The sequence below is a fragment of the Cyprinus carpio genome, chromosome A8 (assembly GCF_018340385.1).
Source record: "Cyprinus carpio isolate SPL01 chromosome A8, ASM1834038v1, whole genome shotgun sequence".
Classification (NCBI taxonomy): domain Eukaryota; kingdom Metazoa; phylum Chordata; class Actinopteri; order Cypriniformes; family Cyprinidae; genus Cyprinus; species Cyprinus carpio.
The window spans coordinates 17,808,080-17,872,115 of record NC_056579.1 but is presented as its reverse complement, the minus strand read 5'-3'; the positions used below and the strand labels follow the sequence as shown (position 1 = coordinate 17,872,115).

General features: G+C 35.5%; 5 protein-coding genes across 9 annotated transcripts in view; 4 read left to right on the top strand and 1 right to left on the bottom strand.

Annotated features, from left to right (window-relative positions):
• LOC122146022 overlaps positions 1–897 on the top strand; it is a 5,394-nt gene extending 4,497 nt beyond the window's left edge. Inside the window, exon 4 of the mRNA XM_042763057.1 lies at positions 1–897. This exon is cut by the window's left edge and continues 209 nt beyond it. Coding sequence (XP_042618991.1) covers positions 1–638 — 638 coding nt within the window. The 3' untranslated portion in view covers positions 639–897.
• Positions 898–3,551: 2,654 nt separating this feature from the next.
• Positions 3,552–6,526, top strand: LOC109095345 (actin-related protein 2/3 complex subunit 5-like protein). Its single transcript, XM_019109051.2, has 4 exons — positions 3,552–3,654; positions 5,133–5,205; positions 5,679–5,855; positions 5,942–6,526. Exons 2-4 carry the CDS (start codon positions 5,143–5,145, stop codon positions 6,002–6,004), a joined length of 303 nt encoding a protein of 100 aa, XP_018964596.2. The 5' UTR covers positions 3,552–3,654; positions 5,133–5,142; the 3' UTR covers positions 6,005–6,526.
• Positions 6,527–6,947: 421 nt separating this feature from the next.
• On the bottom strand, positions 6,948–22,056 carry LOC109095346 (golgin subfamily A member 1). 4 transcript variants are annotated; one of them, XM_042762579.1, is made up of 23 exons: positions 21,945–22,056; positions 20,910–21,202; positions 19,107–19,197; positions 18,302–18,376; positions 16,499–16,629; positions 16,211–16,339; positions 15,760–15,929; positions 15,458–15,569; positions 15,002–15,097; positions 14,333–14,458; positions 14,119–14,214; positions 13,511–13,606; positions 13,339–13,434; positions 12,935–13,087; positions 12,755–12,850; positions 12,411–12,500; positions 12,220–12,322; positions 11,755–11,915; positions 11,488–11,643; positions 11,073–11,132; positions 10,727–10,993; positions 9,521–9,607; positions 6,948–8,550 (listed from the first exon to the last, which is right to left on the bottom strand). In XM_042762579.1, the coding sequence occupies exons 2-23, from the start codon at positions 21,033–21,035 to the stop codon at positions 8,473–8,475; spliced, it is 2,595 nt and encodes an 864-aa protein (XP_042618513.1). In that variant the 5' UTR covers positions 21,036–21,202; positions 21,945–22,056; the 3' UTR covers positions 6,948–8,472. The 4 variants fall into 4 exon arrangements, with proteins under 4 accessions (XP_042618513.1, XP_042618511.1, XP_042618510.1 ...); XM_042762577.1 differs by having other exon boundaries at positions 20,910–21,214; positions 21,814–21,989; XM_042762576.1 differs by having other exon boundaries at positions 21,814–21,989.
• Positions 22,057–24,219: 2,163 nt separating this feature from the next.
• LOC109095344 (multiple epidermal growth factor-like domains protein 9) lies at positions 24,220–51,126 on the top strand. Its single transcript, XM_042762575.1, has 6 exons — positions 24,220–24,870; positions 29,647–29,845; positions 37,681–37,820; positions 41,891–42,040; positions 46,983–47,252; positions 49,780–51,126. Exons 1-6 carry the CDS (start codon positions 24,426–24,428, stop codon positions 50,271–50,273), a joined length of 1,698 nt encoding a protein of 565 aa, XP_042618509.1. The 5' UTR covers positions 24,220–24,425; the 3' UTR covers positions 50,274–51,126.
• A 133-nt stretch (positions 51,127–51,259) lies between these two features.
• On the top strand, positions 51,260–60,647 carry LOC109056382. Of its 2 annotated transcripts, none has more exons than XM_042762573.1 (5): positions 51,260–52,068; positions 56,993–57,394; positions 58,031–58,061; positions 59,004–59,087; positions 59,332–60,647. In XM_042762573.1, the coding sequence occupies exons 2-5, from the start codon at positions 57,194–57,196 to the stop codon at positions 59,769–59,771; spliced, it is 756 nt and encodes a 251-aa protein (XP_042618507.1). In that variant the 5' UTR covers positions 51,260–52,068; positions 56,993–57,193; the 3' UTR covers positions 59,772–60,647. The 2 variants fall into 2 exon arrangements, with proteins under 2 accessions (XP_042618507.1, XP_042618508.1); XM_042762574.1 differs by lacking the exon at positions 51,260–52,068 and adding an exon at positions 56,132–56,155.
• The last annotated feature ends 3,389 nt before the right edge of the window (positions 60,648–64,036 follow it).

Below are 64,036 nucleotides of genomic sequence, written 5' to 3'. Positions count from 1 at the left end.
ACCGTCCACAAGACATCACAGATGACAACAGACAACACGAAATCTTGGAAAATCAATGTGATATTGACAAATCTTTAAATATCATAGAAAACAAACAAGCATATGACATTACAGAGAAGACTGAAGGAACAAATGGCATATATATGAGAACCAGATCAAACAGAAGTTCACACAAAGCATCTGATGCCAGACTCATAGTCAAAACACGTTATCTGGCCGCAGCTACAGCGCTAACGTTCCCGTCTACCACGACCCACAGAAATCCCTCTCCCACTCTTAGCGTCCTGCCATCGTTTTATGGAACTTCATTTGGCTATCGCATCAGAACAACGTCTGAGCCCTGCCGATCCAAAACAAGGACCAGAAAAGACTGTGATGATGACAACAGATTTACACAGCCCATGAATGACTTGCGACATTCCATAGAAATAAAAGGAAACCCCTGCTTACTACAAACAAGGGCTGGAGCGCCAGTCAGCCCCCACCCCAAAATAATGAGCAGTGAGAGGGGGTCCCAGCCTCGTAAAATGAAAACCACCAACATGTTTTTGTGGGGACCAGAGGGGCCCCGAGAGACTAAGACAGTGTGTGAGCTATACAGTCCTGTGAACAGGTGGAGAAGCCAGGATCAGGTCTGAGAGTGGCCTTTCATTCCTTTCTAATACAGAAAAGCTGCTTTGCAAAAATATGTTTGATTGAATCAAAGCAGTACAGACTGATACATTAGACCACTTTGGGTTTAACAGCTCAAACTGTGCTTTAGCACTGGCTGCACTGTTCAGTTTAGTCCAGCAAGAAAGTGTGATAGACTTTTTAGGTTTTCTGACACCCATCTGGTGTTCCTCAGTGAATGGCAAGTAAGGGGTATCGACATGGAATATTATGATTAATTAAAAATAAAATCCCTGCATGTTTTGGTGTTTTTTCTCTCTCACTCTGACTTGATATACAACTAGTTCATCATCTAAAATATGTAACTCCATCCAAAAATCATGTCTGGTGACTGTCTTTCAGCACTAGGGAATGACATATGACTTTTGAAGGCTGAAAAGAAAAATGCCTCTACAGCTGTTGAATTTGAAACTAAATGGCACATTTAAGTGATACATTATGCACACTAAAAGGTCAATTACAGATGTTGTGATATTAGTTTCATGAGTTGTTTTGTATATCAATATAAATTATTCATTATACACTGTTCTAAAGATTTGGGTCAGTCAGGTTTTTTTATTTTTCTTTCTTTTGCTCAGCTAGTCTGCATTTATTTGATCAAAATACAGCAAAAACAGTAGTTGTTGAATATTATTATAATATAAAATAAGAGTTTTCTTTTTGAATATATTTTTAAGTAATTTATTTCTGTGATCAAAGCTGAATTTTCAGCATCATTACTCCAGTCTTGCTTCTTAAGAAACACTTTATTATTATAACACATCTTATTATAACCAATGTTGAAAACAGTTTAGCTGCATAATATTTTTTTGGTGGAAACTGATACTTTTTTTTCAGAATTTTTGATTATAATGTTCAAAAGAACAGCATTTGGGTGATATATATTTCTCTAAATTGCAGTCATTCTTTTTTAGTCTATTTTATTGTATCCATATGCTATTACTGTTATATGTTGGATGAATTATTCAGATTCTGAACTTGTTCAAAGAGTGTCTGCAACTTGAGACTTTCATCAATGCCGTCGATGATCTGATTAAATGAAAACTACATTCATATAAAGCAGCAGGGTTGTGTGGAAATACCCAGAGGTCTCTGTCTCCCAGCACTCCCTTCCAGTTTAGACTCTGAGTAAATATTTGCATTACCCTCATAAAATGAGAGAGAGGATGTTAGCTGGGTATTGATAAAGCCTGTACATGCATATTACTTTGCTGCAAGGCACAAGAAACAATAAAACATACATGCAGAAGTAAAAACATACATGTAGAAGTAAAACTTGTCAAATTAGTTGACTTGCTTGTTTTAAGTTTGTTTTAATAAATCTAATTATTTAATTATTTTATAAGGCAATGGCGTCATCATGCTACATCTTACGATGTTAAATAGCATGAAAAAAGAAGAAAAGGTTTTGAAAATTTTGTAAACAAATAAAACAAATTTGTTCAAGATGGTGTACTAGTTTGATCTTTGATCCATCTGTGAAATGGAATACACGTTAGATTTGCTCGGAAAAATGTATAAGATTATTATGAACATATGTGCTGTCCTCTAGTGGTTACTGGCTGCTGTTGGCCAGGTAGGTAAGAAAAGCTCCCTTAAACCTCAGTGACTTGGAAAAAACTAATTCAAAGCTGTAAGATAAATAAATAAAGTCTAGTGCAGTCTAGCTTTCTTACTGTTCCTTCAGCGCTGTCTAGTACGCTTTAAGATATACCATGTTAAATCTTAAATGTATTTTATTATTTAAATGGTACTGTATTAGTCACAAAGTCTTCAGACTTTGTTTATAAAAACAAACAGCTTGAGAACAGATAGGTTTTTCAAAAAGTTATTTATTAATTTTTTTAATGAAAATTAGCATGAATAAATTAAAAAATATTTAGGATTGACTGAAAATTTCATTAGGAGGAAAATGAGAGATCATATAATAATATATTTCAATGGCAATTGGATTGAAAAAGCATATTGCAATTAATAAAACTATTAGAGTTGAATAAACATAAAATGAAAACAAAAAATATATTCCAGCATGTATAATCATTATTTTGATGATTATTATTATTGATAAAGGGAGAATAATACATTATAATAAAATATTCCATTGGCCATTGGATAGAAAAGGAATATTGCACAGTTATTAATATTATTAGAAGTTGTAGATCGACACAATGAAAACAACAACAACAAAAAAAGATATCTGACCATGTATTATGACTATAAACAAATAAAAACTCTTCATGTTGTTTATGCTAAAATCTATAAGATGCAAATGTGTTTTGAGTTGAAAGAAAATTTCATAAAGAGGATGAAGTTATTGTATATTACGAATAAAAAAATATCTTGGTGTTGTTTATGTTGTAGAATATGCATACCTTAAAACAGGGCTGTCTAACTCAATGTGAGGAGTTTAGATTCAAGCCTAATTAAACACACCTGTTCAAATTAATCAAGTCCTTAAGGCTTATTACTAGAAATCAATGTGGTATGTGTGTTGAAGCAAAACACTGCAGACCCCAGCCTTAATATATAAGCTGCAGGTTCCATAGTTGGATCACAGGAAACGGAAACACTGTGTGACAGCGTAACCATGGTGTGCAATTCCGGTTCCGCTCCAGTCGGGATTTTTGTCCGCTGTGCAGGAATGTGTGGAGATGCTCTCGCTGGGGGAGAGGTAACAGCCGCACCCTCCCGCTGACAGATGAACGCCGTGTCTTCGGCTCTCAGCGCTGAGGGAAGCGGAGACGCACTCGCATCCGCGCGGCTGCAGGTCGCTCCTAGTATCGCACGTTCACGGACTCGCATGATTGATTGAAGCTGCTGCTGCTGCTCCTCCTCCTCCTCATTGCTCATAATCATGTTGTAATACACGTTGTGGTGAGTATTCCGCGACGAATACGACGAGAATAAATTCGTGGACGAGCAGGACGAGGCGGCCGAGCAGCAGGGACCGGACGCGTGCGAGGTGGACCATCTGATCAGGCAATATCCTTCAGACCAGTGCTGCTGCTCTCATTATCGATGATCGTGTTTATCATCTCTGTAAAACATGCCAGGAGTAAGTTCATCTCTCTATCGGTCGCCCCAAAACAACCTCGTCCTAGTCTAGTTGTAGCTCATACATGATTTACGCACAGGTTGTGTCTCAAACCCCAGTCAGCTCCCTACAGAGGCATCAGCGCCGCTGTGATGTACAGAAATGCTGTCCGGTGTCCAGACAGATCACTGATTTGAGCCAGCCTTAGAGTAAACGTTAATTACAGTGAAACTGTCAAATAGTTGCACAATGCGTGTGATGTGGGACAGTTTTAGGTTCATAAAATCATTGCTGTTTTGTTTTTGTAGTTAAAGTAACAGTTTATTTAGTGGAGTTATTGGTGTTGCTGATTATTTTCTTTCTAGTAATTTGATGAGATGTATAATATTCAGATGTTTTATTTTTGGCTTTAGTTTAGTAAACTTTTTACGTCATGTTGTAAATTTTGTTTTAATATTATTTTTATATTTTATTTATTTAATTTGTTTTTGTTTTTTTGAGGGCTGTTACAATACTACACTGACTGATTTAAAAAAAAAAATAGTTTACTTTTGGTGCCACTGAAATTTTAGTTTCATTTTTTAGTTTTTATAATTACATCCTTATAATAACTTTATAATAACCTTGAATATGAAAAGGTCAAGCAGTTTTGACATGTGATATATATATAGTCTTCGGTTGTGTTTTTAAGTCACACACTAGTGTTGCCAAATCAGAAAGCAATTATTAGTTTCATTGGAAAAACAAAAACCCCCTCTTTTCCCCCAACTGTGCAAGAATGTCATTTATTTAATCAGGTCATGGACTGGAATGATCCATTTTTGGTGCACATTTTTAAACTAAGAGCTTAAAAGCCTCTAATATAATAAAGACATAAATTGCATGTTGGTGTCATCAGCATATGGATTATTATAGTGTTGTATTTAAAGCAGGTTTTGCATTTTCTTTTGATTATTATTGATTTCTAAAGGAGGATGATTTTGCAATGACTTTGCATAAAGGTAGTGAATATTAATACTCAGATTTATGAAATCTTGAGTAAGAAACTAAGTGTGTAATAATAACTGGTTTCTTGAACACTCCCACCACATCCATTGGTTGGACAAAAAAAACATAATCCCGCCCCAAAAGTGTTGCTGTTTCGGTCTGCTCGGGATGATTAAACGGAACAATGTTTTTATATGCCACAGAGAACCAGTTTACAGTTTTCAGAGAAATATAAATTATTTATTTTTTAGTTGTCTCTGCATATAGGAGGAAGTATTTAAACACTGGAAAAATGACAAGCTTCAGATTTAAACCTCATTCGTCATCAACCAGTTAAACACACTAAAAAATAAGATTTACTCCACATCTAAAGAATGCTCTTTGTGGTTTTTGAGAATCTCTGACTGGTCGGTCAGCTTTCCTTAACTAACTGATGCACAGGGGACACCATGACAGCATTTCACATCGCCTTGAGGAATCCACCAATCAACTCCAAGAATCCAGCAGTGAAAGTAAGAGCCAGTTCTGTTACTCAGACAGTCTGATGCATTGCTTTCAGATGTTCAGGAACACTGTTATTAGGGGCAATATTTATGCATAACAGATCATGTGTCATCATGTGTCTAATCATAATATAATAATATACAGGAAGAATTAATGTTTGTGCTTTTGTAAAATTATAAGCTTCACATTTCTGCTTTTAAATCCTCCACAAACAGGCCCCACATGAAGTGTCTGTGTTTTGAGGAATTCAATTATTATATATTTTTTTTTTTACATCAACATAATGCCATAAAGCTGTTGATTTGAGCTTAACTTGTACATGGAATATTCCTTTAGTATTAAAGCATTATTAGTGACGCACTGTAATTTTGGCAGCCAAGAATATTCGGCTGACAGTGTTTAATCAGCCCATTGAGTGCATATAGACTTTCTCTTTTTGATTAGTGTTTGTCTTGTACGCTCCCTCCACCTCCTCTCTCAGGAGCGGGCACAAGCCGTGGTGTTACGAGTGCTGACTGCATTCAAGAGCAGCGATATCGAGCCGGCCGTGAAGTCTCTGGACAGGAACGGAGTGGACCTGCTGATGAAGTACATCTACAGAGGCTTCGAGAAGCCCTCAGACAACAGCAGCGCCATCCTGCTCCAGTGGCACGAAAAGGTCAGTCATGGATTAAAGAGACCTGATCTCTTTTAAGTCTGTTTTTCATCTCACACGTCTATTTGTGTTATTGTCTTCTCACTCAGGCTTTCGCTGTAGGGGGTCTGGGGTCCATCGTACGGGTGCTGACTGCGAGAAAATCTGTCTGAGAAGCCGAAAGAAATCGAGAGATAACCAGCCACGGGATTTGTTTCTCTTTCTTAGACACGGACAGCTTCTTCTCTCACAACTCAACCTTATCCGGGGGAAACCACTCATGCTGAACCGATTAAAAAGCAGAGATATTGTATGATATTTAATGTAAATTATTGATTCTTCAATATGTTATTACGGAAGACACTATTCTCGACTAATGAAGGTGAACGGTTGTGCGACGGAATGACGAGGAGTCTCATGATGAGACTTTGCTGTCTAAGCCTTGATCAGCAGTTTCAGGACACGAAATACTGTGAGGAATATGAAAGTTTTATTTGCTTGTTTTACTTGGTTGGTATTCTCGGATGTGTACTTTCCATTTCTTTAGTTCCACTTCTCTTTTTTTTTTTCTCTTTGTACAGAAAGAGGATGATGTTTAATATATAGTATTTAGGTGGTGGATTTATGGTTCAAATCGTAGTGTGGGGTCGGGTTGTTGTGAAGTGCCTGGTGCAATAAAGAACAATAAGAGTGTATTTCTTTTCTTTATCTGACAGATCAGGGTTACTATAGTTTTAAAACAATGTGATGCCTAAAATATTTTAAAAATCTAAACTTTTATTGCAGCTAATTGATGAATATTTTTTCATTTAGTTTATCTTGATGTACTACGAATAAAACTGACAAAAAACTTGAATGAGGAAAGCAAATCAAATTTTGCAGTGTTGCCAATTCAACTCACTGTGCGCTCCCTAGACATTTACATTTAGAAAATGTCATTGACTTTTTTTTTTTTTTTTACTTGGTCTTACAAAGGTCTCTGATCATTGATCTTATGTTAGTTCTGGTCTGCAATGATTCAGAAATGCTTTCTCATCACTTTCAGATCCACTGAACAAAAGCACTGTAGTCAGCACTGGTAACCACACAGAAGCACAAATGTGTCTTCAGACAAAATCACTGAGAAAGAGTTTCATTTTTGTCAAGTTTTGATATTCCTGACATACCATGAAATGAAACCAAAGTAAGGATGTAGTGGTATTTTGCTGAAAGCAGAGGAAATGGATACTATGACCGCCACAGTATCATAACATCAAACAAACATGAATACAGTTGTAGAAAAGTGCATTTTGGATCTTTCAATAGTAATCTCATTCTTAAGCGGTTCATACACAGGCCATTTTTCTACATTTTCCAGAGAACCTTCATTTACGGCAAAACAAATTCTCAAGAATCAACTGATTCAAGCTTCATAATAGGAATTCTATCAGTCTTTACATAAAACAGAAATCTTTGGGTTTCTTTTTCTAAAAACAGGTAATACACGTTAAGCATCCCGCAAAGATATCCAAGTCTCTATTCAGCTATTTTTACCAGAAGAGTCTGTCATCCCGAGCGTTAACCTTAGTGCTGATGTGGCCTTAAAAGTGTTAAAACACACAAAATTACATTTTTCGGAAAGCAAAACACTGGCTCTGCCTCAAAACCACTTTGTTTTCACAGGGAAAAAGGAAAGATGTTTCTATTGACGTGTTCTCAGAGAAACAGAAATGCAGTTAGCCTTGAATGTTAAGGCTCCAAGTGTACTCAAATGCTTCAGTATACACTCAAAACTAGTACAAACAAAGCATTAGGTATAAGGCATGCATGCTTGTTTCCTCAGTCTGTGCATATATGCCTTTATATTACAGTTTCAAGCCCACAGTGAAGAATCTCACACACATATGCATACACACTCATATGAACAGTTTTGAGACTAATGCATGTGTAACAAACTCTTAAAACCCTTAAGGTATGTATCCACTGATTTATAAATCCTCTTATAACTTATATACAGGTATTCATATATAAATACTTGTATGGAATGTACGTAACTGTAATATGCACATAAACAAGGCAGATTAAAAAAAAAGATGCTTCCATGTATTCAAAATCACAACAGTATAATGTAAAATCCCATTCCTGATTTTCACTGACGTCCAGTTCTGGAGGAAAAGGGCATGCGTTTATTGTCTTCATAAGTACCACTGAATTGGACTGCAGTGGATATGATTCCCCCATCTGTGATTTCAAGGAGCTCAGATTGGAGTTACGAAAAAGTAAATGAAAATAAGAATGGTTTTCCATCCGTTTCCAGTTGAAGGATGTTGGAAACAGCAGTTGTAGTTTTCTAAAAGCAGATGAAACTACGGAGTACATGAGTGAGACGGATGATGCCTTTTAGCCATTACTTAAAAGATGAAATTCCCCAGTCACGAAAAGATGTTGATAAAGCATTTGTTTCCAGTCCCTGCAATATTTTAGTGAAAAATGTGTTGAGTTGTTTTGTGTCCCATTGTTTAAAGGGCATTAGCTACATAGGAACGATTGAGGCAGAGATTGAAACTGCGGAGTCTGCAATTGCTCTCTCCAGACATCAGTAGTTCTCTACTGAGATCATTCACTGTTCCCCATTTCACTTTTTTTCCTAAATATTTGTCTCTCAGCTCCAACTAGAGGTTCCTGAGATGGAAGGCCGTATGATACCTTTGGGTGTGGGCTTGGAACCAAACCATGACATCTGAAACATACATAAAACAGACTTAAACAGAGCTTAAAATGATTTCTGAAGGATCATGTGACACTGAAAACTGGAGTAATGATGCTGAAAATTCAGCTTTGCATCACAGGAATAAATTACATTTAAAAAAATATACAAAAAACAAAACAGTTATTTTAAATCGTAATAATATTTCACAATATTGATGTTTTTACTGTATTTTTGATCAACTAATTGCACCCTCAGTGAGTGTTAGAGACTTTTCAAATACAAAAATCTTACAGTACGGTAGTGTACATTGTTGTTTAAATTCACCATCAAAGTGATTACTGAAGACATCCTTCTGATAATTAACAAATACACTCAGTAAATTATCATTAATATATTTATAGTTGTTATTAATAACAATAATACAATTAATGCATTAATAATAATAATAATAATAATAATAATATGAATGATTATTATCATTATGTTTATAATTCTTACAACAATTAACAATTAAATCCATAACTATTCACTTTTAAATGCCAACAGCTGATGGTATAGGTTTTTTTTTTTTCAACAATTAACAATTAAATCCATAACTATTCAGTACTTACAACAACAGATGTTTAAAATTACTTAAAAATGTTTAAAATAATTTCTGTATCAAAACAATAAGCCTTTTCCACAAATCCTGCACATAGGCCACAGGGTACCTTTGAAAAGGTGTGGCAGGGACTGAAGCGGTGAGCGTAATGTAGCACAGTGATGTGCAGTGATTTCCAGCTATATTCCTGCTATAAATACCTGCCAGCTGCTATTCCTGACCGTGTCACTGAGTGCTAATGGATTGATTCAGAGCGGTGAGCCAGATATCCTGACCCACATTGTTAGCTCATGGGTGCGGAGGAGAGCACTGCTGGGTGTGATGAGGCTAGAGAAGAACGCAGCCTGACCTCCACCATACTTACAGATTTATGCATTTACGTTTGTTTTTCTCACACACCTTGTACTCCAGTGTCTGTTTGAGCATGTCCTCTTCTTCTTTTGTGAAATGCAGAAGTACAGAAATGGCTCTGATGAGCTGGAAAGCCTGAAGAGAGAGACAGAGATACTCAGCGAGAGGTAACCTCTCATGAGAGAAAACATTCAAGCAACACTTGAGTGAAGAGTTAGCAGAGGACTCTCTAGTGTTTGAAAATCAGTGATGCACACACCAACCGGATTGAATTGAGAGGTGAATTAGGGTAAATACTGTACCAGAAAATCTTTTATAGGACACTGTGGCTCCAGTAATCTGCATTATAAATCAAATGCTTCTACAACAAAGGATGACCGGATGTGTTCATAATATGAAAATGTAATGCTTTTTCAGGATTCTTGGATCAACAGAAAGTTCAAAGGAACAATGTTTATTTTAAATAAAACATTATAAATGCCTTACTGTCACTTTTTGTCAATTTACTGTGTCCTTGCTGAATAAAATTATTAACAGCATCCACCCCAAAATTTTAATTTGCTGAATTTTTTTTTCTTCATTAGCACAGATTTGGAGAAATGTAGCATTACATCACTTGCTCACCAAAGGATCCTCTGAAGTGAATGGGTGCCGTCAGAATGAAAGTCCAAACAGCTGATAAAAACATCACAATAATCCACAAAAACTCCACATGACTCCAGCCCACCAATTAACATCTGATAAAGTGAAAAGCTGCGTGTTTGTAAGAAACAGATCCATCATTTAGGCGTTTTAACTTTAAACCATCACTTCTGGCCAAAATGCCAGTCAATAATCCATAATTACTTATGGACTATTATGATGCTGTTCGGACTCTCATTCTGACGGCACCCATTCACTGCAGCTGAAAAACTCATCTACATCTTGGATGGCCCAAGGGTGAGTAAATTTTTTGCAAACTTTCATTTCTGGGTGAACTATTCTTTAATTTCTTAAAAAAAAAAAAAAAAAAAAAAAAAAAATCCTAACAGACCTCACACTTTTGGACGATAGTATATATATATATATTTTTTTTCCCCACTTGGCCACTTAATCGTCTGCCAGGATACAAATTAAAGGTTAATACTTATTTCGAGGAGTTTTTTCTAATCCCTAAGTCCAGGAATGATCAGCAGTAATAGTGACACCTTAGCAAAAACACTAATAACATCAGTCTGGTGTAACAAACAGGTCAGATACCCATCAAGCCCTCACCTCTGCCTCTCTGCAGGACATGAACTTCAGCACCACGTGTTTGAGGTACTCAAAGTTGATCTCTCTTGTGTCTGTGAGGTCTGAACTGTTGGTGACTGTGGTGTTGGAGGTGATGGGAGGCGGGCCTGAAGTTTGAGGGAGTCCTGAAGCTGGGGTTGGAGCTGTGGGGGGCATCTGTGTCTCTGAGACCGTCTTATCAGCTGACCTCTCCTGCCTGCCTTCCTGGAGTCTCTCCTTCATCTCAAAGTCAGGATCTGGCTTCAGTTTCTGTTACATAAGCACTTAGTGAGGAAATGTTTACTGACAGCTGACGTGGACTTCAATGCTTCTAAATAAACATACGCACCAGCTCTTTCTGTAATGTCCTCTTGAGTTCTGCAAGCCTCTGCTGCAGCTGCTTTATTGTCTGGGCGGGGAAACACCACAAATTTTTAAATGTAAATACAAGTGATTGTGTATGAATTTGAATATTCAAAACAATCTACTCTGAAACTAAATGTTCTTGTTTATAAACATTTTAACTTCCATAATGTCAAGTGCAACAGAATATACAGTTTTCACATTATAATTCAAATAATATAGAGTAATTTATTCTTATAAAATAAAAACTGAAATGATAAAAATAAAAAATAAAAATATAGTATTTATTAATATTATTTTGTTATTAATTTTAAATATAATTTTGTTATTTTAATTAATTTATGGTTAATTCTCTTTTTTAATTTTTTGTAAAATCTCTTCAGTGGTTTTTTTGATCTCACCTTGTTTTTTTCGGCCAGTTGTTGCTCCAGGTCTTTATTGACCTTTTGTAACTGGTCAAGATCACTTACAGTAACCGTCCCGTTCTGCTCACCGTCACACTCATCTCCATGTGACTGTGCTGTTAAACTCAACACCTCACCCTCCAGATCTGACACCTGTTAAGAACACAAAGAAACATGCAAATACAAATACATTAAATTATTAAGACAATGTATCTAACAGCAACAGGCAGCTCAATGCTCGGGTGGGTAAAAGCACACACTGACCCGTGACTGGTATGAAGAGAGTTGTTGTGTTTTTGTGAGGACTTCCTGCTGCAGTGACGTCATCTGAGAGTTGTGTTCTCGCTCTCTCTCCTCAGCCTCCAAACGACGAGACTCACACTCAGCCTGCAGAGAAGACAGACTGCTACGGACCGCCTGCAGCTCTGACACACACAACAAGAGACAGAAATGCAGACAAATATGAAGCACATAAAAGTTTCAGATTTAATCTACAGTGACAAACACATCTGTCTATTGTATTAATTCTGCAGGCAGAACTCAAAAACATCACAAATGTAGTTCAGTTCACATAAAATAAGTATTCCTGCCCTAGAAACTAGCTGAAATAAAGAGTTTTTATATTTTATTTTAGTTAATGTTATTTTACTTATTTTTTATGGTTTTAATTTTAGTTTCTGAGGGGTGGACAGGAGCTCCCCTGCTTCCAAAGCACAACTGGTCCCTCACCTTCCTTCAGCGCGTTTAGTTCCTCCTCCTTTGCTCCTAAATCCTGAGAAAGACGACTCACTTCCTGTTCCGCCTTCTCGAGAGACTCCGTCATTTTGCCGACCTATCGAAATCAAGCAATAAATCAAGCTCCTGACACAGGAAAATGTGTAAACAAATGGATGCGTGTCTGAACATGTCAGGGAATTAACCTGTTGTTGGAGTTCTTCTCTCTGTTTTCTGGTTTCCTCCAGAGCTTTGGCAATTTCAACGCTTACTGTCTGTCTGCTGATCAAATCTGCCTGTAACAAAAATATGGCACACAAATGTTATACTGGTGAGCAACATAACTCAAGAACACAAAATACCTCTTAAAAAGTGCAAGACAATTAAAATATTTTTTTCACAAAAATTGCAGGACATCTGTTTTCAGGGTTAATAATAAGAAATGTTTAGAAATAAATAAATAAATGCTGCCTTGGTGAACATAAATCTTATTGACCACAAACTTCTGAATGGTAGTGTATGTTACAAAGGTAATCTGTGAAGTTCTCACTCTGGACTGCTCTAGTTCTGCTGTCAGTCTCTCTACAGTGCTGTCAGCCTCAGCTTTGCTCTTCAACAGTGAGGCTTTTTCCTCCTCCAGTAACCGCTTGAGAAAAAGAGACAAACATCAGATAACGTTCTCATGTTAAGTGCATAATAATTAAAGAAAGGCTAGTGATGTTTCACACACCAGGGTGTCCTGATGCTTGCTTGCTTCTGTTTCTCTCTCTCTCTGTAGTGTAAGAAGTTCCTCTTCTAGTCTGGCTGTTTTCTCCAAGCCTCTCTGTCTCTGTTTTGAGATCTGTTGCTGTAGTCTCTCTCTCTCCTCTGCCCACTCCGCCTGCTGTGGGACCAAAAGTCAGAGGTCAACACTCTAAGGCAAAACTAAAAGGAGTTAGCCAGTCGCTGATCTGCCTGCCAAACCAATTTTTAAATAACTCAAAACCCCATAAGTTATTTCCTTGTCTAATGCTAGCGTCCCAGTAGTCATGACTGATATCTGACAGAAGGGGGCGACATTTCAACAAAAACAGTCTGTCAGTCTCTGAGCCAGCCACTGGGATGTTTAGTCAGACTTTGACTGACATCACATACCAGTTTTTCTGTATGCGTTTCACTGTCTTCAAGTTGCTGTTTCAGACTCTTCCTCTTCTCAGTGCAGTCAGCCAGTCTCTGCTCCAGATCTGATATCTGACACAACACACACGTCATTCAGATCATTCAGCCACAGTCACGTGATATGTAGGTTAACTGTGGGTAAACTCACCTGTGCGTCTGTCCTCTCTCTGTAAGCTTTGGACGAGTCGTCTTTGTGCTTGACCAGAGTCTGCAGATCTGTGATGCTGGCGCTCTGCCGAGAGATCTGAAAACGAATGAGAAACAGGAATTTTGTCATCGAAATAAAGTTGAATTGAAAGTTGAAATGAAAGTACAATTGTTGTATAGAATGACATTGTGTATAACTGTACAGTACAGTACAGCAGAGTGCAGTATTAGGGGTGTGAATATTTTGGTACACAGAAAATAAAGATTCAAGATTCCATTTTTTAAAATTGAATTCAAAAGGGTTTTCACAAATTCAATTCAATCTGACTCAATTCACAATGAAATTTGATTTTATTCATAAAATATGCATTTTTTAAAGAATTAATACTTTTGAGTAAGGATGCATTAAAATGATCAAGTGTCAAAATTCAGCCTTCCATCACAGTAAAATATGCATTTTTTTATGTATTTATATTTTTGTATATGTATGCATTAAAATGATCAAGTATATATATATATAATTTATTACCATGAATTTTCCTGGCCTGGAAATCACAACTGTTAAAACATTATGTAAATCAGCACAAGAGTTTAGTCGCTGGGGTTTACCTGGGCCTCCAGTGAACTGACTGCAGTGGTGTGATTTGTTCTCTCCTCCAGCAACTCTCCTCTGGCCCCCTCTAACCTCTGCTCCAGTGAAGACTTCTACACACACACACAAACACAAATACACACACACACACACACACACAAACACAATATGTGGTTTTTAGATGACTGAAACTGCAGTAAGACGATAGGTGTGTATATTGTGTCCTCTGACCTCTTTGAGCAGTTCCTGTAGGTGCTCATCCAGAGAGAAGTTTGCTTCTAGTCTCCTCTCTAAGGAAGCGGCCTTCTCCTGCAAATCAGCCAAAACACGCTCTCGCTCCTCCTCTGTCACTGCCACCTGACCAATAACAGTAGGGTATGAAAAGTTATAATGTGACAAAGAAGCAGTGTTGTATTTAGAGTGTTGCATTTAAGTCACAAGAAGACATACTTTCCTCTGTTGTATGTAATATTATTAGTTAACATGAAAGACTAAATCAACAGAAGTCTTGACTAATCACTTTATGAACATCTGAAAATATGTAGTATACAATATACACCAATAACTACCATAAGTAAAGATTAAAATTAAGTTTTAAGCTTTAATTTTTTTTGCAATGAAATGGAACAACACATAAGTATCTCGAGATGCATTGTCACAAATCTTGATACTCTTGTGAACAACTTAAATATAAAGTGAAAAGCTATAGACAGCAGACAAAAGTAATTTGCATTTAGTTAGTTTTTGTATGTCCTATGTAATTATATAGCCTACAGGTTTTCATTGGATGCCACTCATATGTGTGTCTGCATAATTTAGCACATTTGCAGACAGTAATTTTCACTTGCAAATGCGAGTGAAGGCTTTAGTATCAAAGAATTTTTGTTGAGTCAATCAGACCTTGTTCTTGTGCTGTTCATGCTGTAGCTTCAGCTTATTGTGTTCAGACTGGAGCTGCTCCATTGATTTCTCGAGTGCCTTTGCATTGCTTTGTGCCTGGAAAACAAAGAAGAAACAATACAGAAATAATGTGTAGTCAACTGCAATTCAATAATTTCAACACCACAGCAAAACGAACATGTTATTGCACACATATTGCAACAAAACAATTAAAAATAATATAAAATGGAAATATTGGAAATTATATAGTATTTGGTTTTAATAAAACAATCCTAAAATTAATCATGAGCAATGCTATAACACTGTTATAAATGTATAACAGTGAAGGAAATGATAAAAGTGCAAGATTGGCTGAAAACACTTTCAAATGGAAGGTGTGGCTCTGTTCCCATACGTGAGCCTCTTGGCTTCTGAGAGTCATCTGTACTGATGAGCTGAAAGTTGCCAAGTCCTCACCTTCTGGAAATCCTCTGAGACCTGCTGGATCAGCTGCTGTAACTCCTGCTCTCTCCTCTCCAGAGCCACGACCCTCCTTTCAGCATCTGTTCTCTCATTCAACAACTCATCCCTGAAAGAGACAGAGAGACAAACTGAGGATTTGATTTTTGTCATTAAGACATTATTATTGAAAGGAACTTCTTTAGAAAGAAGAACATCCAATCATTCTCATCCCATTCCAAATGTTTTGTAGTATGGACCAATCAGGGTGTGAATTATTCCTTTAAGGAAGCTAAATTAATCTGTACATCTTCACATACCTTTGGGCCTGTAGCTGTGAGTTGATCCTGCACATCTCCTCGTGTTCCTCTCCCAGCTCATACAGCTTGTCTTGGGTTTGGCTCAGGGTCAGTCTCGCTGTGTTCAGATCCTCTCCTCTCAGTTTGAGCTCTTTCTCCCGCTGACTCAGTTGCTCCTCTCGCCTCAGCAGCTGCAGGACAGATTTTATGATGAGGCAGCTTAAACAGTTTGGGAATGAGATGGAACTTCTTGTCTATTCTGCAATGTATATGAGCTGCCACAGTTTGAGTTTTCAATCACTTCTTGCTATTAGATTAAATATTCCTTTAATTTGGACATGCATTAGAGCAAAAATTATTGTTGAGTGCAGGAATATGGAGGATGGTGAGGTGTGTCATTTTTCGAAGTCTGTTTGCTATTATTGCTGTGCACAACTAAATAAAAAGAATACACAAGGCTCACTGTGCTGACCATGTGTTTGAGTTTGGCCAGTTCCTGCTGCTGAAAGCCCTCCAGCTCATCCAGGTCATCTCTCTTCTGGAACAGACTTAAACTCTGCTCCGTCATCTCGTCTAGCCGAGCTGTCAGTGACAACTTCTCCTGTTTGGGAGAAAGTAGCCAAAACAACAGGTCATTAACACTGATGTTTGAAATAATCATTGATCAGCTGCTTTTAAACTGACAGTGATTTACAAAACACTAGTCAGAGCAACAGTCCTTAAACAAATCTTTATCCAATATGTTATAAAGCATCCTTACCTGTTCCAGAATAGCTAGCTTTTCCATCCACTCCTGGTCCTTCTTCTCTAATGCTAAAGCCAGGCCCTCTGCCATCTTGGCTCTGTTGGCTTGGAAAGTTTCATTCTGGTCCTGAAGTTTGCGCATGGATGCTGATTGAACACAGAAATAAGACAAACGATTTCATCTTTCTGTTTTTTTTTTATCTTAAAGAAATATTCTAGATCGTTTTCAAAACAATGTCTATGCATCTTAGTTTTCACATATGATACTTTAAATATCTTCCTCAACGTGTGTAAACAAGCAGCAAACATGTTTACACTAAATACACTTACATTGATAGTTTCACAGGAAAGAGATTTGGAGGGTTTAAAAGCAGAAATGTGCAGCTTATATTTTTGTTAAAGCACTTTAAATATTCAGTAAAAAAAAAAAGGTTTATTTCTATAACCCTTATAGAAATAGTTCACCCAAAAATGAAAACTTACTGAAATTTACTCGCCTTTAGGCCATGCAAGATGTAAATGAGTTCATCAGAACAGATTTGGAGACATTTAGCATTACATCACTTGCTCACCAATAGATCCTCTGCAGGACATTTTAACTTTAAACCATTGCTTCTGGCCAAAACACGCAGTTCATAATCCATTAAATTTTCTTCTGTGGATTACTTGTTGATTATTGTGTTGTATTTATCAACTGTTTTGACGGCACCCATTCACTGCAGAGGCTCGCATTTCTCCAAATCTGTTCTAATGAAGAAGCTAACTTTTCTACATCTTGGATGGCCTGAGGATGAGTATATTTTCAGCAATTTTTTACTTCTGGGTGAACTCTTCCTTTAAAACTGATAACATGATATCAGTGGTTACGTGTTACCACAGACCCAACAAATGTAAAGTAACATTTTAGTTTTATTAATCAAACTTTATTGGAAAAAAAGAATTCCAAATGTCCTTGTTAGTACAGCTGTGAAATAGATGGTTAGTACAAGCATCTATTTTCTTCAGTTGATTAAAATCAGTGTATTTTTTTTTTCCTTTTACTTTGGGAATGTCTAGAAATAAATCTGAGCTTTTAGATTCATAACACTTGGAAATGAAATGTCTTATATTAGGTTGCTATTTACAGGCACAATTTACACTTGCTGAAAAAAATATGTCACCCTCAAAAAATGTTGTTTAAAGCAGCAAAAGACTTTATTAGACTTTTCTTAAGCTGGGCTCACACTACAGTAGTTTTAGGCCAATTTATCCATGGAGGAAAACTCCCAAACAAAGAGGTTAAAGAAATATTCCAGGTTCAACACAAGTCAAGCTCTACTAACAGCATTTGCGGGTTTTACTGATGAATTCACCAAAGAAAATCATTTTTGTCTGTTTTTTAAAGCAAAAATTACTGTTCCAGTAATAGAATAATTATAATTTAGCTGTAATAGTAATAATAATAATAATAACAATAATAATATTAGTGTAAATTGTTCTTTTTGAAGTGAGAATACTGCAGATGAACATCTGACATTAAGTGATTCTATTTACAGTAGTCACATGTCAACTTCAACTGGGGGAGAAATAATATACAGTGATAATCAAGCTTAACTTATATTAAATCCTGAAGACATCTGTGATAAAAACAATCAAATAAAAGTGAATCTTCATTTTTTGCTTTCTGATCGAGAAGCAACCTTATTTGTCTGTAAGAATGTATGTTTGATCTGTGTGAGGTTTGTGTAAAAGCACTGGACAAACAAATGGCAAACAGAGCAGAGGAGAGAAAGCCAAAAGAAGGAAGAGGCCAAAATGGGAGGAAAAGAACGGTACGTACAATCCTGATACTTCTCTAATGCAATCTCAAGCTTCTCCTTGGTCTTCTGCATTAGCCGAAGCTGCTCAGCGTAGTCTAGGGTCGGGGAATGGGATACCAACACACACAAAAACACGCCCGGAGGGAGGCAGGGCAGGGGGGGATGAGGGGGGAGGATCACGGGGAGTGGGGGAGGAGGGACAAAAACAGGGGGGAGAAAACAAAGGGACAAACATGATTGAGAAGATAAACAAATGGAGGGAAAAACAGAATGATTTTCTGAGATGAGAAAACCAGACTGATTGTGAGGCTGAACAATGACTGACCTTTGACCTTTACACTAATAGATCATCCCTGATCAGGTCAATTATGCAATCATCTTATCTAGTATTGCTCATTTAGGGTTAAAGGAGTTTCTAGATCAGGCTATGTAATTGATACCACGGCAGGCTGATAGATAGTGAGAGCCAGGTATCTATTATTTATGCAGGTTTTTCCAGGCCATTACAGTGCAGTCATTTGCATTCATTCCTGGCTCGTTTGTGGCAAATCTGTCAAATGTCATGTGCTTCATACATTTCCATTGTGGCAAAATATATAAAGGGTTTAAAGGTGTTCAAATACAGACTGAAATAGATTCAGCCCGTAAGAGTGGCAGGTAAAAAAAGATGTACATGCAACAGCCTCTAGCTTTTCCTTTTCTCATTGATTTTCCAATGACGTTTTGACAAAGCAGTCACATTGGCCTCTCGTATCTTTTTCTCCTTTCAGTCTTTTTCTCTTGTTGTGTTTACATGAGTTTCACTGTATTGTGTGTTGGTGATACCTGAGAGTTTGGCCTCCAGTTTTCGTATCTGATCGTTTCTGCGCTGAATCTGAGAAGAAACATCATCTCTGGAGCTGCTGCCATCAGACGCCTAAGAGTGAATAACAGAGAATATAAAAATAAATCATAGATAAAAAAAAAATCATATTAATATTCTGGCCAATACTGATCAGTACTATCTATTATTTAATACTAATTACTGATTAGATATTATTTATAATTTTTTTAAGATTAATTATTTTAATGTTATATCCAATAACTGAGAAATAGCTCATATTAAAATTAAGTCAAAGTAAATTAATATTTAAATAAGTTTTTTGTTTAACAAAAATGAAATGAAACTAAACTAAAAAATAAAATGAACCATTCTAAAATAAATGTAAATTTGGGAAACAAAAATATTGTACAGTAAGAAAAAAAAAATGGTTCATTTTAAAATTTGCTTTGTTTTAAATATTTACTATAAGCAGTAGATGACAGCAAATACTACCTAAATGTAAAAGCAGTGGAAATGAGAGTAAACAATAAATATACAATACTGACCAATATCAATAAATCAGAAAAACACAAAACACTAATATCAAAGAAATTAGCCATATAATTACATAAGTTCAACAGCACAAATGCTAAATAATTTTATATAAATAATTATACTATTTACACTGTCCTTGGGGTCCAAACCCATCAGTTTCTCTCAGCAAAACACCTACAATATAAAGGTGGGTTTGATTTAGACCGGTTACTGATACTCTCATCCTCCAACAAGCCTACAGCTTTAATTATTTAGGGCGAAAGACAACCTCAACCTAACCCTGAGTGTGTCTGCCATTAATTGCTAGAGGACAAGAGTGTCAGGTTACACTGGTTTGTCAAAGCATGTGATAATATTTAGCACTCTCTGGATTTCTCTGGCTTCCCGAGAAGCATAGCACAGCACTCTAGTAATAAACTTCGTCATACTGCCACGTTGTTCAGGTGCAGCACTGTGCAAACATAGTCAGTACACAGTCATATAACTTTCTCTACAAGGGATACTGAAAATATGCCAGTCACTTGAAACAGGAATAACTACTATGTATAGGATATAGGAAAGTATTTACTATGTCTGCTATCAAAATGTGTCAGCTGGCACTTTACTGATACCTAGAAGTGAAAGTGCACTTGGAAGGTTTTCGTTGAGTTGTAAAAGGATCATTTGAATGATTAAAATATTGTATTAATATTCTCATGACAAGACTCATTTTTCATAATATTTTTTGACAAAAAATTTAAAAAGATTTGCCACCATTCAGTGCAACCCTAAGAGAAATATAACACAAAATTATTTCTTTCTGACCAAACTCTGAATAAGCCAAGAATAAACAGTACAGCAGATGCTGAATATTCAGCTTTGTCATAACAGGAATAAATGACATTTTAACATATTAAAACAGAAAAGTTATTTATTAACTCTATTTTAAAAAAATTATGAATCCCTGATCTTGCCAAAAATCAATACCAACTCCAAACTTTTGAACCATAGTGAACTGCACTAAAGAAGAACTGGTGTAGATTAAAGTACTCAAAACATTAACGTTTGAAAAAGTACACACTGAACATGAAGGAAGCAGTAACCTCGTACGATGATTGAGATATCCTATCATATCCAATCCTAGAATGATTACTGGATTCCTGGTATAATCACCAGCTAGAAATTTTCAAACAGACCAAGCAACTTTATGTGTCTAAACGATGTATGAAGATATGATATTGCAAGAAGCTGGAGACTGAGAATTACACAAAAGCAGAGAAGGATCTACTCACAAAGTCGTCGCCTGAATCTGCGCCAACAGAAGTGATGGACTCTTTGCTCATGGAGCGAGGGATGCGGCCGGAGCGAGGGGCAGTGGCGGCCTCCTCTACCAGCCTCTTCTTCAACTTTGCGAACATCTCTGTAGTCTAGATGTAGCGTATAGCTGTGTGTGTGTGTGTGAAGCAATGATTAAAATGTCTCTCCTACTGTCAACAAGACACTTTAGGGTCCTCGTAAAACAGACTGGCTCATATCCATGGCGTATGCAGATCTCATTCTGGTGTTACTCTCTGCTGCCTTGACTCTGTGAAGAAAACTGGGATTACAATAGCAGAAGGATACAATCAAACAAGGCTTTTAATCAGCAGATGCCTTTCTGAATGAAATCAGTGTGCTGTGCTGCCAACCCACACGCTAAGAGTGAACTGCTTAGTAAACATCACTATCTAGTGAACATCTGTGCGTATTTATATAGTTAATGGAGGTGACATATCAAAATAGTAGTACACTTACATTATTGATACTCGAGTGGAGGATTATTAAAAGCAGATGAGTTGTTTTTAAGCAAGACATGGGTGGCACAGTAAAATTAAATACTAATATCAGCTCATAAAACTAAATTCTGATGCGTTTCAATGTTTTAGAATAGACTGAACGGCAAAAGAGCCCGATTGTTTACATGGCTTGATATGCTACATTGTAGTAAGCTAACTAGTGTCGGGTTTGAATGACACGTAAGCTAGATGCCGGAACCATTCATCAGTCACATGCTGACAGTGCATGACAACATCTACCCCAAAAACTGCCGATAAAAAGACCAGAGGAATAACAGATCAATTGCAAACAGAGCTAGCTAATGTTAGCTCTCGTCCATCTCCTATACTAAACCAACAAAACAGACAAGCGTAAACCTACCGTAAAAACTCCATACACTCTGACAGAACTGAGGTTAATTGTAAACTGAAATCACGTTTAATGCAAATATTTCTCCAGGCGCCACATCTGTGTTTGATCTTTTTGTCGTGGCTAGCAGCTGGCTAACTTACTTCACCACGTAATCTTCAGTCACCAGTTTCCTGATGACGTTCCAGGAACAACTTGGCGATTGGGCTCATCGCTGATTGGACGACCACAGGAGGGAGGCGTGGCTTCGGGTTCGCGTGATTTCATGTCAAGCGTTGATAAATATTAGACGCATCATATTATTAAAAATGTATAGTCACATCAATGTATTTACACTTATGATATATTAAAATAATAAATATTGTTTGTAGGCTATATTAGTTTTGCTTTCACTTATTCTAATTTTGGAAGGAACTTTTTTTTTTTTTTCGCAAAAATTACTTTGTTTAAAAGCAACTCCTGAAAAATAGCTTGCTGTTTTGTTTCTTACTAAATATAAATCTGAACATGAGCTTTCACTATAATTACATACCTACATAAAATATTGCCTACCACACATGTAGGAGAATTGATACAAACTCACTATAAAATGTCTGGAATAGCTAACTGTATCTTCATGGATTTTCAGGTTGAAATGACTCTTCTTCTAAACAATGATACAATTAAAGCATTTCAAACAGACCCCAGATAGGCCTACCAGTAACAAATATAATTATGATGGGATATAAAAAATGACAATCATTATCTCTGTATAAGGGCTGAAGTTTTTGTTTTTGTTGTTGATTGGTAGAGAGTAGAGAGAGAGAGATCATTTTGTCATCATTTAATAGAGATTGATTTTTTTGTAATCTTTTACTAACAGTTGACTTTTTCCATTAACTTCCATAGTTTTGGCTACCATCAATTATTTGGTCACCAACATTCTTCAATCTTCTTTTGTGCTCAACAGAAGTAAGAAACTCTTACAGGTTTGGAACACCGTATCGCTTTAAGATTGCTTCCATGCAGAGTCTGCAAAGAGGACATGCCCTTTAAACGATTCTGTTATGGGTTGTGCAATCACCACCTACAGTGGACTGTTTTGGCCATCATATATTGTCACTTGTTGGCCAAGGCCTGTTACGCATCAGTATTCTTAGAAATACTGACAGTTTAGTTTTGTGCATAATTTACAATGCCGTTTGGGACTGTTCTAATCGGTTTATTATAATAACAACCTGACCAAAAAAAAAAAAAAATAAAATAAAAATAAATTAATAAATTGTATGTTTGTTTGATAGATAATTTTTTTTAAATTAATTGTTATTTTTTTTGATGAAGGAAGTAAGTAGTCATTCTTGACTTGAGTTAACCACAAAGGTTTATTGTATAAAATGTTGAAAATCATTTTTAAAAGTGTGTATATTTTAGTGCAACTAGGTCTAGGATATAAAAGCATTGCTATCATTCTGTCAGGTTTTAGATACTGCATGTAGCAGCAAATCCATCACATTATAGTTTATTTATTATTTTTATCATAAAAAAAACAAACATTTTCATTACATATATACACAAATGCTAAATCGAGAAGACTATAACATGCAAAAGAATAAAAATAAGCATAGTCAGTTATTAAATTGGCAATTATTAGGCACACTGTAATTTGACGAGGTATCTGTTATTGAAAGCTATTTTACAATTCATCAGAACAATTGGACTTGCTTATATTGATGGCTCAGGAGGATAGCATCACAATCCCAAAACAGGACATCTGCAAAATTGTTCCTCGTTCTTTTGCGCAACCAGAAGATGGTGCTGCTGATGATAATAACCTATACTGACAGTGCTCAGCAACTGAAGCCGCAGAATATCAACAGAGCTGCAAATTACATACCACCTCAACAAACAAATAAATAAATAAACACACATTAAAAAGAAAGCAAGCAAGCACCAAACAAACAAACACACCACAAATCAATCACAATTTAATAAAAATAAATGCCATAATATAGAATTAAATAATTTGTATAAAATAATAATACAATAGAATACAATTATTAAACTAGTCGTTGTGTAGCGTACATAAAAATCAGATTAGACAATCTTTAGTTCGCCTATAATGGCAATAATACATGAATAATCGCTCACAGAGACGCAGAGTGAAATAGCATTGCATGATATTGTTGTTTTGAAAGTCTTTGAAACGTTTTTTCTTATTTTTATCCACGGTTGATTCAACAATAGGCTATAAAATGAAAATATTTTAATGATCGCCTGACTGCATGAACCAGCCAGCGAGGTTTCGATGCGCCTGATTTTAACCAATCAGAGGCCTCACCGTCTGTCAAGCGCAGAGAAAAAACACGCATCTCATCACAGCGGTGTCTCGTCCTGCATTCTGATTGGCCAGTGAGTGTGCCACTCAATTGCGCATCGCTACTACTACAGGTCGGTGCGGATCAAACACCTTGCAGTCGGTTCAAAGCCATTGAGAAAAAGGGGGTCTCTCTCGGATATGGTGGAGTAGGCTACATCGGGGCGGCTTGGAAACCACCTGGTTTGGAATAACCCGATGGAAATTGGAGGACAGGGACCTTGAGAAGTCCGTTTCTACGAGGTTTTCATGGAGCGTTGAGCTTATTATTATGTGGTGGCTTGCCTTAATGATGTTTACATTTCCGACTTTCCCATTCATCGTGTTTGTGTGCATGGGGTTATCCGAGGCGGTTCATTCCTACGATGCGCTGCCTTTAGTAATAAGGAAATCTCGTTCGATCGCAGAGGAGCATCCAAACACGAGCGCGAACGGGGTTCCAGGGTACCGGCTCGGTATTGTCGCATTAACACCAGCGCCCACGCGCGCGTCCGCCAGAAAACCGATAAATGTCGCCGCACCAGCAGCCACCATTAAACCACCACCAACAGAGCCCACCACCCCATCCCTGTCTAATCCCAGCTACATGGCCGCATTTGCTCGGAGGAGGCTCAGCTCTGTTGAAACACTGATGAAAGAATCGCAGATGTCTGATAATGAAGCGGACAGATCAGGCGTCGTGCCCGATTTTAGCACAACCTCTGACAATTCTCAAGGTGAGTTGAAATGGATAACGACATGCTGAAATTAAGAAATCACATTTCTGGCAACAGAAATGCTTTTTAAAATCAGAATACTCTTTAAAGCATAGGCAGTTTAGTCTGTCTAATCAGTTATATGAGATTATCAGGCCCTTTCTGCCTTCTGATCTGTCATTTTAATCTCGTACTGTACCAACACATCATTCCTGCAGTCCCCCGTCCGCCTCTCAGCAATCACTTCATTTGCAAAGACATGCAACATGATATATTGATGAGGTATCGATCAATAGCACATTCACCCTCTACCGGTATCTATCTATCTATCTATCTATCTATCTATCTATCTATCTATCTATCTATCTATCTATCTATCTATCTATCTATCTATCTATCTATCTGCCATATAGTCTAAATCTATCCTGCCATCCATCCATTCACTGATTTAATATACAATTTGACATTTATTCTATTTACATACAATTATTATGGTCTGTCTTATGATGTCTGATGCTGGGTAAGTGCCTATCCATTGATATATAATATGGCAAATCATATTGTAATGTGCTCATACAGGCCCTTTATTGATTGAGCTGCAGGGTATTTGTCCTAACTAGTCAGACTCTGTTGTGTATCTGTCCAGATTTTACCCAGTCATGATGAAGGGATTCAGGACCTGTGGGCTGTATCAGTTAAAGGACACCATCAGCTAGTATTTTTTCTTGTATATATTCAGCTGAGGTTATTTACATTCCTGTTAGAATGGTTTCATTAGTGTGTTGCTGATAATCACTGGTAGGACATGAAGGCCACAGATTATCCACTGTGTGTACTGTATGTGTTAAAGAACCAGGTCACACTGTTAATGAGAGTGAAGTCTACATAAATCTTGCATGAAATGGTCGTTTGAGGGCACCAGTTGTTCATATGGAAGTATCTATAGACTTGGCCTACTTTTCCATAATAATGCTAAATCCCCAAGATAACAAAACCGACAGTTATCAGCAGTGCATTTACAAAGAGGTCATTGACCCCAGTGATTTTACACTGCATAGGTTTAGATGTTTACACACATTTAGAAAACCACCAACGTATTTCCAAATCAGAAACAGGCAACATTTACTACAGATGTTTAACCCTTCCCTGCCCTGCCATTGCGATTAGACATTCCACAGCCGTTGTTCCTGATGGTGAGGATATGTATGTTCACAAAAGCATGGACTGTGTCTAAGCCTGCCTTTATTAGGACACTATGAAGTGCGATGGGAGCCCTTTAGATAACAGCCTAAGGGCCAGAGAAAGTGGGCTAAGAATCCAGAATGGACACTAAATAGAAACATACTTTCATTTAGAGTGATATACTTCACTATAATACAGGCATCTTTAAAAAAAAAAAAAAAAAAAAAAAAAAATAAAAAAAGATGGCATTTTTGTGTGAAGAGTCCAAGGTTGGGCAAATTCAGAATTAAAAAATTGACTCTTTACATTCATGATTTGGAATTTCAGAACAAATCGGCTTTATTGTGAAGAGACCAAGGTTGAATTTGGAATTTCAGAACACATCCATCTGAATGTTGTTCTGGAATGTGTTTTTACTGATTTTATTATTTGATTTTGAGCTTTTAATTTTTTTAATAATTATTTTTAACTTTAATTTATTATGTAATTTCTGATTATCTAATGGAAATACTCCATATGTTTTGTATATAACATATAGCAAGGTAATTCATATACAGAAAAATTAAATTATTATTGAAAACTACAGTAAGTTTACTTTATCTTTAGTTTTTATGTTTAATTATACATTTATTTTAATTTTATTCTATATTTATTTGACTTTCTTAAAATTGCCATTGAGTTTGCTACATCAATTCAAATTCAAGAACTGAATTCAATTGTGAGTGGTGTACAACCCTAGAAACAACATCTGTTTACATGTTTCTTTTACTAATTCAGATGCATTTTCAGTAGTCAGAGCTTTCCTGTTATGTGTCAGACTTTAGCTAGAGGGGCATCTGACTGCACATCTGAAATATTCTAATGGAAAAAGATAAATCCTTTATAATGTGTATGATTTTAGAGGTGAGCGACTTTGACCTACATCCTAACAGCTGTGCATTAGATGCCCCAGAAGAATATGTTTGTCTGGAAGATGTGTCTACAGACTCACTCTTTCACACTGAGACATTATTTCTTTTGTTGTCTGACATTTAGTGTCCGTCTTGTCTTTAGCTTCATATCCAACATTGAACAACCCCTAATATACAATGGCACCCTACTTCAAAATAAACAGATCATTTAGTTCCTGTGTTTATTTACTGACGGTTCATTAAAACATCACGCCTGAGGTCAGTGAAGCCACATCACATTTACCTCACATCAAAGCTTCATCCTCTCAGCTGTTTCAGTTGTAATCGCTCTGTCATATTTAATATTTTCATATTATTGTTGTCATAAAGCGATGAGTCTGGTCGGCAGCCTCATTTACATTGATGTATGTATAATCTGTCAGACTGGGATGTGTAAGCTTCTTATCCGAGCCCTCCACAGCCCCCCTCAGGAGCAGAAGGTGTTTACGTACACACGCCGCAGCTCTGTGTCTCAGAAGTTGTGTCTGTCTCTGCATACAAATGATGTTTTCCCTTTCGGCAGGTGCCCCTCTGGGTGACCTAGTGCAGTAAATCTGGTAAAATGGGTTCTTGGGATGAAAGCATCTGAATCTTCAGTCATATGCATTAAACTGCAAGTCAAACATGCCATTGTTAAAGTTATTGGGAAAATTACATTGTGTTTGTTAATAGAGGTGACTGAGTGCATTGATTATTGTGTTGTTATATACAGTATATACACTACCAGTCAAATACCTTCATTTGGTGAGATTTTTTAAATTTATTTGATCAAAATTACAGTAATATTATAAAAATATTTTTACAATTTAAATTAAGTGTTTTCTATTATAATATGTTTTAAAATGCAATTTATTTTTGATGGCAAAGCTCCAGTGCCACATGTTTCTTCAGAAATCATTCCAATATGCTGTTTTGATGCTCAAGAAAAATTTATTATTATCAATATTGAAAACAGTTGTGCTTCTTAATATTTTTTGTGGAGCCGTGATACATTTTTGTTTTTAGTATTCTTTGATGCATAGAAAGTTTAAAAGAACAGCATTTATTTGAAATAATAAAAATAATACAATTGTAACTAACTATTCATAATTTAATGCATCCTTTCTAAATAAAATAATTAATTTCTTTATTTAAAAATAAATAAATAAAATACTGAGAAACATACAAAACAAACACACTGACTCCAAACTTCTGAACACTAGTATATATTGCAGGGAAGTTTTTTTTTTGTTTTTTATCATTCAGAATCAGTCTGAATGATTTGCTCATCAATCAGAGTTCACTGAGTTCACTCTGTGATCCGGTTCCAGCTCAATGGATTATCATCAAACAACAGCTTAAATTTCAGTCTGTTCTTCACTTAGAGATGTCAAATATCTTTAGGAGATTATAAAATATAGTCTTGTATGGATTACTATTGTGATGTTTTTATGGTGTTTTTGCGTCCTTTTTGAAGCTTGAAGCCTTTGTACCCGCATGGGAACTAATTGCATGTAAAAGACTGACAACTAAAATTCTCCTTTTGTGTTCCATGGAAGAAGTCAGGGTTTGGAACAACATGATGGTGAATAAACAATAACAGTATTTTAATTTTTGGATTAACTGTTCCTTTAACACCTCGCCTGGCTTTGATTTCTGTCCCCTGATCTAAATGACCCAAAGGGAATAAGCCGTCCTCTCTAAGGGATAAGAGTTGCTTGAATAATGCGCTCTTTCAGATTTACATTTTTATAAATATAGCCCTCTTTGCTTTTTGAGATCAAACACATTTGATCATAAGCAAACATAGAGGAGCTCTGGCCTAGCAGTTAGCACATGCCGTCCATCTGGGAAAGACAGGTTCAATTCTGGCTCTCACATCCAGATGTTGCTGGTCAACTCAATAATTCTGAGCCAAATAATTCAGATCGATTTTAAATATTGCAGCAACACTGCTGGAAAATCATCTTTGATTTAACTTCAGCTGATATAGATTTGGAATTGCACAAGCTTTAGTTGTTCCCAGCAGCCAGAATTTGCCTGATTTGCCTTTAGAGTTTGTGTTTTTTCTCCATGGACCTACATCCTCTCCTGCATACTAAAGATCTGCAGTCTAATATCATCTTAATGAGCTATCAGAGTCAGGCTGCGGGGAGTCATTTATTACAGCAGGCAGAGATCAGCAAGATGGAGTAGTGTGATGCATAGCGGACTTGAACTTGAAGGAGAAATTACAGAGGACATTAACAACAGGACTTTGTGTTTCAACTCTGTATGGGTAACAGTTTATCATGGGTTTCTCCATTAGTATGAGGTGTGTGTACACCCCAGAGATTTTGCTTTGTTAAACCTACATTGTAAAGAAATATTTGCAGTTGTTGCCACACAGAGCTACTTTAACCTGATCCAACTCTTACTTTTAGTTTTACTGTTGTAACCTAATATATTTAGGTTGATTCAGTGATGATAAATAATATTTTTGACATTAAGTTGGGTTTAAATTAAGACAAAAATAAATAAATAGCTGGGAAACGCTGTCTTAAACCATTAAGATATTAGGGAGAGCAGATTTACAGGATGACTTTGTTGGTGCTTTTTATCAATATTTGATGATCTTAGCATTGCATGATCTTTGATTGTCAAAAATTCATATATAGGCAATCCTTTGTGTGTGTTTCCTCTTAAGAGCTGGTGTGTAACTGCAGTGGTGAAGGAGTGTCGGACCCTGACGAGTGTGACCGTGAGACGGGTCAGTGTGACTGTTTGCTGGGTTACACTGGGCTGCAGTGTGAAGAGTGTGAGGAAGATCACTTCACCAATGGCACCGTCGGCTGCCTGCCCTGCGCATGTGACTCCTTCGGTGCCGACGGCTCCAGCTGTGACAGGTGAGAGGCATTGTGGAAAAAATTATTTCTTAAAAAAATGTGTCCTGCTGTGTTTGTTTTGGTTTTTTTTTTTGCAAATTCACAAAAGTGAAAAAAAAATTATAAATTAAAAATACACACTAGAGTTCAGAAGTTTGGTATTGGTAAGGTTGTTTTATATTTGAATATATTTGAAAATTGTATTTATTCCTGAAATGGCAAAGCTGAATTATTAGCAGCATTTTTTCCAGTCTTCAGTATCCTGCGGAAATCATTCTAATATGTGTCAAGATTCATTTTTTTTTATCATTTTATTATAAATGTATAATAAATAAATATTGTTTTTTATTATTATTATTATTATTATTATTATTATGTTATTTTTTCAGGATTGTTTGATGAATACAACAATCAAAATATCAACAGAAATCTTTTACATTATAGCATCAGTTGCTTAGAAACATTAAAAATGTATTTACAGTCACTTTTGATAAATTTAATTCATTCTTGCTAAATGAAAGTATTAATTTATTTTAAAAATAAATTAATAAAACTTTACTAACCCCAAACTTTTAAATGGTAGTGTAAAATTTAAACATAACAATAAGGTACTACACAGGGTATCTTCTCAACCAATTACAAATATTTATAAAATTAAATTCTTGACATTTTTTGCTGGAGTTGTCTTAACAATTTTCATCCAACTTCCTTTTATTTTTTCAGCAGCTCTGAAATAATTCATTTTTAAGCTTTAAATTATGAATCAGTTTTCCCTATTGTAGATTTCTTTAACAATTTATGTCCATTGTCCATTTAAAACAGATCCATGGACACAAACACTGTTTACACTTCTATTATTTTCATATATCATAAGTTAATTATAATTATTTTAATAATTTATAATTATTAACTTCAACTCTTTCCTTCAAAACTTTTTCAGATTCTTATCAAGTAAACAGGCAGATTAGCTCAGTACCAGTTTCCTGTTGTCATATTTCTCCTCTGCTTTAATTGTTTAGTAGGTTTACAGTGAGACATACTGAGGATAGCCAATTTGATCCTAATTAAATGACATTCTCTGCAGGGAGCAGACTGTTGTGATCCCAGCTTTGTTTTGGGACCATGACCAAAATCAGGATTAAGCTTTAATTTCCAAATATCTTTAAGTACAAATAGAGCTTTGTTGGCTACAGTTGAGAATGTGAAGTAAAATCAGCTCTGAACTGCTGATCACATTTTATGATCCATTATATACCTTTTCAAAAAGCACCCAAGCATTCACGCTCATATATTGTCATGCTGGAGAAATAGTTGATGCTTAGCTATAACAAGTCTGTCATCGTTCAGGTGGACCACCATATTTTAAATCAGCAATAAAGCTTTGACGTTGTGTAATCTTTTAAATGCAGCTTCTAATAATAATAATTAATAATACTGTACTTGGAAGGCTATATCGTTGTCTGTGAAATCACTGGTCTGCTAAGGCTGGTACCCTACTGTGTTTATACCTCAAGAGCTCCTCAGGGAAATTATAACAGCCAATATGAATCCAGTGCCTATTATGAATTTTTATATTAGCATATCCTAATGGCCATATCAAAACTGCAACTTGTTTTTTTGTTCCTCAGTAGAGATGAGCTTCTTATACGTGCATCTACACATTTGAAGCTTGATTGGGATTATATTCCCTGTTTTAAATTTGAACATTTGTAAATGAATAATGACAATCATTTTCCAGTCACTTGTAGCATACTATAGAATACTTTTAAACATAAAAATAAAAAAGTACTAAGAATGATAATTATTGTGGAAAGAATTGACTTAATTGAGAACTAAATTAAATGTTTTTGGACATTTAGTTTATATGGATTATGTAGCTATAAAATATGTTATAGTTTAAATTTATGTTAAATGCAGCTAGCTGAACGTTAGAGTGTTTTTTACTGTGAAAGCAATTTTTGAGTAAAAATTATTTCTCCCCCTAAACCAAGTTCAACTTAATATGTAATTTCATAATCGATATATGGTTAAATTGTACCGTTGAATGTACTGAAAAACTTTTATGGTAAACTAAAATATATGTTAATGTCAATGTACTATTGAAACTTGTGTCATGTATTCAAATCTGATTTATTAAAATGCACATTTGTAACGATGAAGTCGCAATTTACTACATTTAAAATATCAACTTTAAATGTAATATTGAATAACACACTACAGTCATAATATTATAATCAAGTACGTTTCATGTGCTTTAGTATGTTAGTCAACACATCAAAATAAGTATGTGTTTAAGTCACAACAAAAGATTGCTAAAACATTATGATTTGATGTGTACTTTAAAGTAAAACTTTTAATTTGACATTGTGTCAAACTGTACGTAAGTGAAACTAATGGACAAATACACAAACAGCAAAAGTCTCAGTGTTGTAAAAAGTCTCTGCTCAGCCAATCAGATTAAAGGACTGGAATATACTCTATAACAACCCCAAATCAGTCACCAATTAGCATACATTGTATGACATATCAAAAAAATATATAGTGTTCTGTGATCTAAGTCAATAAAGTATGATGCAAGTACAGGTTTTAGTATCTGCACAGCATCAGTTGCTTAGAAACTAGATCTTTCATGCATTCTTCCCCCTTTAGGAAAACATCTAAATCTTTCACTTTGAAAGCATCAGCCTGGTTCCACGGTTGTCATGGTTGTGAAGGATGCAGGCAGGAGAATGATGCTGGCATCTCCATGGCAGCAGAGAGAGCGCGAGGGAAGGGGGTCCAGTCGTTGTGTAACACTGACCTAGTTAATATGCAGCTGATCTGCCCCAGGGTCTCTGAAACATTAATGAGCTTTCTGCTACTGCTGCCTGCTCAACACAGTTTGTCTTTCTGAAAACACTAACACACACACATACACAACCAATCCAAATGATTAAGGAAGGCCCTGGTGATGTTATTATGATATATTAAGTGTCAAGCCAGCAGTGTTGGAGTGCTAAAAACTGGCTGTGATGCCTGATGCTGAATGATTTTTTATTTTTATTTTATCAAACGCCATTGTGAATTATAAGGCTTACGTATGAAACAAGCACAGTCACTCATGAGTAATTAAATCATTTTAATGAATTCAGTTTTGTTAATACCTCATAATCTCCAGTTATAAAACTCAGTTTAATTTTTCAGTAATTCACAATGTGATCCTAATTAAATATTATTTTAAATGCTATTTTTTTTTATAACTAAAATCAGTTTTTTATTTTTTTATTTTAAAATATGTTACTTATTTTATATTATATTTAAATTTGTATTTTTTTATTACTGTATGGTTACCAAGGCTGATCAAAATTTGATCAAAATACCGTCAAAACAGTAGTATTGTGAAATATTATTACAATTTAAATGACTCTTTCTATTTTAATATATTATAAAATGTAATTTATTCCTGTGATGCAAAGCTGAATTTTCAGCATCATTACTCCAGTCTTCAGTGTCACATGATCCTTCAGAAATCATTCTAATATGCTGATTTAATGCTCAAGAAAAATTTCATAGAAAGTTGAAAATAATAAAAATTGAGGCTGTGGGAATACCCATAATTCCTTGCACTTGAATCATTTTATCATGTACCTTTGGTCAATTTATTTCACATGCAGTTATATTTTAGTTTTGTATTATTATTGTAGCTAATATTTTATTTGAATTTAAGTTAATTTAATCACTGAGTAACACTTGAAAATGTTTAACGCTAACGGCTGGACGTGTTTATTTCTGGTATTACTTGTATTTCCACTGATGTTATGACAACAAATAACCTACATTCTCTGCCAGCCTGATTTAAAGAATTTGTTTTTAAAAATGTGTTTTAAGCCGCATTTAGCAACTTTTCCTAATACACAGTGGTGTGTTTCTATCCATACGCTTGCCTTTTTTTTAATAAGGCTAAATTTAATGCTCTGGAATGGGGGTGGATGCATTTAGATAAGCATCATGATGCGAACAGCTACAAAATGCTGCCCTGTTTCGTGTTTACACAAATGCTAAATTTGCCGCCCTAATGAATGGTTCTGTTCAACAGCTGGCTTTAGAGAGCTGTCTCTGGCCCACAGACACACAGACGACGGCTCTGTCTGCTAATGAATATCAATGCAAGGGAAGGCTGGGAGACAGGGTGTGATTGATCATTATATGACCTTGATAATCACTGTTTGTGTGTGTGTATGTGTGTTTGTGTTTGGGAAACAGGCATCTTTATATGCTCTCACTGACTCATCTTTTGAATCCATAGTGTTTCTAGGAAAGGCAGATGTTTGTATTTTGCATCTGCCACAAAAACCCTTGTTATCAGGCGGCCGTTTTCTCTTTCTTGATCTCCTTCTCTCTTTCTCTGGAGAATGTGATTGATAGGTCATATATGTCACACACTTTCATTCCCCAGAATACTCTGGGAGCTGAGCCATCACCATGGCAACCTGTCTATTGGCCCGTGCACATCCACATATCCTCGTACACACCCACACGCTCTGCCTCAGCAAGTGCAAATGTATCTACTAACACCCCATAATGTTAAAAGAATGTGTGTTAGGTAACAGTGCTGAGGTTTATATTGGCAATATATATATATATATAAATATATATATATATATATATATAAATATATATATATATATATATTTCAGTTTATGTAAAAAAAAAATATATATATATATGGTTTTGGCAGGAGGTGATACACCAATTCCAGTGAATGGGAACTAAAGCAACCAACTTGATATAGATTTTAGTCAGAGTAGATATTCACCTCAAGTGAAAACAAGGGAATGGTAAATCTGAGAGGAAATGTCCAGGTCATATTTCACACCAAAATTAAGACATATAAGATATGATATATTGCATAAAGAAAATGAAATCTTATTCATTCATTCATTCATTCATTCATTCATTCATTCATTCATTCATTCAATATATTTAAGCAAAAAAGTATTACGATAATGATATAATTTTTTATAATGTACAGTGAATGTACTGTGAATCAGAGGCTTAATTGTAATGAAAATAATATAACAATTATAATATAATTATATAGATATTATTATATTTGTATTGATGCATGTGTATGTGTCTGTGTGTGTGTGTTGTAAAATATATGTATGTGCCTTATATTTATTTATTTTATTGTATTATTTATATTGTGTGTGTGCGTGTATACACATACATATACATACATTATTTGAAACACAACTTTTTTTTTTTACATTGTGACATTATTTTTTACTTAAACTGAAAGATACAGTACAACATATTGAACAGACGGTATGTCTGTTTCTCACTATAGCTCATTTTGTCTCACATCATATTAAATATGCTTCTTCTCTGACTAAGATCTAGACAAAATAGGGTGTAGCACTCTTTGTCTCTTTTTCCCTCTGTCTCTCTTTCTTGTTTTCTTCACTCTTCTGCTTCCTCTAGGCCAATAATGTATAATTTAAGTGTTTTTTTTTTTTTTTTTAGTTTGGATTGTGTGTTGTTTTATTGTGTTGAGGTGCAGGTGTGGTTTTTTTATTTGTTGCAGGAAGCATCTGTGCGAAACAGAAGTTTCCATATGTTAAATCAACAATTCGCCTGTAAATGTGGATGAAACTGATGATGCTGATCCTGTCCCTATTTTAAGGACCATTTTCGCCTGTAAACGTGGATGAAACTGTTTTTCCCTGTATTATGTAAAATAAAGTATTAATAAATGAATATTGAAGGCTGTGTTTATATTTCATTTATATTATTAAGGCAGAAAAAAAAAAACATCAGTCTGATGCTTTGTTTATTTCACCCTCTCTCTTTTCAAAATCTCCTTACTTCCTCTCAAATCTCCTCTTTCTTTTGAGCTTCATCTGTTGGCTCTGTTATCGCGGATGTTGTTGTTTTTCTGGGGTCCCCAGCGTTGAGCTCCTGTCAGCATGGCTGAGTGCTTTAAACTTGTCCCACGGGTGTCATCATCTGCCCCTCTCTCTTCCAACACTCGCTCCCATCACACACAAGAACCAATCACACAACCTCTGGGAACCCCACCTCACCTCAACCTTCACCCCAGACCTGACGCAACAGCCCTGGGGTGTGAGAGTGTGTGTGTCATTTGGGTATATGGAGGAGTGTTCATGTGTTTTGGGAGTTGACTAATGGCTGTTTTAAGAGAGTGAGGGCTAAATCATACTTTATTATCATAATCAGCAAAATTACTAAATGAAAGAGTGATAAGCACAAGGGTTCATTAGTGGACTAGCTAAGGCAAGCATCCCTATTGCTATTGCTTAAACTTAGTGTTTGGGATTTTATCTCAGTGGTGGTTTCTCTTTTGACACAGGAGAATCAGAACTGGTTTTGTAAGTTTTCCGTACCTTGCACAAATACACACATACCCTGTGACAACTGTAAGTATGCACAAACAAATCCACAGCCATTTGCAAATGTACTCTTCATCAAAAATATATATGAGTGCTTTGTTGTATTTTTTAGTAACTTGCTGGGACTGTTATTTTGTGGCATTTATTCAAGCTGTTTGATTTTTATGTCTAGAAGTTCTAAAGACCGGTTACTTGTGGCATTTTTTCAAGATGTTTGATTTTTATGTCTATAAAAAATTCAAAACAATTTTGTGGCCAAAATATATCGAAATACATGCTAAATATATGTTGCAAACCGTGAAGTTCATTTAAATATAGCTCTGCCATGACAACTCTCGGAGGGATTGTCATGGTAATGTACATGGCAATGTTAATGTATTTATCTTGGCGGAATAGATCTGCTACACTGCTGCGGCAGAACAAGTACCGAGACTTGCTACTGCCAATACATCCACAACATGGTGCTGTGAGCATGTAAGAAATATTGGTGCTGCAAATATAACATACATGAAATAACCTCCATATAGCATACACGAATCACCTCGTAGCAGATCTATACAGGTGGAGCTGGGGAAGGTGGAGGGTTCTGAAGCAAGTTGCAACTGCTATGGCAAGCTCTAGTCATATATCTGAATGTTGAGCAGCGAGCTGATTGGCTACTGATACAGGAGAGAACCAATCATCTGTGCCATGTGGTAATGATGTCATTAGGTCAGATTGAGTTAGACCTATTGGACTGCGCCATCAGAGTTTCATGCCAGAACTCTGAATTTTTTAAATAAATAAAAAATATATCATTTCAACCTTCATTTACCAAAATATATTTCTAGCTGCTGGAAGTACAGTATGCCATCTTTGGTAATGAATGCTCTGGCCAATCACATTAGCTGTAATTGCCATGTGACACTTCAGAAAATGTAAAAAATACTGTATAATTAGTGGTTTGGAGATTTTGGTTCTACATAAATAGATGAACTGTAAGGTGATCGTTCTCTGTTGTTTATTTATTTATTTGTTTTCTTCTGGGTGTCTGATTTCCTACATATGTAACACTTCCAACAGGCTCTGTAGTCAGACTGCTGTAATTTTGGGTTGACAACTTTACAGGCACATTGTGATTATACAGCCAATTATTGTGTGTGTGTGGGTGGGGGGTTCCTGGAATCTGGTCTGAAGCAGTAGATGGTTTTCAAATGTGGTCTGGGCCACAGGTCCCTCATGTGTAGCCACATGCAGAAATGGTGGAATTAAAAATGAAAGGTCTAGACTGTTTTAAAGTGTGTGTTTTAGACCAGGATTGTAGGGCAAAGCCACATGTGTGCTGAAATGTGTGTGATAAGATACCACAGGAACTGGATGCACAAAGAGGATGTTGTGCACAAGCAGCCACAATTTCCATGCTGCCAGTGTCATAAATGTTGTCAAGCAGTGATATAATGTGTGTTTTCTGTGTCTCTCTTGCAGCTCAGGGCTGTGTAAGTGTAAGAAGGGTGTATACGGGCCCAAGTGTGACGACTGCCATCCTGGATTCTTCCACTTCAGCAGCACAGGATGTCAACCGTGCCAATGCAACAACCACTCTACCTACTGCCACCCTCAGTCAGGTCAGTCCAGCACACTTTCAGCGTCATTTAAAGGGTCATAAAAAGCCCTGTTTAGACAATGCAACAGATCAGCTGGTTTTTTATTTAGTCACAGCTATATGCAATTGTACTCTGTATCAAAAATATTTATGAGAATGCTGTTGCATTTATAATCACTTTTGAGGCTGTTATTTTGCAGCGTTTATTCAAGCTATTTGACCGGTTACACTCACGGTATGGATGATGAATCATGGTATATATAATGGACTCATGAAATATAGAAGAAAACTTATGCCTCACAGAAACTCTTACAAAGTCAAAACAAACACTCACTTGTGATCCACGTACACATTTCACGCTTATAGTTCATGATCTTAGTTTGAAGCATCTATAATAGTGAAGCAACACTAGAGGTGTGAGAAAATGTCATATGTGACCATGGACCACAAAACCAGTCTTAAGTTGCACGGATATAATTGTAGCAATAGCCAAAAATACATTGTATGGGTCAAAATTATCGATTTTTATTTTATGCCAAAAATCATTAGGATATTAAGTAAAGATCATGTTCCATGAAGATATTTTGTAAATTTCCTATCATAAATATATCAAAACTTCATTAGTTGATTAGTTATATGCATTGCTAAGGACTTCATTTGGACAACTTTAAAGGCAATTTTCTCAATATTAAGATTTTTTTTTTTTTTTTTGCTCCCTCAGATTCCAGATTTTTAAATAGTTGTATCTCGGCCAAATATTGTCCTAACAAACCATACATCAATGGAAAGCTTATTTATTCAGCTTTCAGATGATGTATAAATCTCAATTTAAAAAAAATTGACACTTAAGACTGGTTTTGTGGTCCAGGATCACATATGCTATGGTTACCACAAAGAAGAGTTTAAACTTGGAAGCATCAGGACAAAGCTGATTAGTTAAAATGATTGGCAAATTTGGTCACACTTTATTTTTGGGGACAAATTCTCACTATTAACTATTAACTAAGACTTTTGCCTCAAAAAAATAACTAATTTGCTGCTTATTAATAGTTAGTAAATTTATTGCATTATATGCATGCTAATAAACAACTTGTTAATAGTGAGATTTGGTCCCTAAACAAAAGTATTTCTGTGAATTAGACTGGTTCTTGTGTTCAGTTCTCTGCAGGTGAAGATTGTTAATGAATAATGACTTAAATTTCAATTTATTTTTACACAAAGCTATCATTTATCTCCAGAAGAATTTAAATATTATCATAATATTTTTAATTTGGAATGAAGATTAATAAATAACACCAAACCATTCCATTAAACTGAGATCCTAGAGCGACTAGGTGAGTTAATCTCAAATCTGTAGATCTCAATTTAATGAAATAACTTTTCAATGCAACATCAGAAATTTGTTCAAATTTAATTCATGGAAAAGGAAATCATAATTAAACTGTTGGCAAAATATCAGTGAAATAATGAAATATACAACAGACTTCATATTTTCATAATGCATAATATGAGGGGGGAAAAATCAAACCAGATAATAAATAAATAAATAAATAAATAAATAAACACTCACAAATAAACTCTCACAAAACATAACATTCTCCTGGATATTCTCTGTAACAATATGAAGCTTAATATTTATAAACATTAAATCACATAATGCTCACCATTATCCGTTCATTTGCATTTAGATAATTAAGTATAAAATTGCATGCAACTTATAATAAATTTGTAATACAAAATAAATACTTATACGTTAAAATAATGTTATAAAACAGGTAAACTATATTTAGAAATAAATATTAAAAAAATGTTTTGTATTAATATTTTTAAAACATTCATATAAAATTCAAAATACAAGAATATTATGATACTTTTATTTAAGAATGACATGAAGATGAATAAAATGTTTTTTTTTTTTTTTTTTTGTTTACAATTTTTTTTTTTTTTCCAGATTTGAGATTTTCTCACCTAGAGCGATTCATCAGAGCATCCTCCACACTTCCCTCTCTTTTTCTCTCTTCCTCCCTGTATCCTAGGCAACCTGGGCTTAATTAACCTCAATTTGAATCAGGGCCAAAAACCCCTATCAACATAATGCTCATGCTGGTGTGTGTATGTGTATGTTCATTTGTTAAGTAAACCTGCTGACATCTGAGAAGTGTAGGCGTGTTCATCTTAAATCATTTCAGCCGGGCCTTTACTCTGCTGATGTCACAGACGTGCTTGTCAACTGCTTGTTCAAGTGCATGAGCGCACGTGTGTTTAGGAACCCATCTGTCTCTGTCTTTCTCTCTCCACGTTGTGTGTGTGCAGATGGTAGCCGGTAACCTTTCCCCAATGCGGAGAGCCACAGTCAGATTTACAGCCCTCCTCAGTCATAAAACCCAATCAGCATCTCCAGAGACTGCTTACAGTTCACATACTCACAGCCGCCCCGCAGCATAATACCACACACACACACACACACACACACACACACACACACACACACACACACACACACACACACACACACACACACACACAAGACAGGCAATAGCTCACACAGCTAAACAATACTTTGCATATTACACAAAGGCTTTTGGTCTTCGGCCAGTTAGTTTGCTTTGTCCTTGTCCACGCAAAACTTCTACCTGAAAACTGTAGCATACAGTTCATGTAATTCAAATGAAAAACAAAGAAGAAAAACATAAATTCTGACATAAAGAGTAAAAATTATTAAACCAGAGGCAAACTGACACAAGATTGCATATTCTCATCAGCCACAATATGTACCACATGTACGAAATAAGGTACTAATATGCACACTTTAGGGATAAATAAGGTGCCGTTGTAACTTTCTCACCCCTGGCTCTTAATGCATTGTTTCCTTCAGGAGCATCAGTGAATGTTTGAACCTTTTTTAATAGTTGTGTTTGAGTCCCTCAGTTGTCCTCAGTGTGAAAAGATAGATCTCAGAATTATACAGTCACTGCTGGAAAGGGTTCAAATATGCAAAAGATGCTGGAGTTTTAATAATTTCATCTGTTTTTTTTTGTCTTGTGGACTAAATGTAAACATATTTTATGTAAAATATCTTACTCAGGACAGTACTAAATAAAAAATAACATGCATTTTGTATGATCTCTCTTATTTTGTTCAAATTACTTACATTTTCACAGATTCTGCAAGGGGTTCACAAACTTTCAAGTGGCACTGTATATATATTTGTTTATTTTTATTTTTTTTACAGTTCATATAGATTCAAATTAAATATTTAATTATTTAACATACCTTTAACTTTTAACTAATTGACAAACTGATTGATTGAACTAAATTAATGCTATGTTTGTTGTGTTTTACATTAAGGGTCATGAATGAAAAAGTCAGAAACTAGTGTTATTTTAGTATTATAGTATTATAGTTATATTATATTAGTTCTATTATAGTTATTATATTATTATAATATACAACTATAGTATTTTATAGTTTGTTTGTTAGTACTTTAAATTAGCTTTTATTTTAATATTTTAAGTTGTCATTTTAGTTTGCGTTTTAGTAATTTTAGGCTTTTTATCTTTTTTATATATATATATATTTCTATTTAACTTTATTTCTTCTTATTTTAGTTTTAGTAATTTTAGTACTTCAGCTGAACCTTTTTTTTTAAGTTTAGTTGCTATGGTAACACTTCAAAGTTTTTTATCTTATATTTATATTTTATTTTAGTTCATCTTTATTTCAATGAACAAAAAACAGTGTTAACATTTTTTTTTTTTTTGTTAACAGCAGTGACAGAAACTTTGTTTTATATCCGTCCACTTGAAAACCCTGGTCTCGAACAGTGTTAACTAGAGCTCCAGTACAGCGTTTCTCAGATTGAGGCTGAAAACATTTAAGATTAAGAGCACTTTAAATTTAAACTTTAAACTGAGGAAAGATTCTTCTCTGAAAAAGCAGATTTTTTTGTTTTAGAAACAGCTTTTCAACTCTCACCTTTTCAAGTTCTTACCTTATGCAATGATTTACGTAAGACTCTCTGGAAGTCTCATGTTCAGTCTATAGTGTTGCTAATGATCAGTTGTTCTGTGTATTCTCCTTCTCTCTCCTCAGGTGTTTGTTTGGACTGTCAGGATAACACTCAGGGCCACAACTGTGAGGATTGTCTGCCCAAATTTTACCGGCGTCATGGTGCGGGGTCCACGGACGCTTGTCTGCCTTGTCCCTGCTCCTCTGAGACCTCCAGCAGCAGCTGTCATCTCGGTGAGTCTGCATCTCTGTGACATGTTCACAGGGTTCAGGGCAGCTTCTGCGTTCAGCACATGATGTTCTAAGAAGTGACTGGCAATTATTCATCAGGACAGAAAAATAGAAGGCACAGAAAGTACCATTTTGATGAAAGATATACAAACTTTTTTTTTTCCTTTTTGCATAACATGCACTGATGGATCATGCACAAGAAGACCATGACATTTACAATTAAAATAAAATAACAGTTTTCTATGTTAATACATTTTAAAATGTAATTTATTCCTGTGATGCAAAGCTGAATTTTCAGCATCATTACTCCAGTTTTCAGTGTCACATGATCCTTCAGAAATCATTCTAATATTCTGTTCAGTTATTAATTATTATCATTGTTGAACACTTTGATTCTTTGGTAAATAGCAAATTCAAAAGAAATATAAATATTTTGTAAAATTATGTCTTCACTCAAATCAATTTAATGCATCCTTGTTCAATAAAAGTTTTTAAATCTTGAATCTTACTTACCACAAATTTTTGAATGGTAGTGAATCAGTGTTTCCACAAAAGTATTAAGCACCACAACTGTTTTAAACATTGATAATATTAAGAAATGTTTCTTGAACACCAAATCAGTGTTAAGCTGATTTCTGAAAGATCATGTGACACTGAAGACTGGAGTAATGATGCTGGAAATTCAGCTTTACAATCGCAAGAATAAAATACTTTAAAATACTTGCCCTCAAGTTTGATTGGGCCAAAAAATTCTGTATCTCCTGTGACAAAATTCACAAGTTAGTTCATTAGTTCACCTGCCATCTGTTATTGCATCACGATGATTGAGTTGTCAGTGATTTTCCATTCCTCTACGGATTTATAAACAACCTGGATTTAAATCTTGGTCGCACCTAAAAATTTGAATTGTACAGAAGAGCCAATCAGAGACCTTGTTTCCATCTCAGCTGCCCTTCCATTGGATGCAATGGCACAGCAACAGATATGGTGATGTGGCTTTGGGTTGTCACTTTACATTTACGGTCACTGGAGCCTAAGGAGGAAAGTCAGTGAGTCAGCGTGAGAGAGAGAGAGATAGAGAGAAAGGGCACTGAGAGTTCAGAACTCTTATATAAGTGTACACAGTATTATTTATATATTTATAGGTCAAATATGTAATGCATAATTTACAGTCAATATATTTGTACTGATAATGATTGTCAGACTGTTCACTGTGCTTCCTATTATGTGGTTAACGAACCAACAAATAAGTATGTGGACATGAAATGTTAATTTGAGTTGAAATGATATTGTCTTAAATAGGAGAGAGAGGGAAAATGCAAGAGAGTGGAAAATGAGTGAGATGAAGCAGTAGTAGTGATTATCAGTGTGTCAACAGGCCCACAGCTGCGCCTCTCACTGTCCACAACTAAAGGTGCTTCATTTGAAGTTGTCATTTTGTGAAGTCGTGTAATAGTTAAAGATTTTGGCTAATTATTGAAAGGTTGTAGATTTAAATCCTGCAAGATTCACCGATCCACCATTGTGCTCTTGAGCTAAACGCTTAAACCCAGGTTACTCCTATAATAAGTAAAGTTGCAATTTTCTTTTCTTTCTTTCTTTCTTTCTTTCTTTCTTTCTTTCTCTTTTTACTCCTATTCTTTCTTTCTTTCTTTCTTTTTTCTTTCTTTTTTTCTTTTTGTTTGTCTGTTTCTTTCTTTCTTTCTTTCTTTCTTTCTTTCTTTCTTTCTTATGTCCCCTAAGGGCAGTTGGTTTTAAAGCAAGACCAGCATACAAATAAGACAATTTACAATACATAAATTACATTTAATCTGCCTAATATGGATCTGCTAAATTAAGCAGATTAATACAAAATAATAAAATAAGCTAAAATGCTAAGCAACGTAACTGTTTAATTTTGCTTTTTAAAGACAGATTGGAAATTTTATGTGTCTCTTCAGGTTTATATATTTATATGTAGCTATATATGTATAGCTATATATGTAGCTAGATAGATAGATAGATAGATAGATAGATAGATAGATAGATAGATGGACTGAACAAATTATAAAAGCAACACTTTGTTTTTTGCCCCCATTTTTCATGGGCTGAACTCAAAGACCTAAGACTTTTTCTGTGTACACAAAAGGCCTATTTCTCTAAAATATTGTTCACAAATCTGTCTAAATCTGTGTTAGTGAGCACTTCTCCTCTGCCGAGATAATCCATCCACCTCACAGGTGTGGTATATCAAGATGCTGATTAGACAGCATGATTATTGCACAGGTGTGCCTTAGGCTGGCCACAATAAAAGGCCACTCTAAAATGTGCAGTTTTATCACACAACACAATGCCACAGATGTTGCAAGTTTTGAGGGAGCGTGCGATTGGCATGCTGACTGCAGGGATGTCCACCAGAGCTGTTGCCTGTGAATTAAATGTTCAATTCTCTACCATAAGCCATCTCCAAAGGCATTTCAGACAATTTGGCAGTACATCCAACCGGCCTCACAACCGCAGACCATGTGTAACCACACCAGCCCAGTACCTCCATATCCAGCATCTTCACCTCCAAGATCATCTGAGACCAGCCACCCGGACAGCTGCTGCAACAATCGGTTTGCATAACCAAAGAATTTCTGCACAAACTGTCAGAAACCATCTCAGGGAAGCTCATCTGCATGATCGTCATCCTTATCGGCGTCTCGACCTGACTTTAGTTCATCGTCGTAACCGATTTGAGTGGGCAAATGCTCACATTAGATGCCGTCTGGCACTTTGGAGAGGTGTTCTCTTCACGGATGAATCCCCAATTTTATTGATGGCATTTTGAATGCACAGAGATACCGTGACGAGATCCTGAGGCCCATTGTTGTGCCATTCATCCACGACCATCACCTCATGTTGCAGCATGATAATGCACGGCCCCATGTTGCAAGGATCTGTACACTATTCCTGGAAGCTGAAAACATCCCAGTTCTGCATGGCCAGCATACTCATCGGCCTTGTCACCCATTGAGCATGTTTGGGATGCTCTGGATTGGCTTTTATGACAGCGTGTTCCAGTTCCTGCCAATATCCAGCAACTTCACACAGCCAATGAAGAGAAGTGGACCAACATTCCACAGGCCAGCATCTTGATATGCCACACCTGTGAGTTGGATGGATTATCTCGGCATAGGAGAAGTGCTCACTAACACAGATTTAGACAGATTTGTAAATAATATTAGAGAGAAATAGGCCTTTACATAGAAAAAGTCTTAGACCTTTGAGTTCAGCTCATGAAAAATGGGGGCGTTTATAATTTTGTTCAATGTAGATACATACATACAGCCATACATACATATGCAAACAGACAGATGTATGTCTCACACAACTTCCTGTTTTAATAGGAAATACCCTAACACGGGAAAGAAAACTGATGTCAAGCCATATCTTATCACAAAACCCTCAAAATACTCAAAAAGAGCACAAATCTGAGGCCGTGTGTGTGTTTGTGTGTGCGCGCATTTCTAAATTCTTGAGTCGTCTCCCCCCGGTGATGCTGAAGCTGGTAAAGCCTCGTCTGTTAGCATCACACTGTCTGTAGCTGGAGCATGAAGCTGGCACAGGCACGGCCCACCACTTCTCATGGCAGGAATGGGAGGAGTGCCGAAATGAATTCCTCCGCCTTCTGGTCACTTCCTTCTGTCACTGGCCGGCAATGTGTCTCCGTCTCTCATGTCACGGCTGTGGCAGCGAGGCCAGTCAGTGGGGTGGTGTGGGGAGAGATCTGCTTCAGGGAGGAGTTGCCCTGGCAACAGCGGCCATTGAGAAAACGGATCAGAGATGTCATGACTATTGAAACTGCAGAGAAGCTTGCTTTACTGCATGATGTTTCTGCTAGCGGGCGCTTGTAGGTCAGTCAGTGAGTGCTGCAGCAGTCAGGCAGGTCAGGATGTTAATCTAGCACAGTCATTCAGACATCCTGCTTACTGGGTTTCTTTCTAATCATAAATATTTCATTGTGTGTGTGTGTGTTTTGAACACTCTTAAGGATGTTTTAAACTTCACTCCTCTGTATTCCACTAACAAACAAATAATGGCAATTCCATGATTTCTGGGTCTGGCACTATCATAATACCATGGTATTTTAAAGTACTGTGGAGTCCCATGTAAATACCACGAATATGGTAATCATTAAGTATCATCTAAGCATAATCATTTTATGTATAAAATAATTTAAATTAGTAAATTAAAATGCTATTCTCAATTACCACCTCATTTTCATTTTATTTGATTTTCCACTTCTGTAGAATATTGTGTCAGACTTGAAATTTTGTGCTGGGGCAACACCTTGTGGTTGGAGTTGGAACTACAAGTGGGCTCTAATAGTATTTTACACTTAAGTTGCACTTAAAAAATACTTGATTGAAAATATGCTAGAGCTTTTCTCAGAACTGTCCTCACAAAAAAATATAGTGACAATAATTCTATTAATTGTAACATAGTACTGTTGACAAAAATATGCCAAAAGTACAACAAGAATAACAATATACTAATAAAACACTTTTTTATTTTTTTTTTTTAGAAGAAAAGTCTAGTAATTTGATACTACTGTTTTATATTATTATGTTGATAAAATAATAATAATATACTAGTAATTTGATTTTTTATTTTTTATTTTTAGAAGATATATATATAAAAAAACGTGCATGTATTGTAATATATATATTATGTTGATAAAACCTTTATTTGTTTGGTATGGTTAAATGCAGTTTCAAGTGTGGCACAACTATCTTAATACCTTTTTGGCCCACTGTACATTAAAATGAGCCCAGGATTAGAAAGTGAACTGAAGGTTGTGCATGAGGAGACTAAAATATTATTGTAATGCTAGATAAAATTAATTACAAATCCCTTAGTTGCTGTGTTTGCTATTATGTAACTCCAGTTTTTGATCAGGTCTGTTTAAATGCATTTACAGATTCCAGTGGACAACCTGTATGTGACGAATGTAAGCCTGGCTTCTCCGGCCCAAGATGCAGTGTGTGCATGGACGGTTTATTTAAATCAGCAGGTGTGTGCGTGCCCTGCGAGTGTAATGGAAACGCAGACCCTCGCTCTATGCCACAAATATGCCACCCTGAGACAGGACACTGCCACCGCTGCATCAACCACACAGAGGGAGCACACTGTGAGATCTGCACCCGTGGATACACAGGGGACGCCCGCTACCACAACTGCACCCTGAGAGGTACCCTGAGTGTGTGAGCATTGTGGGAACATACATTACTGGTCAAAAGTTTGGAATAATTCAGATTTCTTTATGTTTTTGAAAGTATCTTACCCCCACCAAGCCTGCATTTATTTGATCAAAAATACAGCAAAAATAGTATTATTGTGAAATATGGTAAAACAAACAAACAAACAAAAAAATTTAAATAGCTGTTTTAAATTTAGATATATTTAGATACATTTTTAAAAAGTAATTTATTCCTGTGATACAAAGCTGGATTTTCAGCATCATTACTCCAATCTTCAGTATCACATTATCCTTCAGAAATCATTCTAATATGCTGATCTGCCTCTTAATTATTATTATTTATTATTGGTGCTCAATTATTAACAATGCTTCTTATTATTATCAATGTTGAAAACATACTGCATAAAAATTTTGTGGAAACAGTGGTAATTTTTTTCAGGATTCTTTAATGAATAGAAAATTCAACAAACACCTTTTAACACTATAAATGCTGAATAAAGAATAATAATAATAATAATAATAATAATAATAATAATAATAATAATTATTATTATTATTATGTAATCTCACTTATCCCAAACTTTTTCCACAAAAATATTAAGCAGCATAACTGTTTTCAGCATTGATAATGCAAAAGAAATGCTTCTTAAGCAGTAAATCTGCATATTAGAATGATTTCTGAAGGATCATGTGACACTGAAGACTGGAGTAATGATGCTGAAAATTCAGCTTTGCATCACAGGAATAAATTACATTTTAAAATATATTAAAATAGAAAACACATTTTAAATTGTAATAATATTATGATGATTTAATTATACTACTGTTTTTTTTAATCAAATAAATACAGAATAAAAAAAAATATATATAACTTATATAACTTAATTATTCTGAATATTTTATATGCCCTGACATGTTGTAATGATGAAGTTCTTGACATGTGATGCACCGCAGTTTCTGTCCATCTGAAAAGACCACTTTAATTTTAACAGAAACTCATATGATCTCATGAAACTTGCAAGTATCTGCAAATCCCGTGATTCGTGGTTCCTCAAAAGTGGTATCTTGCAAGCAGTTTTAGGCAGACTGGTAAAAACTAGATTCCCTGAAACTGCGTGACTATCAGCAAGACTGAATGGAGGATTTCTGTGCTTGCTGTTTTGCGAGCAATATTTATCAAACAGTCATTGAATACACAATGGGAGTGTCATTGCACTGATGAAAAAGCATGCGACATTGCATTTTTTTTTTTCTTCAGTAACTCATAATGATGTCATGTCAAAAGTATGTGAGCGCATTTGTTGCTGGAGTGGTTGCCGGGATCCCATCACATGAGTCATGAATAACCAGTGCAAGCTTTGATGTAGCCTGGATAATTTTTAATGATTTTATTATACTGTTCGCACTTTTACCTTAACTAAGGATAAGGATCAGTAGACTTCCTGTGTGGGCAGTCTATTATTTTGACAACGCTTTATTTAAAGTGTTATGTTGCCTATAACATTAGATTAACTTTAAGGTAAATGACAAATGGACATGGGCATACAAATGACAAGGTTTAATGTTAAATGTATATATTTGCATTTTTCTTTACGTTTTTTGACAATAGATTTTTTACAGTTAGACTACCACATGCTGAATCCACACAAATCAGTAAAGTTTTAACATCTTTAATGCTTGTTAATGCATTAATGCTTTCTGTCATGTGGAGGCGTCACACCACAGCACTGAAAATATGAACATTATGAAGTTAGTGTCAATTTATGCAGTAGTAGTTTAGTTGTAGTAGCTCATCATCAAATATTACAAATGTGATTAATAGTGGGGGGTAAAACTTTAAAATAGTGAGGCTGAGACGTGCTTGACGTGTCTTATCTGCTTCCTGTTTTCTTGATATAACTCTATTTTTATCCAAATTGTCATCATACAAACAGCCAAGAAGAGCAGTTCTCCTTTTCTTTTTTTTCAGTTTCTTGGAAAAAGTTCAATGGATAATTTTGTATGCATTCTTGCATTCCTGCATTCTTTCCTGTCTAAAGGATGAATATATACGAGAAAAATCTGAGTCTATTATTAAAAAATGTCATGTCAGCATTGTTGTATTCTTAGACCCTTCACACATCCACACACACACACACACACACAATTTTGAATCAATTATAAATGCCATACAATTGTGACATCTTGTACAAACTATAACAAGCTGTCATGAGTGTGTGCTGGAGGATACATTTCCCATTTATGTTGATTTTAATGGGAGCATTCAACAATAACAGCAATATTGTTTTATTCTGTAGAGCTGCTTATCACTGAATTGAACATGTTTCATAATTGATGAACTTTACACGGTTATACATGCAGTCCTAATCATAATTTGCTTTGGTTTATTGGCTGATTTGTGAATAATCTTGAATACCTGTTCAGCTAAAGCTCTAAGTTAATCACTTTTCATTTATATCCTTTATCATCTCTTTAGACACACTAACCATTTCAGTCATTGACTCTCTCTGTCTCTCAGCTGTGAGAATCCTCCCGACTCAAGACATCAAGACCTCCACTACAGAAATCCCCAAATCCACAAGTTCTTTTGCTTCTACACCTGCTTCCCGCCTCCTCACTTCCTCTTCCTCCTCCTCCTCTACCACCCATCCAAGCCTACCGACCCTTCAGTCCGGCACGGGAGACTCCTCAGGACACAACAGCACGGCCTCTGCCCTGACAGTAGTGTCCTGGACGCAGTTTAACATCATCATCCTCGCTGTCATCATCGTGGTGGTCGTTCTCCTCATGGGCTTTGTCGGAGGCGTGTATACATATCGGGAGTACCGCAATCGGAAACTCAACGCCCCATTTTGGACCATTGAGCTGAAGGAGGACAACATCAGCTTCAGCAGCTACCACGACAGCATCCCGCACGCTGACCCCAACGGACTATTGGAGGAGGAGCCATGTGTGGTCGCGGCCAATGGGCAGTTAGCGCTCGCTACTGCCGCCAACATGTACAAAGCGTGAAGTTGTCGGTACGATTATATCTTTTCTTAAAAGGATATTTCAGCCAGAAATGGATATTCTGTCATCACTTACTCACTCTCATGTCAAACCCGACTTTCTTTTTTTAGTGGAACATAAAGGAAGATATTTTGAAGGCACTGAAAGTCAGTGGGGTCTGAAACAACATTGGGCCAATTTCAATAACTTTTTAGTGTTACACTGAGAAACAAAGTCGAACAGGTTTGGAATGACATGAGGGTGTGTAAAGTACCAAATTTTCATTTTCGGCGAACTATCCTGTTAATTTTAGGTAGAAAAGAAGGTAGCGTGGGAGCCAAATCTAACTTCTTGATTTGATTCTACACACTATTTAGCTCCCCATTGTTTCTTATGTGATATCCTTGTGCGAAACATTTTCACGTACAATGTTTCCTGTACATTTCCGAGAGAAATACAGTACAAGCCATTAACATGTTACTCCTTGCACACAAAAATGATAAAATGTGAATACGTTGCCTCTTAAAGGGATAGTTCACCCAAAAATTACAATTCTGTCATTAATTACTCACCCTCATGTCGTTCCAAACCCGTAAGACGTTCGTTCATTTTCGGAACACAATTTAAGATATTTTTGATGAAATCCGAGAGCTTTCTGATAGACAGCAATGCAACTGAAATATTCAAGGCCCAAAAAGGAAGTAAGGACATGGTTCAACCATAATTTTTTGAAGCTATGAGAATACTTTTTGTGTGCAGAGAAAACAAAAATATTGACTTTATTCAACAATTTCTTCCCTTCTGTGTCAGTCTCTGCTGGCATTCTACTTTAATCATTGACTAAAGTTGCAATTTTTGTTTTCTTTGCACACAAAAAGTTGTCAGTCTCTGCTGGCATTTTTCTTTTGTCATTCATTTATTATTTTATTTTTGTGTTTCTTTCTGAGTTGATGTCTATGCAGGGTCAGAAAGCTCTCGGATTTCATCAAAAATATCTTAATTTTTTTTGAGAATATTGAGGGTTAGTAATTAATGACAGAATTTTCATTTTTGGGTGAACTAACCCTTTAAATGAGCATCTAAGCTGTGTTAGTTTGGGTTTATGGATGCTAATCTTCAGTTGATACATGAAAGGGGATTCAACTATTTCAGAGGCAACTGAAAGACCTTTGGATACAAATGCCAAGATCATTTCACCTAAAACTGCTGTTTGTATAGAAAACAAGCAAGGTGTAAGACTGTGCTAATTGCACAGCCTGGGAAATTCACTTCGGCTTTGCAATTTTCACTGGAAACCAGAGGAAGTTAAGTCAATCTGCAAGGCTTTTGTAAAGGAAACAAAGACTGCCAGTTTCAAGTCCTACGTATGTGCGTGTGTCTTTGACAGATACTATTTCATACAATGGCGGGACATTGGATTTCTCTGGAATGCAGTCTCGCTTCGTTTTCCTCTTTACACAATTCCTGCCACAGATTGGTACCAAACTGAACATGCTACATAACAGTCATACCTGTACCACTAGCACCTGTTTCAGCCTTATTGTATTTATGTGCGAGTGGGTGGATGTGTATGTGCGTGCATGGGAGAGCGAGAGAGAGAGAGAGCCAGTGTTGTGTGTGGGAACAGTTTCAGATCTAACTGTGTAGAGCTGGATTCTACGCAGGAATGTACAAAAAGACTGGATTGATTCTGCTGCATAGTTTCACAAAAACTGATCGAACGTTTGACACCTTAAGCCATGTAAGCAAAATATGACTTAGGAGGAGCGTGTTCAGAGGACTTTGTGAAGTGGAAAGGCTGTTTTTGGGAACCTATAAGGTACGACGGTGGACACGTTGCATTTTTTTCCTCCATTTGTCTGCAAGGACCCTTTTAAATGTGATTCAGGATCATTTTGATGATTTGGCAAATGACCTGTGTTTGAATTATTGTATGTGTTTGCGTTCTATTCAAATTTGTCTTGTTAATTCCTATTTATTTATCATTTGTGTTTGTCTCTGTGGTCTTATTTTATTGAAGTTTTTCAATCTTCATGCTGCGTTGTACAGTGTACCATACTGAATGCACACTCTGTAGGCTGAGTTGTGAGCACAACCTCAAAGACTTATTTTCTCCACTTTTTTTCTTTCTAATTTATTTAGTTAAGTTACGTGTTAATAACTCACAGTATACAATCGGATGATGGTGGAAAATGCTGTACTTTCTCATTACTGACTGGTTTAATGACTGAAATTAAAGGATTATTGAATCAAAGGACATTCTTCAATGGGACAGTAGATACTTTTTGAGACTGCTTGTGTGGGTGTGTGTTTTTTTTTTTTTAATGTTAGAGGGAAACCAAAATGAAAATTCTGTAAATCATGTAACTCCAAACCTGTGTGACTTCTTTTGTGGAACATGAAAGAAGATATTTAAAAAACATTTTTGGACCCCATTCATCTTCATTATATGGACAGATGAGTTTAACATTCCTCAAAACATTTATCTTACTTTGTGCCATTTTGGTTTGGAATTGATGACAGGATTTTATTTTTTGGGTGAACTATTTGTTTAAAATAACTTCTCTTTCCCAGTTTAATGTGTACAGACAACTCTGAGTTTGTTACAGATTGATTTCAGAAATTTTGGTGCTACCAAAACATTGCTGTTTGTTTGATCACCCCAACCAGCCTGACACACTAACTCCTCAACTAGTCAATATTTTTGCAGAAATTACACATTTTACCTTTAAAGGTCTGTTCACACCAGGAATGATGACTACATTAGCCGACGCACCAACACACAATAACATTCTGTCTATTATAAGCATGTGCTACAGTTTTGTCATCTCTTCAAAGCAGGATGGATTCTGAAAATCAGTATGAAAGCGATTCCAATCATATCATGTCGTTGTCAGTATAGTTGGTGTGTGTGTGTGTATATATATATATATATATATATATAAATATATATATATATATATATATATATATATATAATTTCCATTTGTAAGAACAATAATTTGTAATTTTAGACACACTTGAATATTTAAATTGCATAATTTTTCCAAAAAACAAACAAAGAACAAAACAAAAAACAAATTAGCAGAATAAATTCTGTTGCAACCCTGATGAGCCTGCAGCTGTGTTTTGGTTTCACAGTATTTTCCCAGTAGCTCACAGAAATACTGTTGAATTGCCGATCAAAAGGCAAGTGAATTTACAAAGAACTGAATAAAATTAGCCTGTTGGGAGTTTTCATATTCAGGAGAGCCTTAGTTCCTTGAGGGTGCAGTTCTGTCCAGCTCAGCCAAGAGTAATTCTGACCCAACCCTTCTTTTACACAAGAGCTGCTGGATGATGGCCATCTGTCTGGAATCTTTCTACTGATATGGCTGAATGCTATCGACTGACTATGATCATAGTTAGATTAGTGGATTGTTTTCTGACTGGGGTGGATGTACACGTGAATCATTCAAAGTTTTTTAATTGCTTTCTTTTACAGGCCTATCATGCTTATTTTGTGCACATAAAGTATGTCAGTGACAGCTATAAAAAGAAAACATACTGTAAACTGACAGTTAATTGAACAACTCCTTTTCAAATCCAGATGCAGTATATTACTTAATATCAACTTATCACATGAGCAACAGTACTGTTGTTCGGTAGAGGAAATGTCAAGGACATATTACATTTTTCTTAAGTGTCAACAAAGACATTTATAATGTTACAAAGGATTTTATTTCAAATAAATCCTGTTTCTGAATACTATTTTAACCAATCCTGAAATTAATAATTAATGTATCACAAAACATTAAGCATTAATATTGAGTAACTTACATGTTAGACAAATACTGCCAACCTATGAAGCTCAAAACAAAGCAACAGTGAGACCTACAGCCACCTACAGAGTGTAACCTAGAGAAACCATCACTGAAAGTGTGTGGGGGGCAATATATGACATAACAGTGTTGAATCACTTCACTAAACCATGATTAATGAACCTTGATAATGATACATCTACACTTTTCACTGTGTCTGTCTGTACTAACCCCCTTGGGTCCAATAAAGTGGATTTTCTTTAGTTATTTGAAGATTTAAATGTATCACCATGATCTGAGCTGCAAAGAATAACTGGAACACTTTGTAACAAATGAGGCATGAAGTTGAGTGTGAGTGATCTGTGTATATCATTATGTTATTGAAACTATCCAGTAAACCTTCAGAACTGTCTCAGATAGCAACAATAATGCTATGAATGCATGACCTCATGCACTCATGTTTGGATATTTTTTTATGTAAACATAAATAGTTTGAAATGCAAAAAGGATGGAAAAGAGGTGAAAAGCAGCATTCCTTTAAGCAAGATTGGTTTTCTATTACCTAAACGGAAAGTCTGGGCCGAGATTATATCCTGATTATGTCAAACATTACAATGACAGCCACGTGCCCAAACAATCAAAGTGATAGTAAAACAGGAGATGTTTAATGAATAACAGCAGAAAAAAATGAACATTAGACAAATGCAAGGCACGTTTATTTTTTAAGTTTTTGTAAGTTTAATGTAGACCTCACAAACTAAACAGAATAAACCAAAGCTCAAAGTGCTTCGAAGAGATGTGAGAATGAGATTTCCCAATAAGTTACCAAAACCCTTCCACTGAAAGGAGGGGAAAATGTCATTACTCACAAAAATTCTTTGAATTTCTTTTTTTTTCTGCCCATGACAAACAAGAGGCAATTTGATACTAGTTTTCTGAACTTTGTCCAAACAAGCTGTTTGCAATAATATAATCCACATTGTACCAGAACTTTCTCTTGACAACAGTTGTTTGACTGTCCTACATACCTAAAACCCACATGCCTGGCAATGTGCATCATTCTTGGCCTTGTGCCATTCTTGTACCATTTTCACACAATCTTGTTCCAGAGCTTCTTCTTCCAGAGCATAGACATTTATGCTGCAAAATGAAAAACTCTGTTATAGGTTTTAATTTACAAATTTAATGTAATATAAAATTATTTATGCATCTAGCAGGTTGGCCAGTGCTTTTGGCCTGATTTTATTTGGTACTAAATGTGGCTTTTGTGGCTATGATAGTGTTTAATAAATATGTTACACTGGTAAATATTTTGGATAACCTACATTTTAAACAACACAAGGTTACATTCAGGCAAGAGTCAACTATATTATGTGCTGAGGACAAGGGTATTGCTTGTTAATATCAAGTTGGGGCAAGTTGTCAGGTTCTAATTTTTTTTTTTTAATTATGCTGGCTTGAGAAAGTATTGTATTTAAACTTCTGAGTGGTGCTTGTGAAACAAAGCATCACTTTAATCATCTCACATGCTTATTAGTGGTGCCTTCCAAGAAAGTATTCTTTAAAAAGTCATGAATTGAGAAATCAACTTTTTCTTCATCTTTTGTTTCATATTTCATCTTATTAAGACGTCATGGTGTGAGGAAAGACCACATCTGCAGAAGATGATCAACTGTGGATTTAGTAATAGGCTATTTTTTCGGTCCTGTTTTTGACCCTCCCTTTGAAACTCTCACTTGATTTTTATAGGTGTTCCACATTCAAGACTTGGAAGTAAATGCCCACTGCTATGATTTTGCATATTAAAATAATAGATGGACACTTCTGTGATACACTCTGAAAACAACATGGGTCATTTTGGGTAAAAATGTAGAAATACTCAGTAGCCTACACAAATCAAAGGCAATAGTGACACATGATAAAACACTTCAACTAACACTTGTGTATTGCAACATTGCTGTTATATCTAATAATAGTACTATATCATCATCAGGATGTGCCTTGTTTAAAAATAAAGCCATGGTAAAATGAAGCAACAATGATCTTGTGTTCTGTTTCAGGTTTTTCTACATATAGTGGACTTCAATGGTGGCCAGTGGGTTGAAGGTCATTTTTTTTTTTTTTTTTTTTAAGTAAAAATGTAGGCTAAATAACTTTTTAATCACAAATGCTTGTCTTGCATTAGATGGACTAGACACATTACAAAGCAAACGTGCAAAGAAAGTCAATTGTCCTTCACAAAAAAAGGTAAAACTGATGTCAGGATTGTGTAGAGCCCTTTGAAGCAATTTTTTTACCACCACTGAAGTCCACTGGAGAAAAATCCTGGAATTTTTTCCTCAAAGAACTTAATTTCTTTTCGACTGAAAACAGAAAGATATGAACATCTCGGAGTAGGCCTAAATTATCAGGAAATGTTTATTCTTGGTGGGGGGTGTTTGGGACCTGGATAATAACTAGAGGGCTGCTGGCTCACTCTTTTCACTGGTGGGTTTAAAATATTAGGAATATAGATGTCCCCCCAGAGTGAGTTCTTTTAGGCGACCCTATTTTAGAACGCTTCCCCTTATGTTTAAAATGCGATTGCTGCTTCCATAGAGACCGATGTGCATTTTACAAACTCTAAATGTAATGTTTTACTATAGTACTTATGTGTATTTAAATGTCTGAAACCTAAAATAAACATGTGGTTATAAACACTGCGATTATATGACAAGCGCAGAGCGTGTCTCGGAGAAAGCAGTTTGAATTTGGCAGTATTGTGACGTCACCAAACGTTCTAAATCCCATGTGAGGGACCGTACGCCCAGGGACACAGAAATAAAAATCCCGAATGTGGGACCGTACCGCTGAAAGGGTTAAAAGTGGAGAACCGCCGCTTTACACCTCAGAACACTCACTACTTGCTATGACGAAATGTCTTGTAATTGTTTATTTCCTCAGGGTGTACGAATTTGGCTCGGAGTCAAGCAGGTCTTGCAGCAAAGCAGGAAACGACACTGGATCGACTGGACTGAGAGCCTCATGTTTTCATAGCGCCGAAACTCCACGCTTGTTTTGGGCGTTGAAGAAAACACGTGGGAGAAATATACATATATATAGAGGAGTCCGAGGACATGGAGCGACGCTTTTAAACTGTCCGTCATGGAGGTGGCAAACGAAGAAGCAGCCAGTAAAGTCTACGCAGTTTTAATGGAGCCCGAGTCCGAGACCGTGAACCGTTTGAGGACAAAGTACCAGTCACTGCGGCGACAGGTGTGTTTAATCCAGTCCATCAGCGTGTTCCTCTGCTTCAGCTGCTGCCTGTTCACGCTCCTGTATCACGCGTTCCCGCAGACCTGCACGGTAAGACAGCGTCAAACAATCACGGTGCTGCTCACTGACCACGTCAAGTTATCATAGCTTTAGAAACTTTGCAGCAGTTCATTTACATGTGATATGCATACACTACATTACAGTATGTTATAACCGTTTTAACATAGATTGCAGTGTTATATGACCGAGTCTTTATTTGTTTGACATTGTTTTATTTACTTAAGTTTACCAATAGTGTACTGAAATAGCTGCTAATAACTATTGTCACTTGTAGTAAGAAATAAGTTACTAGTAAAACTAGGACAAGTAGCCAGTGACTGGATTGCAAACTAGTCAAAAGTGAATAGCTGATGCACAGAGAATTCAGTGGCACATTAGTTGCATTGTGTTAGCAGTAGCAGTGGAATATGATAATGACAAACAGGATAATGGCTAATAGAAAAGGAATAAGTGCTAGAATCTGATAAATAAATACATAATAATACATAGTTACAAGTGTAATGGGGGGAAAATATGGTGCTCACTATATATGATTACTTAATAATAGCCCAATGGAAAAAATAAATAATGAAAAATGCAGGTATGACTGAAAGTATCAATGCGTTGGTTAATTTTAGGATTCATTGTGTGTGTATTAAACTGTTTACATTTGCTCTCTTTTCATAGGAAAATGGAACTAAGGAGACATCTAAATTTGGTAAGTTCATTATTTACTACTTTTTTTGTTTTGTTTTGTTTATTTGCGAATATTGAATTCAGGGTCAAACTTTTATTTTAAGCTCCAGTTCTCACTATATGACTGTTGCCTCAATAATTTAAATATTTGCTTCTTATCAGTTAGGAAGTTAAGTTTAGGTAGAGGGTAAAATGAATGAATCTAAAATATGGTCAAACAGAAAAAGGCATTAATATATACTTTATAAGTACTAATAAACAGGCAATATTCTAGTAATGTGCATGCTAGTTAATAGTGAGAATTGACTAGTTTTCCTTTTTATCGTACCATCATACAGTATATACAGCATAACTATGGAAATTCATTATCAATTAGCTTTTTACTATTTTCACAAGTAACTGTTCAATTTTCAAAACCCGTAGTACTAATATCACAACAGATCATCAAAAGTGCATTTTTCCCCAAACATTTCAGCATAATTTCAATTGTTTTAGTACACACAATCACAAAGTATCCTTTTCACTACACAAAACAAGTGTTGCATCTATATAAATGTTTCATTCACAGTAAATGCTTTTCATAAAGCTTTTACTATCAAACTTTTAATTTGCATGTCTTCTGATTCAGTTTAATACATTTGTCTATTATTTAATCAAACTCATCTTAATGGTTAATCAGTGAATCATTTGGTGCATCTATAGATATCAATAGATTCAGTAGATATAGTTTCTAAAGAACTTGTTTACCTGGATAACCAAATATAATGAATTATTTTTACACTATGAGTCATTTATCTTAGAGGATGTCCTTATTAGTAAAACTGTGTGTTTTGCAATTTGTGAACATACAGCAGGATACAAGGGTAGAGGAATTGATCAGAGATGTATCAGAAGAAGGGAGACAGATGGCATCAAATAAAAAGAACTGTAATAATAAAAAATCTCACATTTTTCATCCATATAGAAATGCAGCATCAAGATTTTGAATCGCAAAGCAGAGAAGAAACGAACCCGACACAAAGAGTGACATCTTTCATTCGCCTGACAGGTAAGAAGTAATATCTTGAGTGCATTAAGCTGTAATGCAAAAGAAGAAATGAATACAAAACATAAGTACCATTAAGATAAGATGAACCGTGAGCAAGAGTTGTACACTTAATCAGACAACTACATGTCAACACTCTTAGAAAAAAAAGGTGCAATGTTGTCACTAGGGCAATTTTCATTCTCAAAGATATTGAATGTGTAACATTTTTTGGCCAAGTGTATTCACACATCTCCCTTCTCTCTAGTTAAAAATGATGTCAATTTCACGAAAGACGGATTTGTGCCATGGATGGATACACCAGAGTATTCGTCACCAAGCCATACCAGATACTTCATCTTGGAAGAAGATAATGAATCTCTGAAAGTCCTTCATGACGGAACATACAAGGTTTCTTTGCAGATTACGTACAGAAAATTAAGTGAAAAGCCAGAAAAAGATGAAATATTTCTGCAACATGATATTCGTCTTGATACTGATGGATATCCTCATCCCCTGCCCCTGCTCACCCACTGCGAAACAGTGAACATTACACACTGGAGGAAAAGTCTGTTTTCTGAAGGTATTTTTTACTTCAATTCTGGGGACAGACTCAAGGTGTGGTCCAATAATCTGATCCTCATTGATGTTGGAGAAAAATTTGTGCAAAAAACAGTCTTTGTGGTGTATCCTCATTTTACCCCGTGAGGATACAGCGAATACAAAAAACATAAAGACAATTACTTCTGTAGCTTTGATTAATGATCAAAAGGGCTGCCATGAAGTATCATATTCATCTGTCTGGGATGACCCTGTCATCTAAACCGATTCTCCTGTCTGCAAAATCTGATCTATTTATGCTATAATCAGTAGCATGGTCATGTACAGAAGAAAACCCTTACCAAAAAATACTGTGGTACATTAATGGTGTCAAATGGTAATACTAGAGTACTTTGATGGAAACTATGCTGGTGAAATTCATTCCCTCTAGTGTCGTTTTCAAGAATATCATGGTATTTCCATGCTATGTGTTAAACAACTTGCTAATACCATAGTATTTTTTTGGTATTTTCTTTTGTAAGAGAAGACTATTCTGCTTCACAGCTAGGGACAAAACAGACATTGGCTTGGGTTTTAAAAGCTACATTTTGTTTAAGCACTACAACTGTGGAAAAATTGTAATTTTGTAAGTAAGTTTTATTTTTGTTTCATTTTGATTGAAATTGGTTAAAAAAAAAGGCTGAACCGTACTATATGCTATAATGTTTATGCCATTGTAAACATATATGCTTGTGTATGTAATTATTGATCAAGGATTTGGGCTGTTAATGCAAAATTTACAGGTTCGGTAACATTACGAAGTGAAGAGAATTATCAATACTCAAAATCCTGTATTGTGGTGCATCATGGGTTCTGTCATTGGCATTAGTAAGCTATAAGTTACTTTGTATTAAAAGGGATTGCAATCACAAAATATGACCTTAGTAATAATTTGCATGAAAGATCATTTTATGTATTGGAATACATCTTCATAATTACATTATTTTGTTGAGCATGATCAATAAATACTATTACATAAAGCTGTCTTTGTCTCAAAAAAATCTTATTATTTGTCTGGGTTTTTACAGTATATCAGGTGATTTTTTTTTTTTTTTTTTTTTTCTGTGATATTTCAGACAACCACTTCAAATATTTCATATTTCATACATTCAATTTATGCAGCATTAGAAAAATGTCTACATACAATATATTGATTGATTGATTTATAATCAATGCCCTGTAGTTTTTATTGTGGGGGTAAATTATATAATCCCATCCAATACAATGATATTTGAGAGATGTACAAATAAACATTTCTCAAAAGCCTGTTGTATCAAATCTGATACATTTTAACATGATTTTAAAATTATGTATGGATAATAACTTAATTTGTTTAAGTTGATTAAGTGTTTTTATTGTTTTTCTTGTAATATTATTAAAGTTAAGTTTCTTTGATAATCAAAAGGCCTTGCTTAAGTATAAACCATCGATCAGATGACAAAAGGCATATAGAAAACTATTTACAATGAAAAAGTTTCAGCAAAATTCTGATCATTCAGAGACCTTAGAAATTAGAACAGAATGTAGAAACTAATGTAGAAAAGAATGTATTATTTTATGGAAAAAAGCAACAGCATATCCTGCTTGACTGTTGCCTTTAATAACTTAATCATAGTCATAATGAAAGTATTTCAATACTGGAGTGTTTTCTTCAACGCAATACTGTCATTAGTCACTTTTTAATCCTCGACTGGAAAATCAGTAATCATAACAGTGGAGGGGGAGTGAGCTGAAATATCACATTTGGTCGTTGATGTGCTTTATCCTCCCATTATTGTAAAATGCCTTTTTTTTTAAATGTCAACTTTTATTATATATTACTGGGGAAAGATGGGGTGTGTATACAGTATGAGATTTGTGTGGTTCTACAATAAAACAGATGAAACTCAACTATTCAAGTTGAGCAGGTCAACTCTACCAAATTACAAGAAGAAGAAGAAGAAGAAGAAAAAAATGTGGAATTAGAAAATCAGAAATCTTCTGTCTGCTCTGTATGCTTTACGACCAATCCACAGCTTGATGGCCTCAGTCCACCTCCCCCTGATACTTTACAACGGTCGCCCGTGATTTTGCCAAGTAAGACATGTTCCTGGATCAACATCTTTTGTTGATCCTGGATCAACATTACTGTTTAAAAATACAGACTTAACCCAATCCCTACCTTTAAACCTAACCCTACCCATAATTTATTCTTTATTCTAACATCTTTATCTTTGTCTCAGAACCACACCTATTCAGGAGATGCAAAAATCAGAATACAGTGCAACAACGGCAACTTATATTTAAATTAAACATGACATTTTGCAAAACATGACTACAAATGGCAAAATTACTTACTTGAAGTGACCATGGAATGTGAAATTTAGCTAGCTGCCTCGTTGAAGGGCCCTTCCTGAAAGTTTCTGGTTGTTTATATGTCTGGACAGTATATTGTGCAGTATATTCCCCAGGTAAAATGTAATAATTTTAATCATTTCAATCAAAGAATATGTGAGATTGAGAATTTTTCCCAACACAGGTTTCACTTTGGATTCAAGTTAGTTGAACTTTATGAGAATTCATCATGATGACCAACATTACTTCATGCATAGCTACACTATTGACCATTTTTGCTGAAGTTTCACTAATTTGATTGCACATTGAAATCATCTTTCTTTCCCCATTATGATGTATATCAGAGTGAGTGGCTTCTCAAAAGAGGAAATATGAAGGACTCCATTCAGGGATTGATTGGATCATTGTTGTTTGCTAATTGATGCAATCTCATATGAAATGTTGTTAAGAGGGTCCAGCTAACAGAGAACATTCTCAGAACTTTGGCAAAGTTCTGGCAAGTTTTTTTTTTTTTTTTATAATCGAATGTTCTGATGTTAATAGAATATTTGCTCAAAGTTTTCTTTGAACATTTCTGCATCCAGTGAAGCCTTATTTCTTATTATGCATTCTCTGATGCATTGTAAATTCAAGGGTTATTAATACTGTGAGTGGGTAAAAACATTTTTACCTTTAGTGTTTTCAATTTACTTTTAAAGCTTTACAACTGACACACCCACAGATATACAGTACTTCCTGTCTGATAAAGGTTAACATTGCTTGACATGGTGAACTGAGTTATTATAAAGTTGTGACTTGTAAAAGTGACACTCCCTTTCTAGTGTGGCATGGCTTGAAATGGATTTCAAGCACATGAGTCAACACTGTAAGGTGTGATGCAATCGTATCCTGCTAGACTAGACACTCTCTGGGTTGCTTTTGCAAACACTTTTATATTTTTACTTTGCATGAAGTGTTATGGTTGCATTAAAGACATTAAAAATAATTAATACATAAATATACATAAAATGTGTGCAGTTTACTGTGAATATTATATGGGGTGTGTATTTGAATGAGCAAAGAGGAAATTAGAAATTAATGACAGGAAATAAGCACAGCTCCCCTGACATTACGGAAAATGTTGTAAAAATAAAGGGGAACAAATCTGTAAATAAATCTGGATTATAATTTGATTTCTCCTCTGCCAAAAGAGACATTAATAAGTAGATTTCTAAGAATAAAATCTTAAGACATATAGCATGGCTCAATAAGTTAGTAAAAGGTATTTTGTCATTTGCTCACGCTATTGTCCTACAGGTTTGAAACAGCATTATGTGAGTAATTAACAGAATTTTCATTTTGCTTGATCTATTCCTTTAAACTAAGTGAAGTCACCAGCATTTGTAGTGTAATGTTGATTAAACTTGACATTTGTAGCAGTTTTTCAAAACTGCATGAAACCAACATGAATACAAAGTGTACAACTTTTAATTCGAAATAAATTTTTAAAGCATTTTTCCTTTTCACTCTAGTTGTCATTGACCCAAACGTGAACTTGTTATTAAGAAAGGTTCTAAGATTTCTAAATTCCTTCATTGTGAATGAACATAGAAACTTCACTTACAGTAACCAAATGCTCTGGATGTTAAACATTGTTTAGCTTTTTAAGGAAATGTACACCTACGGTGCCGATCGTTTGATTGAATCAAAGTACTTCCCTTTATTGCACATGAACAAAACCGAAACTAGTATGAGTGAAACCATGACTCTGCATGTCACTGTACTGTGTGTAGGTGTCAGAGTGGGTAAGGCTATGTAACACTACAAGGCCTGTAGGCCTACTCTGTTTGTGGGGATTCCCCAAACTTTCATACTAGCAACATCAGGAATATTTAATATAGTGAGAATAACGATGAAATAGTTTTGTCATGGATATTACTTTAGTATTCTTCTGTTTATGTAATATGCACTTTAAGTGCACAATTCAAATGTGATTTGTTTTCAAATATTAAATGTTGGGTATTTTGTGGGTTTTTTTTGAGTATTGTTTTGTTTTACAA

Excerpts from the sequence above, each read along its gene's own strand:
- LOC109056382 (XM_042762573.1), top strand. The coding sequence starts at position 57,194 with ATGGAGGTGGCAAACGAAGAAGCAGCCAGTAAAGTCTACGCAGTTTTA. Across the intron at positions 57,395-58,030 it reads CGTTCCCGCAGACCTGCACG|GAAAATGGAACTAAGGAGAC; the intron begins GTAAGACAGCGT and ends CTCTTTTCATAG. Across the intron at positions 59,088-59,331 it reads ATCTTTCATTCGCCTGACAG|TTAAAAATGATGTCAATTTC; the intron begins GTAAGAAGTAAT and ends CCTTCTCTCTAG.
- LOC109095346 (XM_042762579.1), bottom strand. The coding sequence starts at position 21,035 with ATGTTCGCAAAGTTGAAGAAGAGGCTGGTAGAGGAGGCCGCCACTGCC. Across the intron at positions 15,098-15,457 it reads TCTCAGAGGATTTCCAGAAG|GCACAAAGCAATGCAAAGGC; the intron begins GTGAGGACTTGG and ends TTTGTTTTCCAG. Across the intron at positions 12,501-12,754 it reads CAGAACTAGAGCAGTCCAGA|GCAGATTTGATCAGCAGACA; the intron begins GTGAGAACTTCA and ends TTTTTGTTACAG.
- LOC109095345 (XM_019109051.2), top strand. The coding sequence starts at position 5,143 with ATGACAGCATTTCACATCGCCTTGAGGAATCCACCAATCAACTCCAAG. Across the intron at positions 5,206-5,678 it reads CCAAGAATCCAGCAGTGAAA|GAGCGGGCACAAGCCGTGGT; the intron begins GTAAGAGCCAGT and ends CTCCTCTCTCAG. Across the intron at positions 5,856-5,941 it reads TGCTCCAGTGGCACGAAAAG|GCTTTCGCTGTAGGGGGTCT; the intron begins GTCAGTCATGGA and ends CTTCTCACTCAG.
- LOC109095344 (XM_042762575.1), top strand. The coding sequence starts at position 24,426 with ATGTGGTGGCTTGCCTTAATGATGTTTACATTTCCGACTTTCCCATTC. Across the intron at positions 24,871-29,646 it reads AACCTCTGACAATTCTCAAG|AGCTGGTGTGTAACTGCAGT; the intron begins GTGAGTTGAAAT and ends TTTCCTCTTAAG. Across the intron at positions 29,846-37,680 it reads GACGGCTCCAGCTGTGACAG|CTCAGGGCTGTGTAAGTGTA; the intron begins GTGAGAGGCATT and ends TCTCTCTTGCAG.